The sequence below is a fragment of the Eurypyga helias genome, unplaced genomic scaffold (assembly GCF_000690775.1).
Source record: "Eurypyga helias isolate BGI_N326 unplaced genomic scaffold, ASM69077v1 scaffold13867, whole genome shotgun sequence".
Taxonomy (NCBI): Eukaryota; Metazoa; Chordata; class Aves; order Eurypygiformes; family Eurypygidae; genus Eurypyga; species Eurypyga helias.
This window is the reverse complement of record NW_010263749.1, coordinates 1-52989: the sequence shown is the minus strand read 5'-3', so window position 1 is coordinate 52989 and position 52989 is coordinate 1. Positions and strand designations below refer to the sequence as shown.

The following is a 52989-nucleotide window of genomic DNA, read 5'->3' as shown; positions in this document are numbered from 1 at the left end:
CTCCTAACACGGCCAGGGAGGGTTTCAGCCTGCGCTGGGGAGCGGGTGGCCGCCGTGGGGCAGAGCGGGGGGCTGTTTGCTCGAGGGACCTGCCCCGGCGCTCCATTCCACGCACCCAACTTCCCAAAGCCCCTCGTCAACGTGCCTTAATAACCCTCGTCCCGCAGCCCCGAGAAACGCCGGAGGAGAGCGGGAGGCTGCAGGTGGCAGCTTCATCCCCGCCCGTCATTTTGGGGAGGGATGTGGGACAGGACCACCACCTCCTTGTGGGCGCGCGGGGCTCGGCCGGGGGTAGAGAACCCGCTGCCGTCTGACGTTGCGCTGGGTTTTGGGGGGTTTTCTGGCGTTGTTTTATTTCTTTTTTTCCCCCCATGTGTTTGTGTCAGTGTATCGCCTGCATGCGATGTGCGCCCGCGCGCGCCTCCGCTTTCTCCGCCTCAGCGTTTCAGGCGATGACATGAAGAAAGAAAGGTTAAGTGGGAAAGTCACCATGATCCGACGTGTGAGGCGGGATGTAAATTACGAGCTGTGAAGGCTTGCAGTTCATTTGCGTTGTTGGTGTGGCTTGTTTGTACAAAGCTGTTACCATAACCGGGGGCTTGGCGGTTCATACCCATGTTGTGTTTTCAGTCAAATCCATTGACTTCTGCAGAATTGCTCCGTCTTCTAAATTGCTGCAGTGGATGAGGGATTAGTCTGGAACAGGCAGTAGCGAAATGCACAAAGGCAATCATCAGTTACCAAACCTGACCTCAAAACAAAGCTCTTTACCAATTTACATCCTCAGCCCCAAAATTACAGCTGCTCCACTTGATCCTTAACTCTCTCATCGCCCCTAAAAACCATCTGTGTGGTGTATAGACATGATGTCTGAAATGCAGTGTTGGGGCCAGCTGTAATTGCCCTGATATATTAGATGTAAACACAAGCTTTACGAAAAAGTGAAACCATATGTATCGGCTAATGTGCGTCCAGTCTGTGATCCTGCACAAATAGAGTCGAGTCCAGAGCTCTGTCCTCAGCTCACCCTGTTGATCCACTTTTCCCTTACCCTGTACGACACAGGCCTGTTCCCGGAGTTACCAGACAGGTTTAGTGGAGGACAAGAAAGCAGCCTAGGAGCATTTCTGTGCATTGTGCAAGAATTATGTACATTTTCAGTCTTTTACAAATGTTGTTTATTGACTCAGTGATAACGTTTTGCTCTCCTAGGTCCTTTTCCCTTTCCAGATTGTTAGCCCAGCACTTACTAATCTTTTATCGCGCTGCTGCAGAGCAGATGTACGGTGCTTTTCAGTGAGTAGCGAGGTCTGTAGTTTCAACTGGCTTTGCCTCTAAAAAAGACAGCACTGCCTTTCCCTTGTACCCCTGTCGTGGAGTGGGTTACCCCACTGGGAAATGGATTTGGGTGACTGGCAAAAAAACGATGGTCTTAGGTGTGACTCAGTGCCTGGATCCAAATCATCGCATAGCTGCTCAGAGGTTTACCTGGGAATCTTTGGGTTTAGAAGGGCATCTAGCTGGTATTTTGACCAAACTACATGGAAATAAGTGCAGAGGTCTGGGTGTCTAAGTCCTGAAAATGCTGGCTGATGCTGGGCGCCATGGTCATTTGTCCTTCTTGATCCTTTGGCTCAGTGGAGCAGCTGCTCTGGAGCTGTACCATTTTGTGCCTCGCTTTCTTAAGTGGTAGTGTGGCTGGAATGCCGTGGACACACCACATGTGTTCTGGGAGCCAGACCTTGTCTCTGCTGCTGCTGACAACTCTCCTGGATAGCCCCTTCTCGTTTTCACTTGAAGGGCTTTCTCTCTGTGCCTTTTCCACCAAAATGTGTCTGACTGCTGTCGCAAGTTAACTGTGAGGTCTTTTTCCCAGGATGGGGGAATCTTGGTTGACCTGGTGGGGATGGAGAAGTTGAGGTAGAGTTTGGACAGCTCTGTGAAATTGCTAATGTTCTTCACAAGCTGAAGGACACCTACAGTTTATGGGCTCCCTATAACACCCTTTGGTCTGTAGGGTGCAACAGTGCTCTTAGTAGTACTATTTGGGTTTTTCAAAATCCTCCATCTGCAAAAGGTAGTGGACTCCTGTCTGTCTCTGCCTCAAGCTTGGAGGGTTATTCCTGTCCTGCTGCCTGCTACAAAAGTCTTGTTCTCTCAACCCCAGTTCCATCGCTTCATGTTTTCTGTGACTGCCATCCCACAGAAAAATAATCCCTTTTAGTGAAATCTAAGACTCTCCAACTAATTACCCGTTGGCCCAAATGAGGGCCTAAGGAGAATGGCGATGCTGACTCCTGAAGTATGTGGATTTACTTACTTTGGGTTACATAAAAAGGAAATAGAAATTTTCTCTGTGCCTTTGACAGATATTAAAATACAGCCTGTTGTATTTCACAAATCTAACTTGCTGTCTCCTTCTCTCAGTAACCGTAATTAACAGACCAGAAAATGGAAGAATGTAGAAATACCCTTTCCCAGTGGCCACAGGCATTAGTCCGCTCCAGAATTTAATGAAGTCAAGTTTATGAGAATTAAATAACTGATTTTTTTTTTTCTTTTTTAGCTCTGTTGGTAAGCTTAAACATTGTGTCAGAGTGGTAGGTAATAAATTAGAGGTATAAAGATTACCTCTTGGAAATGGAGTGGGTGGAAAACGGATTTGAACTCTTCCTTCTCAAGACAGCGTCTGAACCACCTGGCTTGAGGATCTGTCCCGCTCTGGTTGCAAAGGTTCATCTGTATCGCAGCAGTAATGTGGGAGAGGGATGGTAACCCACCACGGCTGATGATCAGGGTGCTCTCTCCTGGCTGGTGCGAGCTGGGGTTCAAATCCTCTTTCACACCAAGTGTGCTAGCAGGTCTGTGACGAGGGGATAGAAGCATGACCATAAAAATATGAGTGTAACCGACTCCTTGTATTGTGGACTCCTGAGAACTGAACAGTTTAACAAATGGCATCACAAAACATTGTGGTGTTTCCAGACCATGTTACCATCCTTGTCGTGTTCCTGTTGAGGGAACATGACAGTTTTCAGTCACCTTGATGATGTGTCCTGTTTTCATCAGCTCTTGTTGACGTGTTGGCTTTGATGTGTCCAGGAATTTCATGCTCTGCGTAGAGGGCACGTGGGTGTACGCACGTAATACCACTTGAGTTTGTAGTAGTCACCATGGAAATTGGTCACTAATCTTTGCTTTTTTTTTTTTTTTAAATCCAATGTTTCTGTGGTTTCTTTTAAGAATAAATTCCAGAAATACTGTGGGTGGGGATATGAACTACTTGCAAAACAAAACTTTGTGGCAGCTCCAGTTCGCATTGTGTGGCACCTGGAGAGCATGTTGATGCGGTGTGGAACTTTCATGTGACGTGTGTCTCTGCTCTGGAAAGTGGCTTTGTAGGAATCTGAGTTTGAGGTCCTGTGTTTGTGTCTGTGTATAGTTGTAAACATATTTTGGGGAGCCTGTGGGGTTCAGCTCCTCCCTGTACTTTTTGAGAGTTCACTGCAACCTGTAATAAAGGTTCTTGAGGTTAAACCTGACACGTACCGCCTGTCTCTTCTGAAGTAGGGTGTCATCAGCTGGTGTTGCAGTGCTGTTGCTCTTTGGCTGTGCAGGGCGTATGCTCTTCATGGAGCTCATGGCACTGCCCTTTACCTTCACCTGACCAGAGTGTGTCCATCACATCACCAAAATATACAGCATGTTCTTTATTCCGTTGCATGGGAAGAAACGGCTTTGAGTACCAGAGCCAGCAGCCTTGGGGGACCCTGGTGTAGGGACTGGATTGCAGGCTGAAGGAACGGTGCCGGTGGAGGGGATTCAGCTGGTAGCCCTATGCTGCCCACCCTGGCTGTGGGTAACACAGCACATGGGGATTTTGTAACAACCTGTTTGCAGGCTGAATCTGACAGCAGCATGACACAGGCCTTTGCTTTGGGAGATGCACTGGATATAGACTTATAGAATGGTTTGGGTTGGAAGGGACCTTAAAGACCATCCAGTTCCAACCCCCCTGCCATGGGCAGGGAGACCTTCCACTAGACCAGGTTGCTCAAAGCCTCATCCAGCCTGACCTCGAACCCTTCCAGGGGTGGGGCATCCACAGCTTCTCTGGGCAACCTGTGCCAGTGCCTCACCACCCTCTCTGGGAAGAGTTTCTTCCTTACATCCAATCTAAACCTCCCCACTTTCAATTTAAACCCGTTACCCCTTGTCCTGTCACTCCCTGGCCTTGTAAAAAGTCCCCCCCAGCTTCCTTGTAGCCCCCTTCAGGTACTGGAAGGCTGCAATAAGGTCTCCATGGAGCCTTCTCTTCTCCAGGCTGAACAAGCCCAACTCGCTCAGCCTGTCCCCATAGCAGAGGTGCTTCAGCCCTCTGAGCATCTCTGTGGCCTCCTCTGGACTTGCTCCAACTGGTCCATGTCCTTCTGATGTTCGGAAACCACAGAGCTGGACACAGAACTGCAGTGGGGTCTCATAAGAGATATTTAAATGCAGTAGATTTTTAGAACGTGGTGTTGCTTTGGTGAATTTTAATCATGGCCTTAGTTTTATGTGCAATTTTGGTCTTTGTTGTTTTGTGGCCGCTGGAGTTTTTGTTTTGTGACACATTTGGACCAGGTTGTAAGGATGGATGCAGCAGGGAGTCTTTTGGCTCCAAGGAAGGCCTAGGTTGCTCTGAAAGTAGAGAGATAAGCTCATCAGCACGAATGTAATGCCGGAGGGGTCAAAAAGCCCCTCCCTGCTGTTCAAGCTGGAGTTTGATCCCTGAGCTATTTCAGGGTAGTTCTCTGCTACCAGGCCATCCTTTAAGTCTCAGCAAAACAAGACGGCTATTGTTAGTGCCCTCAGATAACTCAAAATGATGGCGGCTGGGAGCTTGCTGGGTCTGTGGGAAACAGATTCTGCAGCCTTGAAGTAGTGATTTACACAGAACTTTGGTTGTCACATATTCCTTCTGCGGAGCCCTTTCCTGCATCATCCTCTGAGACCATGTTTATCTCGCTCCTGAGAGCAGGAGGATGGAGGGAGAGAGCAGGAGGCCAGGGAGCAGATCAGTGACTGAATGGAGGTCACGGTAAGCGAGGTAGATCATGGCTGTGGGGAGCCCAGAGAGCTGAACTGATGTAAATAAAGATGATTTCAGCTTGTGGGGTTTCAGTCACTTGCATGTCCTTTATCCACTAGGTATTTAAAGGCCTGCAAAGTCTTTATAATGTCTTGAAAATTTCATGAAAATCCTTTTTTGTTTTTGTACCTACTGAGTTCAAAGGCAGGAACTACCTTTTAAGAAAAAAGAAAATATTTGTTTTCCTGGCTGACGAAGTAGAGAACTAAATGGACGTAGATAATTTTCTGAAGAATGGATAGTTATTTATTCATTTCTTCATCATTCATTATTTTGCATAATGTCAGATTTTTCTTCAGTGTGTCCTCTAGATTTAGCTGAGTGGCATTTAACAGCGTAGGTTGCTGGCATGCTTGGAACGACTGAAATATTGGACAGGATATGATGACGTTTGCACACTTGGAGGAGAGGGGGAAAAAAAAAAAGCACTTTGGTTTGGATCATTTCTGTTCTGAAGTACCTACTCAAGTTGCCTTGTAGCTAATGTGTCCAGAAAATACCTTGTGCTAATCTAAGCAGGTAGGCCTGGCCTATCCCTAAGCTGGGAATTGCATAGGGAAGAAGCAGTTTCTTTCGCTTTCTAAGATCTCTGTTCAGTTTAATTTATTTTGCAGGGCAGGTGGGGAATGGCTTTTCTCCCAAAGACACTGTAACATTCGAGTGTGCAAACCTTGTGTCTCTTGGACAGACAGACCTTTAGTCTGAAACAGAATTAAAAATTCTTCTGTCCCATGGGCACACGTGTTCCAGGATGTAGGTGTAACCTTCTGCTTTGATCTCCAATCTTCTTCTAACAGGATTTTCTTTTTGGGAACCAGTCACAGTTGTGATCCCAGAGGACTCTGCCAGGAAGACATGCATCATTAGCGTGTTTGGTAATCTTTAGGTTGAACTAAAAATCATGGACCCTTTCAGAAAGCCTGAGTAGCTGGAAGGAGCGTTGTTTTGCAAGACACTGGCTTCAGCAGTGAAACTGCATGAAGATATATTCCTTTTGCTGTCCTATCTCTGACTGCTTGTTTCCTCTCTTGCATAACTCTTCTTTACCCTCATCAGGGCTTAGTCTTACGGGTGATTTACACAAATTTAAAGTACTACTTAGGATCACAGACTGGTTTGGGTTGGAAGGGACCTTAAAGACCATCCAGTTCCAACCCCCCTGCCATGGGCAGGGACACCTTCCACTAGACCAGGTTGCTCAAAGCCTCATCCAGCCTGGCTTTGAACACTTCCAGGGAGGGAGCATCCACAGCTTCTCTGGGCAACCTGTGCCAGTGCCTCACCACCCTCTCCAGGAAGGATTTTTACTTCTAGTGAAAGTGTTGGTCCTATTCTTGTGCATGTTCTGGTGTGATTGTGGGCGAGAGATGTTGATCAGGGAGCCCACGCATCTGGCAGCAGATTATTACTCATTTTCATAGGGTTATTTTTCAGTTGGATCTGATCCCTGGGCTGTCCCATGACTGCTGCGGTCAGTGCTAGGGCTACCCAGTCAGGACTGTCCTTAAGAACAGTGCAAGCTTTGATCCAAGTTTCCTGGGACTGCAAAACTTCTGATGTGCTGGGGTGTACTCACAGACACACACACAGGTGGGTGTTTCTACCTTGGTCCACTTCTGTCATCTTGCTCACTGCGTGCTTCCATGGATGGACATGTCTGGGAGCTGGGAGATTGGCTTTACATTTACAAGAATGAGCGGGGAGGAGTTATGGGGGCTCGCAAGGAAGCAAAAACTAAAACCACTTTGCTGCTGAAGTTGATAGCTCAAGCTCTAATCCTGAGATAAATGTTAGTACTTTGGGGCTTGCGGTTTACACTCTGCTGCTTGGATGGTCTGATCTCAGAGAACACTGTGTGCCGTTAACTAATGTTTCCAATAGCCTAAATGCATTGTCCCTTTTCTGGTCATGGGCAGCTCACACCATTGCTCCAGTTACACAACCGCATCTGGTGCCTCTGCTTGGACTTGGAAGAGAACTTGACAGGGAGCTGAATGTGACAACAGGCTTTAGGGTTAAGCACTGGGTCATTACCCTTTTTGTGCCCCGATTCCCTTGGGGTGGGATCCGGGACTGCGGTGGGCTCCCTCTGGGAGTGTTAGGAGAGGATCCAAGGTTTTGATGAGAGTGCTGCAAGGAGTCAGCTCTGCTCTCAATAGCTGGCTGCAGCGCAGGAGGAAGCACTGAAGGTTGCGGATCTTGGGGATGACTGGAAGGTCAGGACTAAGGAGATATTTCTTCGGGAAGAGTTTATGCAGGTGGGATTTCTCATGCCAGGCTCACAGCTGAGCGGAGGGACAGGCAATGCTGGAGGGGAGATGAGAGTCTGTAATGCTAAGCAGACTATCAGCAAGCTTTTTCGTTGTTGTTAGAAACACAGACATTTTGCTTAGGGCTTCCCCAGAACATGAAAGGGATCCAGTCTTGAAGATCCTAGACATGAAAATATTCCAAGGAGGAACATAAGAGTGGCCTAAGGATAAAAACAGAGCTCCTTTGTTTGCAGGATGAGATGTGAAAGAGGCAAAATGGGAGGGAACAGTGCAGACGGGCTCCTGTTAACAACCATCCACCGTGCTGTGGGACGTGAGAGGGACTGTATCACTGGGAAGGTTGTGCTGGGGAGCTCCTGCTCACGCCCCTGTTCTGTAACACCTGATTGGTGGTGTTATCTCTGTATTGCTCCTCCAGGAATGGAGGGAGAAGTTACCATGTGGGAATGGGCAAGTGCTGCGCACAGAATCTCGTGGCATTTCTCCAACATATTATGGAAGAAGTAGGGAAGCTCGTGTGCTCTGGGGCTGCTGCTGCTATGTTCTGCTGTCATATTTCTGTTGTAAGCAAAGATTAAGGCCCCTTCCGGCCCTGCTGCTAAATTGTCTAATCTGACCTCCTGCCCAAAACCGGGTCAGATCTATCTAAACTTTCCCAGCAGATGTTTGTCCAACGCAGTTGTTAAAAACCTCCAGTGATGGACTTTCCCCATCCTCCCTGGGTGATCTTTTAAAGTCCTTCATTGTTCTTGCCATTACCAAGATTTCCCTAGTTTCTGTCTTCCATTTCTTGTGCTGCAGTTGAAAATTGCTGACCTCTTGCCCTTTTGTTACTGTACAGAGCAAGCTGTTCAGTCCTCTCTTTGCTACAGACTTTGGGAATGTTTGGGCCATGTCCTTCCTGAGCTGCAAGGCCCAAAACTTGACTGTAGCGCTACATCTGGTACGTACCTGCACTCGGCTGACAGACACACTTTTATGGCTCTTGTATGTAGGCTTTGGGGTATGATGGATGCATTATTTTTCTTTCTGGCAGCAGTACAGATAAAGTGTTTTGTCCTGGAAGGTTTCATTACGGCTTTATGTCTCTCTACCCGCTATAAAAACAGGGCACATGCTCTTCTACCTCAAGTGCCATCTTTACCACAGGAATGTACTCTTGATCTTCACCAACTGTTCCAGATTAGTGCCTCTCCGTTGTAAGGTGAAGTTCCTTGACGGCTGCTCTCACCAAGGCTTCCCCATCTTAAGGTTGGTTACAACATGGACAATGGTACTTTCCTGATCTGACCTCGCTACTGTATTTCACGAGTGATCTTCTATTCTCCCTGGCCACAGCAGTTATTCTTTGTTCATCTGACTTTGTACGTACTATCCCTTTGTTTCTGTGAAGGATACGGTTATTTGTGCATCTCTAAAGATGGTAAAATGTGGCTGTGAAGATTATTCTGAGAGGAGAGGTAGCACACAAACATGAAACATGACAGAAAATGCGGCAGATGAGCACTAGAAATGTCACTGAGTTAAACTGAGTACCATGCCAGCCAGCATTAAAAGAACAATTAGCTTTTGGCTTGAAGTTGCCTGTTGTTTGATGGGTATAATTTTAGGAGAATTATTCCAAATGGCTGTCGTGTGACAGAGATGAGTACCCAAGGGCTGTTTGTCTGTGTGGGTGAATTTAGGTTGTGCTGCTTCCAGGTGGGCAGTTGCCCACATCACACAAAACACTTGTACATCACAGTTGTATTTTATCAGGTTTTGGGGGGCTTGTTTTACAGGATACTCAGGGGAAGTTGGCAGTTGCATTTGATCTGTATCTAAATACTTTGAGTGCTTCACTTTCTTTTTGGGGGAAAAAAACAACTCCCAAAGCAAAATAACTTTTCTGTGTATATTGTTGCAGGCATTTTCTCTAGATCTATTAACACCTTTTATGCCTTTCAGTGGGAAAAAGTAGGCAGTATGTTTGAAAGGTATGTCTGCATACAGGGAGCCTTTGTCCTCAGACAACTGCAGAAGTTAACACCAAAATGAAGGCTGGTCTGGACAGGTCTGAAACGCCTCTTGATGTCGACTCGTGTTTATTGCGGTGGGAAGAGCAGGTAGGCAGGAGCAATCTTGATTTTGTTTGTTTGAACTATCGGTACGTCTTCTTTGAATTCCTCAGTTTTCTTGCAGAGCCTTTTTATGTATGATAACTTGTATAACACGAGTCTCCAGTTTCTCCTGTTCTGTTTCAAATGGCAGTGAATGCTCTAGTGTTTCTCCTTTACTCTTTTTCTCACTTAATTACAGATACAGGATCTTTAGTCATGTGGAAGGTATTTTATTGACAGCTTTTGAGTCTGAAGTACTTGTTATCGCTGAGCAGGTGGAGTGCTCTAGGCTACTGGGCAAAATCCCTTGTTCAGTGTTTCTTCATAACGATTTCTTAGAACTGAAGAGCTATTTAGGTTACATAGGACATCGAGCTCTCTCATCTCACGTCCTGCTCCAAGCAGGGCCGGTGTCAAAGGTAGGTTTCTGTTAACTTTTCTGATCAAGTTTCAGGCCTTTTCCAATCAAGCGTGGCAGGTTGATCCCATGCTTCGTGCTCTCATGGTGAGGAATGTTTTCCTCTTGTCTGATCAGAATTTCCCTTGCCTCAAGTCACATCTATTGTTTCTTGTCCTTTTGTTCCCACTCATCGAGAAGAGTCTATCTTCTCTCTAACCCCCCAGTTAAGTAGTTGAAGATAGAGATTAGACCCCCCCCCATTAACTGCCATTTCTTCTCCAGGTTAAACAAACCCCGTTTCCTCATTCTCTTCTCTTACATCATGTATTCCAGTGACCACACCACCTTAGTGGTGCTCCACTGAACTCTGTCAAGTTTGTCTATAACTTTTCTGGAAAGTCCAGCTAAATTAGTGCCCAGACACAGCTTCCTTGGTGCCAAGAGGAGAAGAGGAGCCATTTCCCTGAGCTCTTGGTTATTGTCCTTCCCAATACAACTCAGTATGTGGCTGGTTTTTGCCACTGCAGGGGCACACGGCTCATTCACCTCATTGCCCATCAGAACCCCCAGGTGCTTTTCTGAAGAGCTTTTCCTTAGCCAGTCAGTCCCCAGTTTGTGCTGACAATGGGTGTTTTTTGTCTCAAGTGCAGGACTCTTATTTGTATTTCTCAACTTCAGGAGTCTTCCTTCAGCCCATTCTTCCAGCCTGCTGGGCAGTCCTGCCCTCCAGTGTATCCGCTTCACGCCAGCATGGTGTTGGAGCTGAGGGAGCTCTCCATCTCATCATCCAGGGCATTAATTAAGACGTTGAACATTGTCAGCATCAGTGCTGGCAGTTTGTTGAGGAGGAGCGTCATTCATACAGGGCTGCTGGTTAAGACTTCAGTCTGTTGACTGCTACCCTTTAAACTCAACGATGCAACCAAATTTTAACCACCTTGTATTCCACGCATCCAATCCTTATCTCCCCATGTGTGGCATCAGGTTAAGTGTCTGTAGGATGGTCACTCTCTTCAAGGTCTGCAAATGAGAGAGTTGTTTCAAACAGTGAAAAAGTTGTCTTCAGACTGACTTATGTGGGGCTTTTCTATGGGGGAAGTGTGCTGGAAGAAGAGGGGTGTGCAGTAAAGAGACATGGGAATCTAAAAAGTAGTTCCTGGTCTCTTTTTCTGTGTTGATAAACCCATGGACTTTTTTTCTTTCCATCCACACTGATGGAAACTGAGATTAAAGCCAGAGTGTTAAACCTGGAAGAGCTAAATTCTGTATTTTTCCTGTTGGATGGAGGAAGAAGGAGGCTTCCTGCAGGCTGTGGCCTTCCTGGGCTGTTCTGTTCTTAGGAACATGTCTGGCTTAGATGGATCCAGCTTAATCTTGTACCTGGTGTTTTTTAATTTTGTTCTCCACAAGGTAGTCTCCAGTCTGCTTTTACAAAAAGTGTTACTAGCTGCACAGCAGTGAGCAGCTGAGGGCAGAACTTTGCAAGGTGCAGCAAAGTGCTTTCCATGGATCATCGCTGCAGGCTGAGGTTTGCATTTATGCAGCTGTGGGACACTGTTGAACCTCACAATTTTACCATGACCCTCTAAAATGCCAGAGCCTTTCCCAGAATCTTGCAGAAGTTGCTTCCCATTTTTGCATTTGTACCTGTGACTTCTCTTTCTTAAGTGTTTCCTCTTGTTGGTGTTGGACCAGTGTGTCAGGATCATTTGGAAATCTAAACCTGTACGCCACAGTGCTTGCAAATCCTGCCAGCTGAATCATCTCTTGGGTTCATGGCCATACATTCCAGTCTATCATCCAAACTGGTAATGAAAATATTGCACAGCTCTTATGCCTGGCTGGACCCGCTTGCCAGTGCCCTGCCGATTAGATAACAACTTCTTGATAATTATGCTCTGAGAACTGTGTTGTCAAGCAGGCATTTGGTGGTGATTGCATCTCGTTCCTGTTTTCTTAGCTGGATTTTAGGGGAATGTCATATGGAACAGTGTCAGAGCTAATAAGGATATTCAGAAATGCAATCTTTATCACTTCTGCACAGGCATACTTTTTTTTTTTTCCCCCTGCTGACGCATAGATCCCCTATTGTTCCATAGATTTTTGAAGCTAGAAGCAACCTTAAAGGTGATGACATTTGCCCCTGTCCACACTCCAAATTTAAATGTGCAAGCCACACCAGATTTATCAAGACTCTTGTAACGGGACATTTGCCATATGACAGGTCCAGGAGATCAAGAGGAAGCAAATGTGATGTGTTTATGAGTCCTAAACAAAATTAAACAATTACCTGAATCCAGCCTTCAGAGCAGCCTTTGAACGAATCCCAACCCTTTTTCTGCAAGGGCTGGAAAAATAAAGAACGTGTCTAATCTGTACCAGATACCAGCCAACAGTTATCTGTGCCTACGTGCTGTTACTCAGATCTCGTTAGCTCTCTAATTGGATAATCGGCAGTACACTTCACAACTACATAAGTATATTAAGCTTAATCTGCTTTAGAGGAGGGAGGGGGAGATGTGCTTGGTGACAAAAGGACACGAGAAGCTGCACTGTGGAGCAGGGGTATAAGTATGGTCCTGTGTTACCACCCACCACTTCACTTCCCGGAGCTTTCTGTGGCAGAAGCTCTCTAGGTCTGTAGCATTTACGTTAATGTATCAGTCGCAGAGCAGGGAGTTGCAACATTGTCAGGCTTTGCCCACTTCAGCTGGACAATTTCACTTTTAAAAGCACAGGTCTTCTAGTGGTTAAATAACCTTTCAGAGGTGTCTTTTGCAAGATAACTTAATCCTGGTTTTAAATCCAACATAACAGTAAGAGGCATCCTGTGCATGTGTGGGACACCTGATTTTGCAGCAGGTTCCTGGTCCTAAAGCTTGTAATACATTGAAGAAGATGTAGTGGACAGAATCAGAAGGCTTGCATAGGGACTGGCGTGACCAGTTCTATGCCTAGAAGAGAGAAGCCATTTGATTATGGAAATACTCTTCCCTTTTCTTTTTTCCTTGAGAAGATGCAGTTACAGCATTTAACCATTTGAAGGGTTTTGGAGTGGACTGACTCTTTTCAAAGGCCAAAGACACTTGTAGAAGACGTGTGTTTATATTTTCTCCACAGCTAGCTTATTTATTGAAAGACTTGGATATGAGCACATTTCACAAGTTGTCACCACCTATGATGGTCTCAGGAGAACGCATCTGCAAGGGATGTTTCTGGGTACAAAAGATGCATCTGCCAAGGGGATCTTTAGCTCAAGGTGATTGTGTGAAACATGTCTTGTCCAAATGTTTTGTGGATTCCCTTGGGATCGATGGAGGGCTTTGACATGAAGTTCAAGTTGAGCTAAACTTTTGGCCCTATATTTTGTGTGAAGTGCCTAGGTCTTTCCATTTATAGCCTGCTTACCTCATCTAAAAAGTATCTTCAACTTGTCATGCTCCCCAGCACTGTCTGTAGTAGGCAGAAACAACATTAGTAGACCTTTTAATCTTTAAGTGTCTTAAGCAAATGTAAACTCCATTAAGTATGTTTATCACCGAGCAGTTAGTTTACCAGAAATGCAAAGTACCTTGCGGTTCATTTATCGGGGAAGTCTGGAGGATTCTCTGATGCTTTCTGTCTTGACATCTGTGTTTTTGTGGCCAGCAAGGGTTAAGAGTTAGGCACTTACGCATGTGAGGGAACTATTCCATTGTAAAGCAGGGGGTGAATTAAAAGCATGCTGACTTTCCTGTGGAAAATCTTATTAAATAACAAAACCCCTAAATCACTTTTACTTTGGATGAAGGGTAACTGTTTTGGTCCATTTCAGTGTAGACAAACTCCCAAACCACTGGATTGTTTTGGATGCCCTAGAGAATCGCTGTTGAATGCAGAAGAGTTTTTATAGTTATCCACACCTGATTTAGTGCCTGAACTAAAAGCATGGTCAGCAGGGAAAACTGCTTTTTTTCCAAAGGGGAAAAAAAAAATCACATCTCATTATCTAAATTACTGGCTCTGAAGAGAGTCTGTGCCCTTGTTTTCACAACGTAGGAAGCCTGCCCTCCTAGCTGAGGCACTGACGGTAGGTAGCTACAGGTAACTGTCCTTCTCTTGCTGCGTGCCTGGTTCAGATTTCAATTTGAGGCATCCAGAAGAAAAGAATGAGAGTGAGCTGCTACAGATGGTCTCACCGAAGTGTTAAATGAGGTGAAGGTTGCGTGCTTTCTGTACAATATACACTTACAACACCTTTATCTCCCATCCCAGTCTGCTGTGTATTGAAGTAAACTCCCATACTCAATCTGTCATCAACTTTGAGTTGGGCTAGACATCGACCTGCACTTATTAAAGGGTGGAGAATGCTCTGTCATATGTAGTTGATAAGGGAATTCAGAAATAAGAGTGGATATTAAATTGTCAGTGGCCTTTTTTTCCCTTTAGCTTGAAAAAAAAATGGCATAGGTTGTTTTCCTCCTCCTGCATGGGCAGTATCTCGACATGCCTGGCACTTGCAAGATTGTTTTTCATGGCCAAGATAACCATTATGGTGGTCCTGTCTGGCTGCTGCCTGCTGCAGATACCCACACCCAGTAACTTGGAAACTGGAAGCAGGAAGCACCTGCTTGGTTGGTCATTCATCTCCTTTACGAAATGTTTTAAACCCCACACCAGACGTGCAATGCAGTACGTTTCCAAGAAGGCAAGGTGAGATTTGTGATGCTTCTTAGCTCTTGAGGAGGATTCATGTTGTGCTTGTGGATGAGCTGTCCTTGTGGAGGGATCCACAGCGCTCACAGAGTGAGTGTGTCACTCCAGGTCTTCATTAGGGTCTTTAAGCACTATTCTAGGTTTCCTGAGGCTCAGTCATATACCATCTTCTGTCTGGAGTCAAGGCCTTGACCGTGACAGGCAGCCCTTTGGAAAGCTGTGCAAAGATCCTCGTGTCTCTCGAAAACAGTGGCCTGTGTTTCAGAAAAGGACATTGTGAGCGAGGAGAACAAGTTTCAGCTCACATGTCCCCCAGCTAGTACTGTTCTTTCGATAGGAAGAGTTGTTGGAGAATGTTAATTGAGTCCCTTTTTAAATGAAGGAGGCTTTGCTTCCTTCCCAAGTTTTCAAAACAAATTTTCCAAATACAGAGCCTATGTTTCATTCAAGTGTAAATCCTTTCTCTTTAACCTGGAAGTTATCCCAGAAAAAAGCCTATCCATTCACTGCAGGACAGACCCTTGCGGTTGCGGTGGAAAAAAAGAAGTGGATCAAATTGTCCAAACAGGAAGGGAATCAAGAAAAGACTTTGCTCAGTGAGCAGAGCTCTCATTTGAGTTTAAATGGTTGTCCTACAAGCTCCACTTTATCTCTCTGTTGCTTTGTGAGCATCTCTCAATAACTGCAGCGTCTTCTAAATTTAGAAATGACAATTTTTTCTTGCCGACGTGCCAGCCTATCTGTAGGGCTGTATGGATTCAGCTTGCTGCTGTGGGATGGACGCAGTGATTTGAATCTGACTGGCTTGATATCTCTTCTGACTTCCGCCCAGCTCAGTCCTGGTGGGTATCTAATGCTTTACACTGGTCCCTTTTCATTTGAGGGCATTTATCAACACTCCTTTTCGGTTCATCTAGGTGCTACTGCTCTTTTACATACGGTGAAGCTGAAGTATTGAAAAGAGAAAGAGTGACATGCTGAATAAAATTAGTTCCCATCTAAACACATTGAGATTGTGCTATATTTTTAGCAACTTATGGATAGGATTGTCATTCTTTTACCCCCCAGTCACATGGGAAGGCCATGGAAGAACAGAGAAATCACAGAGTGCCCCAGTTCCTGGTTTCTGCTGTTTACCACATGACAAGTCTTCCTGCTCCATGAAAAATCTCTTAGATCTACAATCTTTTTTTTCTTGTTTTTCCTCAGTCTGTGCTATTTAAATTTTCTCTTTCTGAGCAATGTTTTATCTTTTTGCTGTGAAGCTTTTTAAGGCACAGTTTCCTGAAGAGGAGCAATACAGGGGAAACTTCCCTTTGTTTCAGTAAAATGTCTTAATTGTCACAAAGAAGAAATGTCTTTGAGTTCAGGTGTGTTAGGTGGAATCAAAGGCACTTTGCAGAAGTGATAATCCATCGTTTTTGTGCATCCCACGGCACTCCAGGCTGCAGCTGCTTGCAGGGCACTTAGTAACCTCAAAGCTCAATATGTTGACTGGAGGAGATTTTCTGTTGAAATCTCCGGACAAAATTTAATCCTGGGGCTTTGTTTGAAGTTTGCCACAAAATGGAAACAGCCAAAGGTGTCACTGTTGGGTTTTCATCTCTTTCCGCTCCCACCCTTCTTTTCCTTGTCTTCCATGAGCTGCTCGGTTTTGGTGTGCCTGGCACTCAGGAGGAAAATCACTCCACAGGGTGAATTGCTTCTGTGACTTTACATCAGGGATACGTTCCAGTATAAGATGGTTTTTGTAGTGGTCACCGATATCCTCTGGATGTCTCCAGATGGCCTGAATGCAGAAGGAGGTTTGTGCTTTTGTACTGAAATGTTTCTTGTTGTCGCATGAGAAACCCTACGCCTCAAGCACTATGGGGAAAATACCTATCTTCTTCAAGGGAAGCTTCTGGTGGGTAAAAATCTCAGAAAGCCAGTCTGCCAGCCATGGCCCAGGCTTCATGGAGATCTAAAAACCTGAATTCCCCTGCCGTGGGCTCTCATTTGATATGGGAGCATGTTTGTGCAGACAGCAGGTTGGAGAAAGCTGTGTGTATCGCAGCGTGCTAAAGCCAGCCCGGAATCTGTGTCTGCTGTCTTAAAGCTGGAGCATGGTGTTCCCATTTAATGTTCCAGCAAAGCACGAGCCCAGGAGAAGTCCCTTCGATACAGCTCCACCTGGAGAGATATATTCTTCCTGGAGTCACGTCTAGTCTGTTCCAGGCTGAAGTCAATCCAGTAACTGTGGGAGTAAATCTGTGCACTGTTCAGCTTTTCTAATTTTAGTTCTCATCCCCTAGTGTTGCATTTAATGATTTTCCCTGTGGCTTGAATGGTAAAGATGTGGTAACTGCTTGGGGATGGCTTCAAATCAAAGACTGAGTGTGGGTGTTGCTTTCAAATAGAGAAGAAATGATGCTATTTAGAGAGTTGTGCTGCTATTTCAGGGCAGTTTGTTAGGTCTGGGTTCTGAGAAGTGGTGAGAAAAAATAATTGCTTTTGGACTAGTGTGTCTCATATGGTGTGTCCTGAAATGATCCTCATGTACACATCGAGTTGGAACAGTACTGAGCCTCTCTGCGTGCAGATTCATTCCCTGTCTCACCCTCCTATTACACAGGGTGGGAGGAGAAGAAAAGATTCCTGTTGAAACTTTGCTCCAGAGCTTGCTGCAATGAATTTAAAACCCCAAACCACAGAGAATTCCCAAATGTGAGATGGACACCAGTGTTTATTTGACTGAGACCCCATTGTGTTCTGAGTTGTGCAAACACGGGCAGGTTTCCTATTTAATTAAGGCTGGTTTTATCAGTTACATTTCCCACACAATTGGAGAGAGAAGGAGGGTAGTGAAGATAAGATCGCACGGTTATGCGGATGGGATGCAGTACAGGTCTTTTTGGCAGTCGGAATACAAGTTCTGCAGGAACCTTGTTTGCAGTATTGTTCTGATCCATTATGCCAGTGTTTTTAGTTTATAACGTCTTTCTTTTTGTAGTTTACTGTCTGTGTCTCCTTCCTTTTACAGTCCTGAAACACCAAGCTTTGCTTTCACGAGAAGCTTAGCGGTGGCAGATACCTCCCAATACTGAATGTATTTGAGGAGCTGGAAATAAGGGGAAGATTCCCACTGTGGGGTCAACCAGGGCTTGGCAAGCTTGTAGAGACACAGTAAAAGGCAGGTCAGTTTGGGTCTGGTTGTTGCTTCTCCTGTTTAGCTCAATAATTCTGTTCCTGAGCTATTAACTTTCTGTCTTGTCTAGGGCTGACACAGCCAAACTGCATCTTGCTGTGCTGGTGTAGGTTCTGGCCAGCTGACAAGAGTTGATAGGTCCCTGATGGTCTATAGGATGTGGAAACCAAAGGCATTTGAATTTTTGGCTAGATTGTAATTTCTATCACCTTGGTTAAGGAAGGACTATCCCATTCACTGCAGCAGGTTGAATACCACTCTGGTGTCCCTACTCTCTCCACCTTCTTCTGATGCAGCAGAAGTGTTCTGGCAGTATAAGCTGTCCCCAGTGATGGAGTTGTTAGGTGATGGAGATGCTGAGGGATGCCTTCTAGGGAGGTGAGCCCTTGTCCCTATCTCTGCAACCTTCCAAAATAAAGGGGATGCTGATGCACCAGCTACAGCCTATACTTGTTCTGTCTTTGGGGCACTTACAAGGCAGAGGATTCACTGGATTTGCTCCTCTGTTGTGCAAGAAACATGCCGATGCTGTGCTTTATGTCGCTGCTGTGAAACTCCTTTTAACTGTCCTGTGTAACGCTGTAGCCTCTGGCACATGAACCACATTGTTGCAGGGTCCTGAGCTTATGAGCTGCGTGGGCAGAAGCCCCGTAGCCCAGACCGCATGGCACAGGGACGTCATTGTTTCAGCTGCAGACGAGCTGACCAGCTTTGTGTGACCAGAAAAGCTGCAATAAAAAGGGGAAGGAAGAGACTTATGCCTCCAGGACTGTCCCAAAAGCTCAGCCTGTCTGACTGTAGCCAACCCATCTTACCGTCATGGCGTGCCCTTGCTGCGTGTTCCTGAAAAGCCTCTGACTTCATTCTCATCCTATTTCTCTGGGAATCACTTGGGGATGAGCACTTCCATGGAAGCTTCTGATGGTGGAGGAAATAATCTAATCCTTAATTTTATCCCCATATTGTAAATCAAGGTGCCGATTGGCTGGCCAAGGTGTATTCCAGTAGGCTGCCAGAGGGGCCTTTGAAAAGTAGTTTGAGCTAGCCTGCACCCTTCCCAGCATCTCGGACCCGGCCAAGCCTGCTGTATTCTGACTGCCCTTCAGCTAGAGGAACACACTTGAGAATCAGCCACAGGCCAGCCAGTTATTTTGATTTATTTTCTTTTCCCTCAGATGAGAAGGGTTTGAAAAACACATAATGGTGCATTTTATCAGTGAGTCTTAAATGGCGTGATTCATCCCCTGTGTTCTTGGCATGACGTTCTTTGGTTTATTTTTTTGGAGATCCTTGCAGTTCTGTTAGTGCCAAGCGCTGTATGGAAGTGCCTTGTGGCAGAGAACCTGCTCTGCCCATATGTTAGCTTTAAGAAAACCCAACTCATAATAGGAAGTCTTTATACTGCATGCCAAGATGCTTGGGGCTTGTTAAATATATTCTACTTGTCAACAACTACCCGATTTAAAAAGTAGCCTTGGTGTGAATCAGCTTTGAACAAGTTCATTTGACTCGAGGGATATTTGCAAGCATTAAAACAAGTTGGATCACAGTGGTAAAAATGTGCAGTGGTTTCCTCATCAAAAGCACCATCCAGTGACCCTTTTTTTTTGTTTCGTTTTGTTTTGATCTCCTCTGAACATTCAAAAACTGCAGAGTTTTTTTGGTTTGTTGCGGAGAGGCGAGTGTGTGATGGGTATGGGAGCTGGTGGCTTGGTGCAATACTTCCCAGCCCTCCTTGTTTTGAAGACTGAATTATCACAGACGCTGTTCTGTCCACATTTCCCACTCAGTGAGCTGCTGGTCTGAGATTCGGACATGGGCTAGTTGTGTCTTTTCTTGCAATGCAGCTTTGGATAAGCTGCTCAGAAAATCAGGTGACGAAGAAGGTACCCAGTGCCTCAAAGCTAGCAGGAGATCTTACCGTGGGGCCTTTTGCACTGCCTTTGCTGATTGAGACATAATTATGTCAGATTTGGTGGTTTATTCTCTCAGTCTCCCCTGCATTTTTCCCGGGGATGGTGTTGTGGGAAGAGGCAAAGGGGACAGCTGTCTTGGATCATACTTACAAAAGATATTGTTTCTCAGAACACTTTGTTGTTGTGGTGGTTGAACTTACACATTTCTGCTTCCTTTTCTAGGCCAGCAGTGTAGGACCAGAGAGTGGGGCTGTTGCTGGAGCCTGGAGCCTGCTTTGGGCTGCTTCTCATTCATAACTACCAGAGGTGTTTTACAGAGGCGGCTCCTTGGAAGACACGGGTAGCTGAAAAGGCTTGCCCGAGGTCCCACAGGTCATCAGTGGTCACACTAGGAGTGCGAGTCCATTGTTTTGTTGTGTCTACCCAGGTTGGGAAGAGGGAACAGTTTAATATGGTCCCATCTCTGTCTCTCCTGACCTGTGGGGAGGTGATGTTTCTGGAAGTGAGGGAGGGGGAAATGAAGATAAGGCTGGCAGTGTTTTGTTACAAGAATAAGGGGTAGGCAACCCAGCTAAGGTCATCCCCTCATGCTGGAGAAGACCTGAGTTTGGGCAGGCGAAGGTTAACGCTGTGATTTCCTGCTCTCTTTTGGGATGCCTCGAGAGGAGGAAGAGTACAGAGTCAGCCTGAAGAAGGTCTCTGCTGCCTTCAGAGAACTGATGCCAAAGACGTCTGGGGCACGAGGCTGCAGGTTTTGCGTGTGGGTGAAACGGGAAGCATTTTGTTCATGCTGCTGTCTAAGAGTACACGTGGTGTGTTATTAATGTGTTTCCTTCCTCGATGGCTGATCCAGCTCTGCATTCCCTGTGCATCAGTCAGTCGAGGGGGTGGGTTAGTAATTTGTAAATGGGGCTTGTAGATGCTAACGTAAGATCAGCGCTAGTGAGCTGCAGCCTTTTCGGTGCCTCAAGCCACATTTGATGGCTTGGACTTTTACATGGGAAAATTTTAGTGGATGGTAGCATTTTTCCTCAGTTCCAACTTACTTTTCTCTCACAGACACCCCTATAAATTCCAGCAGCTCTCCGGAAATTGGACTATTTTTTTTCCACTTCTGCCTCCAGAAACATAAGGCAGGGCATGGGTTGCTCATCTGCGGCAGGAACCTTGTTCTTGTGAAAAGTTGTCTGGCTTCCTTGAACCCCCATGGTGAGAAGGATAAGCACGGTCACATCTCCATCACCAGGGCTGGTGTGCAAAGGTGAGGCACAACGGATAAATGGGTTGTACTGATGGTGTGGGATGTAGTAGAGAGGGTGCTGTGGAGTTGTTGGAGATGCTCCACTCGGAACCTGCTTGGGTCCAGGGGAGAATTTCTCACTTGGGTTCACACATCCCCATGCAGCATCTGCAAGGCTCCTAGCTGTGTTCAGTCATGATGAAGTGATGAGGAGCATGGGGCTGAAGTTGCATTGATGGGAAAAGCAGGATCTGTCCTGCTTGTTTGAAGCACTGAGAAATGCTGCGTTCAAGGAGACTGTGCTGGTGCTGGTCCTGCTTGGAGCATGAGGTTGGAGTAGAGCCTTTCAGGCGCTGCTTTTGACCAACACTTGCAGTTTCTGTAAGCTGTCAGAACAGGTCTCCTCTGCCAAGACCTGCTGCCTGCCCGTGCCTGGTAGCTGCCTGCAGAAGAGGGCAGAGGACTGGTCTGGGGCTGACTGACTCTTTCCAGCTGCCCATATCCAGCCAGCAAACCTGTTCAGTCTAAAATACCAAATTGGATATAGCTTGAGCATGAGGATGACGCTGAAACGCCACTCTCCAGGTGGTTTTCCAGTGTGTGCAGGCGGAAAAAGAGCTAACCTTGATCTCACTGGCGCATATGTGGTTGGTAACGCAGATTTATGAGCTTGGGAAGGGCCCTGGTATGTACGTCGATGGCTGCGGACCATTATCCTGCTCCTGCAGCTCTCCAGGTAGCTGAGTAAACGAGGTGTGTCTGCTTCTGATGCAATAAACCTCCCGTTGCGTTGCAGACGCAACCTTGCCGGGTCGGTGTTTGCACAACTACTGTACAAAGGCAGTTTATAACAGCAGGCTTGTTCCACTCACGTATCTGACTGACGTGGAGCACTTAAGTTCAATTAATAATGCTCCTGCCTTCTGCTGAAAGGGTGTCCGTACTTAACCCGTGCTGGTATAAATGGTGATACTGAAAAGGGTTGTGAGTGAGTATGGCATGCAACCTGCTGGATTAGAAAGGAGAGGAGTATGTGGATGAAGGACAAAAAGAGACCTGTCTTCCAGTTTGACATGTTTACAGCCTGGAGAGCTTGGAAAGAGCATCTTGAAGTAACAGGCAATATGGATTATTGTGCTTGCTTCTGAGAAGGCTGATGAAAGGGGAAAAGAGAGAGAAGTTACAAAATGCTTGTTTGTTGTGCCAGGAGCTGCAGAGAACCACAGCTAACAGCGATGAGAGACACTGGTGACAGGCAGTGCTGGGGCCAGCGCATAAATCTCCTTCCACTTCATTTTTGTATCTACTCAGAGATATGATCTGCTCTATCCTGACCTGTGCTCAGAGGGCAGCCTGAGTCTGAAGCCTGGAAAGGTGTCAAAGGAGATGAAATTGCTCCAACTAGAATAATCCTTCCAAGCGCTTCTCCCTCAGCTTACAAAACAAGGGGCATTAGAGATGATAATTGAAAATTTTGTTATTGCAGTCACTTAGATAAAAGTTACTCATTACAGCCAGGCACTTGCTCAGTACAAGTAGTACTCAACTGCATAATGAGTTAATGGCCTGAATGCTGGAGTGTCTTTACATCTGCTAAATAAATTGCCTTTCTGTCTCCGCTGTGGAGCTTTTGCATATGGGCTCTGCTAATAGTGCTTTCACCTTCTGTATGAAGTAATAGAGACTATTGCATCTATTGAAAAAAGGCTTTTGAAACTCCGTATCAAAAAGTTTGCTGGGTTTTTTATTTTACTGTTTTCTGAGGGCCAAGAGATGCCCTGCACTGGGTCGTCTGTGCAAATTTCCATTCCTTAGGCATCTAAGCCTAAGGAAACTACCTGCGTATACACTCCATCGTGGCAACACTGTGCTGATAATGCACAGGCTCGCAGACATACAGTTCTGCATCATGGTTTATTCCTGAGATGCAAAGGCCAGAAAGTTTCGTCTCACAAATCTGCCCTGGCCATCTCCGTTGAATAGGCAGGAGCATTCCCAGCACCACAACCCTGTCTTCTGGTGGGACTGGAGTGTAAATGCCTATGAGACATTGGATCCGGATTTAAAGACTTCAAGAAATAGCCTCTCTGTCTTTAATGAAAAGTATTTCAACAGCTGATTAGTGTCACTGCTAAAAATAGACATTTCTGTTCTGAATTTTTCTAGCTTCTGCTCTTTCTTGGTTGCTCAATCTTGCTTTGTCTCTGCTTAGATTGAATTAATCCTTTGGTGTCAAGCACTCTCTGTTTGTAAACACTTTCAGACTGTGATGACAAACCTGCATTATAAACACATGCGTATGTGGTGCCCCTTCGTGTGTTGATAGTATCTTAAATAGTTGCACTCAAAATAATAATTAAATAGTAGTGTGTTTATTTCTTGTGCTTCCATTTAGTCTTTCAACTGAAGTCTTGTTTTTTATCTGAGTTCCTTTCAGACACACAGAGTATTGTTGTTTAAGTTTCTGATTAAGGATGATGCTTAATTCCTATCAATTAAAAACCTGGAGGGAATAAAGGGATTTGAGTAAATTTTGGCTGGTTTATGCAGGAGCTGTTTAGTCTGTGTGGTCAGCAGGGAATTGCGTCGATGATGCATTTCTCACCCTCCAGACTGGCTGTTACACTTCTTCAAAAGATGACTCTCACTTCAGCACTCTACAGAAGGACTAAAAAATTCAGGCCAGTGGTGCAGTTAGGAAAGAAACCTGGGTCCTTGCGCAGGAGTCTTAGAGTAATAGCCACCAGCTGCCTCTTCTGGAGGTGCAGTTCCTCTCAACCTCATTTTAGTGTCAAAAGCTATTTCTAGATCAGTAAATATGTCATGGTAATACGCTGTGGTATGTTGAGTGGACAGGTCGGTGCTGAGGTCCCATGTCTGTGTTTGTCCCTGGAGGCTTCGGGTTGGACTTGCTGTGCTCTGGTCCGTAATGAATCCCACTTAGTGGCTGGGGTGAGTTTTGTTTCTCTTGGAGTGCATCTTTTAGTTTAGGCTCCTCTGTAGCAAGTGGAGCCAGTTGGCTGTTTCAGTACTGCTGCACATCATGAATGCCAGCATGGGACGTGGAGCTGTTGAGGTCACTCCAGAGCAAACTCCCAGTCCTAGCTAAACTGCTCATGGAAGAGGACTCAGAAAGGTTAGATGCTTTAAACTGGTCTGTAAGCTTCCTTTCAGCTTGCCCATCCTAAAATTGATATGCCAAAGATCAGCAGGATGCATTACCCTCCTCTCCATCACCTGAAAGGTTGCAGACAGAGAATGCAAGTTGGATACTCAAATGATGAACTGGTGTGAGATGAAACCCCACTGGGATGACCATGACTGTAGTCTGTTGGGAGCTCCCAGATGTGGTTCATGGGTATAAGACAACCTGCTGTGTGATAGGAAGTCTGAAGGGAGATGAAGTTTGATTTTTTTTTTTTTTTTTTTTTAAGCCTACCAATCCTGGTGGAAAAAAAACCCCAAAACCAACCAATCACCAGACAAGCCTACAAGCACACAAGCCTTGTCTTCAGTATGTTGCCTTGCCTAAGTCTTTGTGTCATAACAGCTAGGACAGTAGTACCACAGGAGTGTTTGGGTGAGCTAAGAATAGCAGATTTCCTTGAGAAATGTTTTTGTTTATTTTGGTTTTGTATTTTAAATTGTTGGAGCCTTGGTGACCTTTTTCTTAAAGGTCCTAAAAGAATAGCCTGATCAGAGAGTATTGTTGTAATCAGGGTAGTTGTGAACTGCCTTAATTCTCTGGCTTCTTCCTTGTGACCTGCAAGGTTTTACTGCCAAAATTAAAAAAAAACCAAACTCAAAAACATGAAGTAGACATAGCTCTGAATATTATTGCTATTACTGCTGGATTAAAGGTAGAGAAGGCTAGCGTGATGTTTGCGTTCATGCTATTTCTAGGTTGTCATTGTCGGTGGAGCCATTATAACTTAAATAAGTAGAAGGCTTTAACTGTGTTAAAGGGACTACACCTTTATTAAAAGGATGAAACACAAGAACCTATTCAAAATAATTTCTAAGTTGCTGCTAGGATAGCTCTGGTGTGAAGTCCTGCCGAAAGCTAACAAGGCTTCTCTGTGCAGATGAAAAGAGTCATTTCCCTGGAGCAGTCAGTGGGCTGGGCACATAACTGAGATCTGCAGAGATGTAGGGATGGGGAGCTCATAGGATTGAAGGGTACAAACGCCGGGAATGGAAACCCATGATTCTGGGTGGGTAGAATCATGCCCATCTTAGAAAACACATTTTTGCACATTTTGTCTCCTGGGAAACAGCAGTTGTGCTCAGGACTTTTTTTTTTTTTTTGAGAGGTTGTTTTTAGGAACTTTTTTTTAAAAGTATTTTTTGAATGGAGGACAGTAGTGAGACGGGATAAATGAAAGGTAGTGGCACCTAGGATGGCAAGGACAGAATGGCAATAGAGATGGAGAAAAGGGAGCAGGTCTGGAAGAAGTGATTAAAGTATCATGAGTGAGACACCTAGATGCGCAAGCAGTAAGAGGATATTTTTAAGACAGAAGGAAGATGTGTATTTGGATATTTTTTTAATTGTGAATAACCAGTGCCTGTTAGCTGTCTCATAGGAAAGCTGTAAGCAAGACAGAGCAAGGGGAATTTTACTTATAGTGAAGCTATGATTTAGTACTACCCTTGCTCTTAGATGGGCACAAAATAAAATTACAGCCTTGGAGAGATTCACAGTACAACAGCTAGCACACTTCTTATCCTGTGATTTAAAAAAAAAAAAAAAGAAAAAAAAAGAAAAAAAGAACCCTTTTTGGCAACCAAGAAAAAGTAAAAAGCCAAACTATCTCTGTGTCAGAGACCTGGTAATATTCACTGGCTCAAACCGTGGCTGGTGGCTTGGCAAGTACTGAAGGTTGAGCATTGCACATAATAGACTGTGTTTTATGTGCTTGTCTTACTTATGAGCCTAACAGAGTGTATAATTAATACTGAAATAAAGTGTAGTGGGGATTCATATATTTATATTGTCTGTTCATTTCACAATGGAGCGTGCATCCTGATTGGAAAGCCCAAGCTCTTGCTAAGTTTTAATTGCCTTCCCCTGCTGATCCTACGGTAAAGGTAGTTGGCTAATTAAGGGTGGTTTCTAAATCAGGATTCTGTACACACAAAATACCCTATTATTTTCTCATCTGTCTAGACAGGTCACCTAATCCAGTATTAAAATGCTGAAACAGGAGGGGAAGCCGTTTTCCTGAAGCTTTCATGTGAAGAATTAAACGAGTTTGCAGTAGCTGGGATTAGGAAAGCTGTACTTAAAGAACTGAGCTAAACGGTCTCAATTTCTGTAGGATGTGGATGGCAGAAAAGATGTTTCTCTACTGTGGCAATTAAAATGCATGCATCAAAGTGTTATCTGGACACTGGCTGAGAAGTGGAGAGTGTTGTAGAATGTCTATGGGTTGTAATAAATCCTGAAGGCATTTCTACTAAGTTATTTCAGCTCTGGGTTTATAATAGCTCACAAATGAGGAAGGACTAGCCAAATTAAGATTTATTTCTTCCTGAAGAATAGGTGACTAGGATCATACATGAAGGTCCTTAACACTGAGGAGAACGTGAACAGGGAATGACTATTCAGTGTTTCTTACAACATATTTTTGGGGGATGTCCTCAATTTTCATTGGGTAGAGGTTTTGAAACCACCAAAAGGAGATTAATATTTCTGTAAGGTTAATAGACTCTGGATCTCCTCACCACAAAACTGTTGTGAAGGCCAGAAGCATAGAGGGATTCAAAATGGAGTTGGCAAATGCAAGTGGGAGAAGTCCCTGGGGTTCTCCTCAGAGGTCTGGACATTAGCTCTACCATACAATGTCCTTATTGGACTTACTGCTGGGAGCTGGTACTGCCAGGAGAGGGTTGTTCCTCTGTATACCCCCCAGACTCTTCAACGTGACTTGCTGTGGCAGTTCTTATGTGGCCTTTAATAACTGTGCTGCTTTGCCCTTCATATCCCAGTGGTGGAATTCCCTGGAGCTCTGAATACGGAGATCTCCGTTGTCAGAGCCCATCTTAAAGATCATAAAAGAACCCAAGGAAAGATCACTTCTTATCTTGTTAGATTAAAAGTCAATAAATTGACGTCCTTGGGAGGACTGGTGATGGACAGGGCCCAAGAAATGTAGTGGCTTCATTCAATCTCAAGAGTATATGGTGGAAAAGACATTCTTTCATAGGAAAGCTGCTTCCCATTGTCCTGCACTGGTAGATAAAGTGCTGCTTCCTTTTGTTGGTTGGGTTAACTAGGATGTTGTCCCTCATCTGTTTGTGTGAGTCTGTTGAGGAGGGGTCCTGCCTTTCATGTCAGCCTCTAACTGGTGGGGATTTAACCTACACATCAAGGACCACTTCCTGACTAACTCCTGAGGGATGGCCCCCATACCTGGAGTGTCGTGTCCTGTTTATCTTAACCCATTCTGAAAATCCACTGTCTGAGTGAATTGTGATTAAAAAAAAAGAATAAAACACTCCTGTCCCAGATGAACAAAGTCCACTGGAGGAATGAATCAGCACCAAAGCCAAGTAGAGACAAGTCTCAAGGTGCCTGCAACTGGAAACTTGAGCCATCTTACCAGCTGCTGTAGGGAACAACCTTTGCATCCTCCACTCCCCACACCTTTACAGTTTCTTGTGAATCCAGCTTGTTCAGAAGGAAGTCCAGTGCCTGGTTTTGTTTCTAGCATGGCTGTGGCCAGAGCTGGCTCAGTGTGACCTGTTCCATTGTTCAGTGGCAGTTGGAACAAGCTGTTCAGGCAGAGCAGGCAGAAGCAGAGTTTGTTACAGGTACTGTGCTCATCTCTCTTCCAGGTGAGCCCAGACAGGGCGGATTGAGCTGTTCCAGTTGAAACTAAACATTTTCAAAAGGATTGTTAAGAGCTCCAATAGAACCAGTCTACTTTTTATACTACTGCTTAAATCGCTAGTGCCTGCAGTCTGGTGTCACCTCTGTTACAGACAGCAGGAGATACTTGTTCATCCTAAGATCCTGGAGAAAAAGAGACTCTCCAATTGCTCTCTACAACCACCTCCCTGCAACCCCCTTTCAGGTAGGGATTGGTGTCTTCTCTCAAGTGACAAGTGCCAGGGGAGGTTTATCAGGAAAAATATCTTCGTGGAAAGGATTGTCAAGCATTGGAAGGGGCTGCCCAGGGAGGTGGTGGAGTCACCATCCCCAGAGGGATTTAAGAGACATGTGGGTGGGGTGCTCAGGGATGTTGTGCAGTGGTGGGCTTGGCAGTGCTGGGTTAACAGTTGGACTCGATGATCTTAAAGGTCTTTTCCAACCCAAATGGTTCTGTGATTTTATGAAACCACTATTGCTTTGTACCTTACTACTGCACATTATTGTATATTGCAATAGTCCAGTAGTGTCTTAAGCACAAAGGTTTGACTGTTCTGGTGATGCAAGAGAGAAACAGGAGTCTCTGGCACTGGCCAAGTGTTGGGCGAACTGGGGGAGAACTCAGAAGGTGTATACAGAAGCTTGACAGCAGGTAGAGGCAGCATGCTGACTCCTTGGATTTCTCCACATTCAATAAGTGGTGGGTAGGAAGGACGGGAAGGCTAGGAATTATGTGTGTGAGCTTTATCCAAGTCATTGGGCACCAGCTGATTCAAGGGCCAGTGAATCCTGGGCTGTATATATATCCTTTTCAAGTCAGAACTGCTGTCTTCTTGGGTCTGGTGGAGTTTGGGTCTCCGTACCCTGTTCCTTCATGCTTTTGAGGACAGGTGTGAACCTACCCGGAACCAGGTAACTAGACATTAACATTGGTGTAATTAGACATCTTACACTGGTGATCCCTGATAAGGTTTAACGTTAACCGTGGACTCAAGCTGTGTACTAAAATAAGGTGATAGGACCTGAGAAATAAGGGTATACACCCTTAAAAAGATGGCTTCTAGGAGTTTGCACCGAAAAATAGGATATTGCTTGGAGGAGCATTTGGATGCATGGGTCAGTGGAGGTAGAATTGGACTAGTCCGGACTGGTAGGGGTTGGAACCTCACAGGCTGAGGCTGATCCTGATGTGGCAGGACAGTGTTGGCTCCAGGGGCTGCATCATGTGGCTGGGCAGTTTTGAACTGGCTCTTGTTGGCTTTCATCAGTTGAAACGTTTTTCCGCCTGTGCCGTTTCTGTAATGATTGGTTTGATATCTGATCTCCATGCTTTAAGCTAAATCCTCTTTACCTACTCCCATAGTTATAGGATCTAAAGCTTAGGTTTTGTGGTTGCCACCGAGGCAAAGTGAAGCTTCATTGCTGTGTTGTGGAGCTTGTCAGCACCGGGCATGTGGTTTTCTTTTTCTTTTTCTTTGGTTTTTTGAAGTCTTTACCACAAAATTGCCACTTCTGGAAGTTATATAAAGAGATGGGAGTTTGAAAATCCTTTGACTTTTCCGGAAATAGTCTACATGGTACAAGAGGGTGGAGATTTCTGGAGTTGCCAGTATTGGTGCTCCAGGCCAAAAAATCGTTGCATCCCTATTTGACCTCAGTTATCCTTCCTATGCATCCCCTTTTGAAGGCTGGGTCTAGTTCACAAGTTTTCTTTGTTTTCTGCTGGACTTTCTTTTTAGACTTCCTTAGGGTTTTTAACTGCAGAGGATAAGTTTGAGCTGAGTTCCCTGAACACGCTTGTTTGCTTTTTCCATAGGTTCCTTAGAAAGAGAGCTTGGACGGCATGCAAAGTTGTGAAATATCTGCAGACAGCACGGATGATCCTCTTAGTAGTGGCCTACGGAGAAAACGACAGCCTCGAATAGTAGTTATCGGTGCTGGGCTTGCAGGCCTGTCAGCAGCGAAAGCGCTCTTGGAAAGCGGTTTCACGGATGTAACTATCCTTGAGGCGACTGACCGAATCGGAGGCCGCGTGCAAAGTGTGAAACTTGGTAAGAGCAGCATTTTGTGAGTAATGCGTTGGGCTTGCTTTTTTTCTACTGGCAAGGCTTTGTGTTGTCATTAGATTAATTTGACCTTGGGAATGTGCTTTTTAGTCAATGTGCACATGCAAAAGATTATTTGAGGTGTGATGTTGTCAGGAGTATAAATCCTTGGGCTCCTTTCAGGGTGGGTGGGTGAATCTGAGCTATCTTGTGCATCTGTTCTGAGGGAGGGCTGCTGCAAAATCATGTTTCTAATAAAATAAGGATATTGGTGATTGTTCTTACTCATATGGGAACAGCTCTGTGTAACAGGTCTGTGAGAAATATTCCATGATTAAATAACCATATTGAGACAGTTTCCATTGATGTCCTCAAGCTTGACTCTTGAGTAGGAGCAGTCAGTAAATCTCCTGGCTAGTGAACGGCCGTTTCTCAGTGACTTACATCACTTGTAAAGGGGCAAGCTCCAAGCTATTCTGTTTCACAAACAGCCCCGTTCACTTCCCTAGAACTAATTTACTGTGTAGGGCACTACCCACTGTGAATCAGGCTGCTGGAAAAACCTTTTCAATGTATCCTTTCATCCTGATTTGCAGCTTTCCTACCCCTGTAGCTTCCTTTCCGAGTGTGTAATAAAGGTGCAGACACTAGATGTTTTAATCCGGTGTCAATTGGAAGGGCTTGTAGTGTCTGTAAATGCAAAACTACTGGAACAAATGTTACCCTTTGCAGCACTGGAGTCAATGAAACGTTCCCTGGTATCTAGAAGGGCATTGCCTGTCTCTTCTCTGCAGGAGGCAAAAAGCTCTTTGCTTTTACTGAATTGCCTTCCTGATTCCAACTGACTAGTTTCAGATCCCACTCTGTGTTTATTAACTTTGGCCTCTTGCTGCCCTCCATCCTTTTTATTTGTCAGGTGCTTGTATCCCTTACTATATTTTACTCTATAAACTCGCAACAGTAAACAGAGAGTCCTATGAAATTTCAGAAGGGAAATGAATGGAAAGGCAGTTGGACAAATCTAATCTCCGGGGTTTGAATAAGGCACTTTACGTCTGTGGAGACTTGCCACAGAGGTTAGGGTGGGAAGTGTGTCCTTTAGCCACACTACGCTGTATTTAAAATATCCTGAATCATAGAATGGTTTAGCTTGGAAAGGACTTTAAGACCATCTTGTTCCAACTGTGAGAGGAGGGGAGTACTACAGACCTGAAATCTTCAGGGTGCAATGTATCATTTTGCCAGTGGACCTAGTTTTGTTGTACTAGTGTTGAGACCAATTCTCTCACTTTTGGAAACCTTCAGCAGTTACTCCTCTCTTTGCCTTTGCTGGGAATGCACCTCCTGTTTGTTAACACTTCTTAACTTACGTGAGACAAGGCAGGCTTTTCAGTCTGGTGGAGATCTTGCAGCTTGTAGATGTAACTGTTACTTGCAGAGCAGGGGACTGGAATCCAAAGTGTTGATCTTTCAATACCTTTCTTAAACCTACAAGCTCTCCGTCTTCTCTAAAACGATCAAAGTTACACTCTGTGGGTATGGACTGCAGTGCTCTCCCATGTTCTGGCCTCTTCTGCGCTTTGCAGGTTGCCCTTTAGCCAAACAGTTTTTGAGCTCTGGGTGGTGAAGTCTCCAGATGTGGCACATACTCAGAACCTCCTTATTCCCTGTCATGAGAGCAAAAAGGCAGCATGATTCTGGGCTGTTTTCTCCTTCTGTGCTGCCTGAAGCAGCAAGATTGCACCTGGGGCATGCAAGACATGCTCATTTCTCAGAACTGGCTGAAGGTTACAAAAAACTTGTTACAGAAGTGGTTATTTGGGATCTTCAACATGAGACCACTTTGATCTGCTTGTCTAAATGGCATTTAAAAGTTAACACTTCTCTGGCTGCTCCCCTGTATGCACACATGATTAAAGTTCCTGTGTAAATCTTCAACAGAGCTACCGTGGCACCTTCTCAGGATTATATCCTAATACTTCCACTCTCACCGAGCCACACTGTGTCTCGCAGGGGGACAGTATTTTCCCTCTGCTGAGTAAAGCATGTTGCTACACAGCACATGGGGAATAATTTGGATTTTCAGAGGTTTGGCTCATCATTTCTAGCACAGGTGAGGCAGAGGGTTTGCATGTTCGTGGTTGTATGAGTGTTTCTTGTACATGATCTGTAACATCTGTATCCACTGCAGATATTTCACGCCAGGATGCCCAAGAAATAGTCAGGGCTGCAAAGGGAAATGTGAAAAGTTCCCGTGCGTATTCAGAAGGATTGATATGCAATCTGTGCGTTCCTTTGGAAAATTGCTGGTATGGTATGTTGTTGTGTATAGTCCTGCTTTCTTTCCTGCTTGTGTCTCAGTAATTGCATTCACAGAGTAGGAAGAAGATTTTTTTTTTTTTTCCCCCTAGTTTTTGTTGTGTTGGATGATTCATTCAAGGTAGATTAATATGGAAAATAAAATCTTTTAAGGCCCTGGAATTAAATTAGCTACCTCTATTTAAAAACATGTTATTTAATTTTACGCTTTTAAATAATTCATCATGTAACTTACACGAGGTAACAACCGGCTTATCTGCTTGGTAGTGATGATAGTGAGTGAGTTTGTAAGTCTTACAGGCAAGAGTGACTATTTTTAGTTTGTTGGTATTTGATTATATTCCACACAGCTACTGTAAATGGAATTTGAAACACATCGTAATTGTTGCTGAGCACCAATACAGTGGGAGCCTGCTGGCTTATTTTTTTCTTCCAAAGATGAGGTGCCCTATAAATAAGGGCTATATACAGGAGGATTGTTAGTGCAGCAGAGAGCAAGCTCCTGACATAAGTTTTTTTGATCTGGCATGTGATGACTCGCAGGAGGATTGCATTAACAAGGTGACTGTCACATGCAGTATTTATGAGCTTTGTACCTTCGGCTGCCAACGTACCGCAGTCATTTCCGCTGGGCTGAGTGCTCTGTGAGTGTATTGTGGCGCCTTAAATATTCACACGTTTGTGACTTGATGCCGCACGCTCTGAAGCGCATGCTTTGTTTTAGGTACACGTAGAAACCCTGTGCTCTCAAGTCCTGTAATGCGTATGTTGAAGGGCAATCATCATGCCTCCTTAGTGACGTAGTTGCCTACTTGGAAAACAAGATGTGTGGAGCTTTCCTTGGAGGTAGTGTCTCAGCTGGAGAGCAGCGTTTCTTGGAGCTTCCACCCGTTAAACTTGGCTGCGTTGTAGCACAGTGCTGCAGTGTCTTTCTGTCTGAGCATATATTTACATGTTAAACAGTATCCGATGACTGGTAATGGCACGATCCTTTCTTCATCAGGCAGGATCCTATTAACTCTCCCACTTAATCAGGCAGTCGCACACCTCTGCAAAGCGAGCTGCACGGTAAGACGTCGGCTGGGAGAGCACAGCTTTGGCAGACTTCAAAACACTCAGCTTTGGACTTGGGACAGTCTCTAAAAATGTGGGTGGAGGATGTGACCCAAGCTTATATTTAGCCCCTCATTTCAGTTGCTCAACATCTCCCTATGCTATCAGCCCCATCGTGGCAGCGCTGGCTTAGGGGCAGTTCGAGTCCTGGTGCAATCCCTGTTAGTTATAAGGAAGGGAGAGAGTGATGCTGATCAAACCCTATGTTTTGCAGGCGAAGAGTAGAGGTGATGAAGACTAAATGCGTTTGGTGTTTAACCTGACAGTGCAACTTTTTAAAGAACCTGATTTACATTTTCAAAGGCTTAAATAATAAAACATAACCTATTTACTCATTTGGGGAATGGAAATGCATTTTTGTATTGCAGTTAATCTGAGATCTAGTTGTAAAGAACATGCATTTTTAATCATAGGGCAAGGTTCAGTATGCAGGCCGATGTTGCTATTCCAGGGCAATCCGGATTTTCCTACATCTTGCTGTTGTAGATGCTCTTCTTACTGTGTATGGGTATCTATTCCCTCCTCTTGAATACAGTGGGTATTTGAAATCTTTAAGTACTCTAATCTTTCCCTGCAGTGGTAATATTTTTGTAAGTACCCTTAGCTGTCCTTTATGCAATAGTGCAGCGTGGCTTCTTACAGATCTTTTCCTTCCCACACCCCCATCACTTGTATGTGGCTTGTGCAGCAACAAGTGCGCTACGTTCTCTGCTGTCACGTTCTTAAGCGCAGGTTTAGAGGTGCTGATTTAGAGAGGCCCAGTAACACAGATAGAGCAGCGAGCAGCAACCGTGGTAAGAACTGGGAACCTAGAAGACTGTGAATTCTGCCTTAAGGTGTGTCACTGATGTATCTTTATTGGAAACATCCCATCCTCCCAGCACTATCTAACTTGTACCCCAAAGGACTGCTTTGAAGAACACTGATGTTACCCTTGTCTAATGGAGAAAGCTCACTTAAGTGATGTTCCGACGTCTTGTCCTTGGGCAATTGTTCTGCTTTTGCACATGTATATTTTATTTAGGGTTGAGCGTGACGACCTTTCAGGAAAATGGGCTTCAATAACTAGTTTGCTTGGTCTACTGTCCCACAGGGCACGCCACTTTTGAACTGGGAGCTACGTGGATTCATGGTTCACATGGAAACCCAGTCTATCATCTAGCAGAAGACAATGGTTTACTTGAGGAGACTACTGATGATGAGAGAAGTGTTGGACGGATCAGTCTTTACTCCAAGAATGGGGTGGCTTATCATCTTACCAACAATGGGCAAAGGATCCCGAAAGATGTGGTTGAAGAATTCAGTGATTTATACAACGAGGTTGGTATTTAGCTGCTTTGTCAGGTTGTAGATTTGACTGGAACACTGGGACCCCTTGACAGTTAGAATGTTCCAGGTACTGGACAAAGGTAGAAAATCTTTAATGTCTTTTACTTCTTTACAAAAAATCAACACTTAGCTTGCTCACATTTGCTTAACTATACCCCATTTGTCCCTGATGTGGGATTAACTCACTGTTGTTAGGAAAAGTAATCTCTCCACATTTGTCATCAATTTAATCACTTCCAGCAACTATTGCTGAGGGGATCCAGTCATTTGCTCTAGAAAGTTACTACTTAATTAAAAGAGTAAAGGAGGGATTGCATTGCTAAACAAGGTAGAATGCAAAACCTTAGCAACAACCAGATAAATATTGTAGCTCTGTGACATTTTATTGATGTTATAAATACATTAGTGTGCTGTATAGTATGCCAAAATCTGTGCAGTATCATAGGAATTGCAAGTTTTCTTGTATCAGAAGAAAAGGAACAACTTTTCTGGTAGATCCAGACCAGCACAGACTTCGGTTTAAGTTTATTTTAACTCCTTTTGCTCAATGTTCAGTGATGTCCTCTTCAGTTGTGAAGAAGCCTTTTCATACGAAGGCCTCAGTATGTGACAGAAGAGGCAAACCAACAAAACCCCAAACAGCTACAGATGCAGAACCTAAAAATACGAAATAGAGGCCTGAAAGATGGAAACGAAGATGTGTTTAGTGGAAAGAATAACCTCTGCAAAAGAAGCAATAAGCCGGTGTTACACTCATAGACAAAAAGGGCCAAATTTACTTTCGTGTAACTTGGTACTGATGCTGTCATCCTAGTGTTTCTTCCAGAGGGAAAACAGGGTTTCTTACTGATTTGTGTGTTAAACACACGTGAATGATTGGTAGTAGCTCTAAGCTGCTTTCAGCAGGGCATTTGGCCTTAGCTAGTGAGGTGAAAGAAGGAGGCTTGCCAAAATTAATTGTAATTATTCCCCATGTTTTTTTGTATTGTCACTCATGAAGTACATTTAGTGGGGTCAATGCAGAATGACTTGGCCTCCAGGTGATGTGACCTCTCAGTGGGTTATATGAAATAGAGTAACACATTATTTTTGTTGGGCTTTAGCCACGCCTAAAACCTTCACGTTTTCATTTGACAGTGAACTTTGCCAGTGTTTGACGCTTGGCTAAGCACACACCAGATTCAGGTTACTCTTGCATACTTTATGTTTAAAATTATGCCCATGAGCCTTTAGAAAGCCACCAGGAGGAAAGTCACTGCAGTCTGTAAAGAATTATCAGGAATTGAATGTGGAGTGGAGTTTTTTTTTGTTTTGGTGGTTGTTTTTTTTGGTTTTTTTTTTTTTTTTTTTTGCTTGGAAGGAGTTTTAACACTGTCCTGGGGCTTTGAACTGGAATCTGCAATGAGATGGCACCAAATTTGAAAGGGGTAGCAGGAATTTCAAATAAACTTCATTGTGGAAGGAATTTAGCAACCCCTGGCAGGGAGGGAGTTCCTGGACAAAGGCAAGTGGAGATAATTCATCTGGACAACTTGTTCTGTTGAAACAATGTTCTGTTGAAAACAGAACCGGAGCCAACCAGGAAAAAGACAGGTGAGATGTGTGTGGAGCAGGATTAACAGCAGCAAAGATTAGAAAAGAGAGGGAGAGTATGTGAAAATGCTGCAGTGAGCAGCATTATTTCTGTAAATGGAACGGTGCCAAACTGCATGCAGTGCTCGGTGATCGCTCCGTCTCAGCGACGACAGGAAAATCTCCAAAGGGAGAGTGTCAGAGGAAAACAGACTCTGAAATGAGAGAGAATACAAAGATGAGAGCTACTTAGCTTTGCGATACAGCTGATAAGATAAAGGCTGTAACAAGGTGCCAGTGTTTTAGAAATGATTAATTTGGTGAATCTACCCTTCCTTTTAAAGTAAGAAAAAGGGGGCAGCCAGTGACATGAGAGAACAACACATTAAAAGTTAATCTTCTTTACGCAACATGTAATTAGCTTATCGTTGCCACAGGGTATCTTTATTGCTAGGAGACAGAGAAGACTTTCACATTTATGGAGGGTAAAAATGTCTACAGCTACTCTCTGCGATAAAAAATATGTAAGGGACAGCTTAAGCCAAGAGGAGGACATCAGCCAACCTCTAATTGCTGTTGCCGGGGACGTGCTTTCTCTGTTTCCCTTCAAAGTGTGCTGAAATTCCTTGCAGAGGCAGCTCACGGTTTTGTTGAGCTGCTTGTCCCAGCCTCTTTGGGGTGTCAGGTTGACACTTGAATGATTTTTAAGACAGCTGACTGTGGGTTCTTCCCTGCACTGCTTAGGAAAAGTGGGAATTAAGGTGAGCTATGTGATCTCCTGAAAATCTCCAGTTAAAACAGACTGTGTGAAATACAAGTGCCCTGGTGGGTGGACTGTCGGGAGTATGTGCAGCTGGTGTGTGGATTTGGGCACCTTCTCCTCTGGCATAATGTGCAGAGAATGTTTCTGTTTACAGGTGCTGAGTCAGCCTGGTGCATTTCTGGTTTGCCATTCTTCATTCTTCTTCTTTTTTTTTTTTTTCTTTTTTACTAGAGGCCCTTCCTTTTTTTTTTTTTTTTTTTTTTTTTTTTTCCCATGCTGGCTGGCCAATACTCTCTTGCTTTAACTGGTGATGAAATGGGTGCTGGGAGGAACAGTAGGAATTTGGAATTCAGTTCGGAATCTCAGTTTTTTTGAGGAGGCAGGTTTTTTGAGAGGTTATGTTTATAATGTCTTGAAGTTGTCCAGGATAAAAAAAAACATCCTACAGATCACCAAATCCTGAAGTCAGGCTCCTCCTCTGCCTCATAGGAGATGCCAGACCCTTCTCAGAGCCTCGGGGCAGCCTGCTGTTAGCAGTCCTACCATCATGTCACCTATCAGTCTGCATTGCCTCCTGTAGAAGAAGCTGAGATAGCAAAGGCCGTGGCACACACTGTGCTGACTGGAAAAAAAAAAACCAAACCCAACAACCCAAAACAACCAGCAACCGCAGGGAAGGAGCACTGGCATTAACAGTGGAAAATGTAGTCCTGAATGAACAGGGCTAAATCTGTTACGGTTTCAAACGCCTGACCTCCCCTGCACAGCCGGCTTGCTTCCCAGGCACTCACACGCTGCCCTTCTTTCCCTGCAGCAGCTGCCATGTGCTTGGGCTCGAGCGTATGCCTTCAGCTCTGCCTCTCCATCTGTATCTCTCTAGCCCCAGTCAGCCTGTCGTCTGGACACCAAACTGTAGTGAATGCAAAGTGCAGAGGGTCTCCCTCGAGTGTTTCACGTGATATGTGGAGCCACTGAAGCTGGAGCCCAGCAAGGCGAAGTCTCTCCTCGGCATGCTGTGTTCTCCTGGTGCGAAAGGCCAAGGCACCCCAGTACCTCCTTTGCCTCGCTAGTTCATTTGGAAAGTCCTTACGCTTTTTCCAGGCACTTATCCAATCTTTTTTGGCTGGCTTCTTCTACTTCAATACAAGTTTTGCTTCTTTTTGTTTGCAGTAGCCTGAATTCTTAATAGCTGTAAGGATGCCTCACAGAAGCCTTTATTTGGTTACAAGAAAGCCAGCAGTAAGTCTGCTCAGCTCTTCATTTCTGTAGCAGAAAGGTCCCTCTGGGAGGCTGTCTTCACTGAGAGGCTGTTGCACTGCATTGAAGTCTGTCAGGATGTATCACAAGCTTGTGACCAAGGTGACCCGAATCCTCCCCCGTGAGAGCGCTAGAAAACTGGGCGGTGCCTCCAAGGAAGGTCTCCAGCCCTGCAAAGCAGCTACCTGGATTTCCAGCCACACGTTGCCTAGCAATACACCATGAGGAAGAGCACCCTGCTGTGGGCAGGACAGCTCTCCAGCCACTGTTGTTTTAAGACTATCCTTTGACCATGTAGTGTGAGGGGCTGGCACTGCTCAGGGTCATCATCAGTCCATTTGGTCAGCCTCTCAAAGGAAGGGGGCACCAGCGTTGGAACATTCCCTGGGGTCTGATGTTCATGGCACGTATTCATGATCTTCCCACCTTTCTCTCCACTCCTGCTAGGATAACTGGGGGAATCCTGAGGCTGGATTTTGGCTTTTGCCTGCTTGTATCACATCTGCATGACCCTCAAAGACGTGACAGGAGCGTTACCTTTAAGGGTAACGTCCGCAGCTTCAGCTGTGTGTGCGTATAACTGCTGGGAAAATGTGAACAGGGACACCCCATCTCAGAGTTGCTCTTCTGTCCCTGCCAAGTCCTCATTTCCCTCTCCAGAGAGGTATTTAAGGACAACTCCCAGGTGTTAGTGAAGGGGAGGTGGTGAGCTTGACAAGTTAATGCAGATGAAAAATCACACTGCTTTACCTGCCCAAGAATTTCAGTCTTTCAGGGAGCCTGATTTAGAAAAGGTGCCTATTTTTACTTGGGCTTTTCAGTAAGTATGTAGTCCCTAAAGACCTGCTTCACAGGAACCCTCCCTTGAACAATCAGCTAATTAATGGCCTTGTTATCTGTCAGCTTTCTCCTGTGTGCTGCACAGCTTCTGGGGGAGGGATGCAGCCAAAGAATGACAAAGTTTTCCACCCTTCTCACCCCCACCCTGTGTTGGGCTCGGTGCCATCCCCAATTAAGCTCCAGTGCCTTGTCTTGCGTTATCTTAGAAAGCAGGACCAAAGGGCCACCGAGAGTCACCATTCCCTCCCTGACCCTCTATTGCACTGACAGATGTCTGACCTGGTAACAGCACGGGCCTATCTCTGTCGTCGTTTTTTTTACTGACCGGGGATTAAATCACTGCAGTTTTTAAGCCAAGTAAGGAAAAGACAATGCTACGGATTGTCACCGGTGCTGACAGGAAGGACCGTGGATTGGGATGTGCTTTCCTGACCTCCTTCAGTGCTGAGAAACTTCTTTATTTAGATTTGTTCTTCCTAAGAGACTGCCTCTTCCTGTGGTGGAGGAGCACGTATGTAGTAAACATGCGTAGGTGGAAGCCTGTAGGTAAGTGAGAGGACATCCATGGGTGGCACCCACCTTCTCTGCAGAGACCCCGGTGGTGGGATGCCCCAAAACTGGTCGGAAAGAAGACAGAAGATGTAAGCTGAAGTAAAGCCATTGTAAGGTTATGGCCATTCAATTAACTCCTTTTAATTTCTGACCTTTAGACCCATTTCCTTGCAGGATCGTATGTAAACCCTCGGAACTCAGGAATTAGAATGGATAGTTGCTTGAGATATTCTGCGTCTTTTGCTTCTGCAGGTGCAGACAGGCTTTTGGGGCCAGTTGCTCTGCCCAAACCCAGGGGAGTGAGAAGCGATTAGGTCATTGTGCTGGGATGTGAGTTTGCCAGGGGTAGGAGCTGGGAGCTGGTGCTGTCTGTCTTGTACTCTTTCTTCCTTCCTGCTCATTTCAGGTCTGCGGTAACAGAAAAGGAAGATCAGTCTGGGCTGTACCTGGTGTACTGTCCTTGCTGATGGGCACGGTGATCTCAGTTTGGATACATGGGTATTCTGTAGGGTTAACTAGAAAAGCAGCAGAATCTTTCAGGGGGTTCTTGATGCTACCTTCCACCAGGCTCTTTGAAATAAAGCCCACTTGAACCCTCTCAGGAACCCTCCTGTCATCACATCATGATGAAATGATTGAAGGAGCATGTGTTTTTAAATCTCACAAATGCCTATTCCCAGTGACTTCAGAGGTGGTTCCATAGGCATGATGGTGCTTGCCCTTAATATGAGCAGTTTCTCACCTGAGGAAGCAAAGACAAAGTAACTCCAACTCCTGACAGTACAATTCTGCTCCTACTTAATTAGAAATATACCTTAAATGGGACTTCTAGTGAACCTTTTCCATAGTTTTTTACACAGAATTTTTTCCCTGTGTGTGTACATTAAATACGTTTTGAGTGACTTTTTGATTCTTTTATTATGACAAAGTATGTCTTAATGTAAGGCTTGCCATTGTTTCTGTTCTTGCTTCTTGCCTACAACAGCCTTGTCTTCTGTTCTTCAAATGGTTCAGCACCCCCAAGAACAGAAAAGCAAGGAAATAACAGGGATTCTGAGAAAAGATAACGAATCCTGATGGTGATCATACTTATCTGCTGTCTGATTGATGGTCTGACATACACAGAAAGACTTTTCTTGATGTTTACAGCACAGGGCACTGTGTGTTTCTGCTCTTTTCTCTGTTGGGCAATGAAGAATACAATGGTTAATAAAAACATACCCATGGCTCACTTATCCTTTTGGCCAAATGGTAGCTGGGTTTTAGCACAGCTTTGCTTGTCTTGTGAATGTGTTATCTGCTTATAGTGTGCAATCAGCTTATGAAAGCTGAGCTGCATTGCGCTGACGCAAGGTCTATGCAGCTTGTACTTGCTGGAAGTGGTTTGGGCATCAGAAATCAATGGACCTGAGAACCGTGGGATGTTGAAACTGCCAAAGAGCTTTTGGAACTGGGGGACAGAGACGGCACGATTTCCTTTCCTTTGCTGGAAGCCTTTGTTTCACACAGGGTATTGGTCTTCACCTTTCTTGTCTGCAAATCTCCTTGGAAAGGCTGTGTCCCAATCACTGTCTACAGTTCTCTTCTGTATTCAGCAGTTCCTGTGATTACTTTTCTGTTTTTGTGGTTTATTTCCCCCCTTTTCTTTCGCTTATTTTTCAATTAGTTCCTTCCCCATCCCTTACTTGTCCTTATCTACTCTCCTTCCTCCATTTACTCACAGACCTGCTCTCTCTTTCTCCTACCACTGCCATGCATTTCTCATCACTACCTCCCCTTCCACATCATCCCTCTATTTTTGCCTCCATAAATTCACCGTACTCCTAAAACCCAAGAGAAATTTAAGCTTCTGGGCAGCATCAGGATGGGAAGAAACTAAAACATGGTGAACTAGCCATATCGGCAGAGAATGAGAAGCTGTAGGAGCCTTGGAAGGAGAGGCTGCCAGAGTTCTGCCAGCTTCCTACCAACCATGTACTTTTGAGCTGAACTCCTCAGCATGTCCAAATAATCATTCTCCAAAGAAGGATCATAAGTTGCAATCAAACCATCTTTGACAGGAAAAACTCACCAAGCAGGGATCTACTTGTGAGAGTACTGTGCACCCCTGTGGCATCATATAAACGAGCAGGTGACTCACGGGGGGCAAACAAGTAATTAATGGGATGAGCTGCACTTCTAGGAGGCATGTTTAAAAAGCTTTCCTCTGTTAAAAGATTCGTTGGAGTTTTTTTCCATTACACTGCTCTGTAGAGGTGCTCTGCAGTCTGCACTTGCCTGGTTGAACCACAGGTTTTAGCTACTGAAAATGGCAGGACTGCCTTGCCTGGTCTTCTGCACGGCATAGAACAGACATGCTGAATAGTAAGTTAATAGTCACTTACTGACTTTGCCTGGAGGGAAGTGTTGCTTTCTGTCTTCTAACCAGCGTGGCGCTGGGTGCAGGTTGACATGGCATTGGAGCAGAGTGCATGAGAAACTGCCAAAGCTGATCTCTAAAGCTGGCAAGAGAAGGTGATCCGAATCTCCTGCCTTTGGATGGAGGAAAAAGCATCCTGCTTGGGGCTTGGATTCTGCTGTGAATCACGTTGTCCATCTTTCTGTCCTGTCTCTGGCAGGTCTATAACCTGACTCAGGAGTTCTTCCAACGAGGTAAACCAGTCAATGCTGAGAGCCAGAACAGTGTGGGCGTCTTTACACGGGACGTAGTGCGCAAACGTGTCAAGGCTGATCCGGATGACACGGAGGCTGTCAAGAGGCTGAAACTAGCCATGATCCAGCAGTACCTTAAGGTATGTGTGCACTTCGTTGTTTTTCTGTTTTAACCAAGAGCCAGCAAACCTTGAACCTTAGACACCTGGCTAAGCCTTGCCCAGGGCTGGGGAATTGCTTTCTGTGGGCTCTTGCAGCTGGCGCCGTTGTGTTTATGTTGTCAGCTTTTCCTCATGAGGCATATCCAAAGACAGTGGCTGCAAGAAATGCCTTTACAATTTTTTAAAAAATATTCTTACCTTAAACTTCTAGGTTTCTAGAAGGGGCTTTCATAGGCCCTGTTAAATTTTCTGGTGTGATTTAATGTTTTCTTACCACCTGAAGCTGCCCTATTGTCAGATTCTTTCAGTAATGTCTTGTCTCATGCCTTACACCTGGGATGCCATGATCCTGCCCGAGTGTCTTTTACCCTCTTCTGCCTTTGTCCATATCTCAGAGACCAGGAAAAGTATAACTTTGATACTAGTAACTTGCTGAAGAAAACCCTAGAAAGCATGTTGAAGGTAAAGCAATAAAATCAAAGGTAGATTATATAAACCCATGTCCTAATCATCTTTCCTCACAGCTTCCCTAGTTCTTTTTATCTCCTTGATGTCTTGGCCTAAATATCTCTGTGGGATGAGGAATGCTGCATCAAGCACTCCACTAAGGTGTAGCAGTCATTCCTCTTTCAGTTATAATGACTTAAAGGCTTATGACATGAGGCACAGGAGGCAAGCAGCACTCTGTGATATGGGTAGGTGTATGGTATTCGCTATGTAGAGGTGGGGAGCTGAAACAAAGAGAATAAAGACCTAAAGAGTCTCACAGGAGATCTGTGGTAAGCTGAGATTTGAACCCAGGCATCCTGAGCGCTGTTCTGATATCTCAGTGCCCTAACCCAAGGGCTTGTATCACAGGGCATCTCCACAGTTGTTACTAGTCAAGACTAGTAATTTATTGTGTTATCCGTGTAACATCACCTGTGTTAGTCACTTGATACAGCCCTGGTTTCCCTGCTGGTTACTTTTGTGGTAGCTACAAGTTGCCACAGGCAGAGCGTTTTCTGCAAGTCTTGCAAATCCCTTCTCATGTGTAAATACCTGAGAACAAGAAAGCCTCTGATACTTAAGACTATCAGATCAGAGTGGTTGCTGACAGAGTGAGGATTAACTGATGTCTCAGGCAAAGCGTAGTCTTGGTAGTTGCCTGTTTTTCTCCCTGGCATTTTTTTTCCTTCATGGTCAAAAGAATCAAGTAGCCATCATTATGTGTTATCTTCTAAATGTGGAGTCTGCTGCTGGAGCATCCAGGCAGGATGAGTGGCCTGTTGTGTGACCCAGGCTGTAGGGTTTGTGTTGTAGGCCAGCAGAACTGACCCTGGGTGAGTGTTGGAGTGCTGCCTCTGCCATCAGATGGGGTGGAACTGCAGAGATGCAGAGGACCTGTCTCCAAGACCTAGCTGCCGACAACCTGGCCCAGCAGTTGTGCCTGCTTTCTTCACTGGAGTCACTGGGCAATGGCCAGGAGGGGCTGTTTGTGAATACAGGAGCAGCCTGTGTACTACTTGGTACAACTTTGACTTGCTTTGCATTTTAGCCCAGCACAGAGATTGCTGCCCTGCACCAGAATGTTCCAGAGGCAGAGGGTCTGGTCTTGCCAGGCTTCCAGACATGGTCATTAAAGGGTGGAAAAGCCTGAAAAATTGGCCAAAGGCTGAAGCAAGGAATTCTCATGTTCCCTTTGCCTAAAATCCTTAAAGAATTACAGTATATGAATCATAGTGGCTCCAGTGATTTGGAGATTTTAAGATCACTGTGTCCCATGCATCAGTATTATCAGTAGAAACTTTTCACAAGACAGGCCAAACATCCTGCCTTTGTTCCAGGGGTTATGGGAAGCTATGGCTATGCCTATTAGTTGGGTAAATATTAACCAATGGTCCCGAATCTAAAGCTTTGATAATCCCATCAAGTGAACCAAACACAAGTGTCTCACGTCTTGGCATTTCCCTTCTCTGTCTCCTTCAGTTCCTTCTGTGTCGGGTCCTCACACCTCCTGCAGATTATTAGCATGCTGATGGCTGACTGTTTGACAGCATGTTGAAAGCTGCAGACAGCAGAAACAGCTGCCAAAAGTTTTTCATGGCTCCTCATGGGAACATTTATTAACATTGGAAAGAGCATGTGATTAACACAGCACCAGCTTCTGTTGTAGGAGCACCAAGCAGCCAGTCCCTGGCCAGTGAAGTGGGTTTTAAATGACAGAAGACAGTCAGAACTGTAAGCCAGAATCATGCAGAAGCAAAAATATCATATCTGTACTCTGGATGATGCGACCGTGGCTGATGCAACCAAAGCTGATGCAGCTTGTTACCATGACAAAATGGTTTCTCTGGTTGGAAGGAAGGCTAAAGATTGATTTTTGTCAGATGCTGTGGCCAAAGGCTTCTTTACTAGCAAAAATTATGTGGTTTAAAAATGATATTCAGGAATCCCCACTCGTGCAGCTCCTCTGTGCCCTTGGAATGTTGGGCTGTGACCAAATGAGTTGCTCTGTGGCAATGTTGCTTTTGTGTTGCTTTTCCTTAGGTAGAGAGTTGTGAGAGCAGCTCCCACAGCATGGATGAAGTCTCGCTCAGTGAATTTGGGGAATGGACCGAGATCCCTGGGGCTCATCACATCATTCCTTGTGGTTTCATTAAAATCGTGGAGATCTTGGCCCGCTCCATTCCCGAATCTGTCATTCAGCTCCGCAAGCCTGTCAAGTGCATCCACTGGAACCAGTCAGTCAGCAAGGAGATTGAGAGGGTGGCTGACCACAACAGTGACCTCCCTGAGGAGGACAAGGGCTCCAATGTCTTCGTAGAGTGCGAGGACTGTGAGTTCATCCCAGCTGACCATGTCATTGTGACTGTATCCCTGGGAGTCTTGAAGAAACGCCACGAGAGCCTGTTTCATCCCCGCTTGCCCGAGGAGAAGGTGATGGCCATTGAGAAACTGGGAATCAATACAACTGACAAGATTTTCCTGGAGTTCGAAGAGCCGTTCTGGAGCTCTGAATGCAACAGCATCCAGTTTGTCTGGGAAGATGAGGCAGAGAGTGAGAGCTTGACTTACCCTGAGGAGCTGTGGTACAAGAAGATCTGCAGCTTTGATGTACTCTACCCACCAGAGAGGTACGGCCATGTCCTGAGCGGCTGGATCTGTGGAGAAGAGGCTTTGATTATGGAGAAGTGCGATGATGAAACTGTGGCAGAAACCTGCACCGAAATGCTACGTAAATTTACAGGTCAGACATACTCTGGTTCATTTGGGGTCTAGAGAAGAGAGGGGGAGTGGGGCTGGGATGTTGAATAAACACTAGGAAGGAAATGCACTGAAGTAATTTTTAGTTTTTTGCTATTATATGACCCTTTGAATGGGGGGTGTGTGTGCTTCCAGCATGCCTCCTGCTTGGGTGTGCCTGCAAGCTATTTATACAGAGGAGCTGATAACCAGCTCAGGAAGTGGTGGGCAGAAGTGCTTGAGGATTCCACATCCTCTGCTTTATTTAATCACAGATAACTCTTCAGGAGCTGGAGCTGCTGGACTCAGTACTATGGAGGACTACTCTCTGCTGTGGAAAGCAGCACAGCTCTTTTAGAGCCAGTGGAATTGGACCTGTTTAGATCAGCTGAGGTGTAGTGGTTGAATCACATCCCTGACTTCCATTCAACATGAGTCTATGTGGAAATCTCGTTGGCCTAAATCTCCATAGATTTTGAGAATTTTTATTTCTGGGTGGTTCACCTAAACCTTCCTGAACCTCACAGGTTTTACATGTACTGAGTACACATCACACTAAAGGCAGCATTTGGAGCAAGACAGATCTTAAGTGTATTATGCCGATAAAATCCGAGATTAAATCACTAAAACCAGTAGTTACTTGAACAAGATGGGCCTTAGTTTGTCTGAAGTCACTTCTCTAGAGCTTCCACGTCATCCCAAGGAAGAGGCTTTTTGTCTCTATGGAGTTATTTGGGATCCTCTGATGGTAAACACTGTATAAGTTCAAATGTAAGCTAGTAATGCTGAAAGAAATAGTGACTGACCTATTTGCAGTCTTGAAACAACGATTTTGATTTATACATAATTATAAGCAATTGTAAGAATAAGATTAGGTGTATTTTATAGAATCGCAGAATCATCTGGGTTGGAAGGGACCTTAAAGACCATTCAGTTCCAACCCCCCTGCCATGGGCAGGGACACCTTCCACTAGACCAGGTTGCTCAAAGCCTCATCCAGCCTGGCCTTGAACACTTCCAGGGATGGGGCATCCTCAGCTTCTCGGGGCAACCTGTGCCAGTGCTTCACCACCCTCTCCGGGAAGAATTTCTTCCTGATATCCAATCTAAACCGCCCCACTTTCAATTTAAAGCTGTTACCCCTTGTCCTATCACTACAGGCCCACTACAGTATTTTATGCTGTTCTAGAGATGGGTCCCATGATTAAGCTATTTATACCTGCCAGCTACCTCATGCTAGCCAAGTCTCAACACCCGGTGGGTTTCCAGCTACCAGCAACACGGAGATGCAGAGAAAGGGGCCTGGCAGCTGAGGGCTGCCTGCATAGCTGGCTGCGGCCAGAAGAGGTTTTATGTTTTACTACTCTCCAGAAATCATAGGTTAGACTTTGGATTCAGAGACCAAAACTGAACCCTTGTTTCAGCTTGTTCCATGTTGCATTTATGTGGGATGATGAACCTGTGGCTCCCTGGCAGCCTGCAGAGAAGTGGGACGAATCAGTGAACGCTGGACTCTGGGCAGCTTCTGCCGCCTGAGCGGTTTGCGTTCAGTGGTGTTGGGTATCCCCATGTTATTACACACACCTTTTTTCCTCCTGACCTTGGCAGCCAACTGCTGCCCTACGCAGGCATACCAGGAGGCCAGTCTCCTCTTCAAGGCCAAGTTGTTCCAGTGCTGACCTCTCCCAGAGTGTATAAACAACCTTGTCTGCTGCGGCTCTTCTTGCTTAAGACCTCTTCGTTGTGTAATTTTTTTTAAACACCTCAATTCATCAGCGGGAATTTGTCTCTTAGGGTCTTCCTTAGTTTTGCAAATGGGAGTGTACTCTCCCTCTTCCTTCTTGGGCTCCTTCACTGTCACTATTGTTTGCATGTGTTGGATGTTCCTCTGTTCCTCCCAGGATGGAAATACGTTGGCACTGGGTCATCAGTATGTGCTGCAGTTGCTCTTCCAGCTGATACTGCACCTGGTCGCTGCCCATCAGACTCTTTGGCAGTGTGAGCTCTCTCTCAGCCTTCTAATCCTGGGTTATCTAACCCTGGGGAATTTCACACTGAGGTGGCCTCTCAGCTGCTCAAAAAGGGGAGAAGAAAACCTGTTTGTGGAGCACCTATTACACAATGTGACCCATTCCACTTTCTGCCCCAAAAACTTGTTAGTTTATAGAAAACCTTTTCCCAGATCTTTCAGGATGGCCTTGCTAAGAGAGCTGGGTTTGTCCTGTTACCCTTGCTCCCGTTTTCCCTGGCAGGTTCACAGAAGAAGCAGTACCTCAAGGCTAATCTGGACCAGGTGCCAGGCAGGCCGAAATAGCAGTAGCGTGCTCAGCTCTCTGTGCACCTACCGTCTTCTCCATGTGCTTCATCAGGGGTGTGACAGTGGTTAGACCAGCCAGGGGGTGGGGGGACAAAGCAGCCTTCTGCCTGAGGTCTAATTGCAGTCATTTCTGAAAATTGGACTCGTCTGGTCCAATTAGCACCACCAAACCCAGCTTTTAAAGCGTTTCCCACCACACAACTTCATGTAAGTCATAGAATCACAGAGTTGTTTGGGTTGGAAGGGACCTTAAAGATCATCTAGTTCCAACACCCCTGCCATGGGCAGGGACATGTTCTACAAGACCGGGTTGCTCAAAGCCTCGTGAGCCTTTGAGCCTCATGCTCAGTCAGCTAACTGAGTTGGGAAACTAGTCTTCTAGGGTAACTGCCACTTCGATAAGGCACCTCACTTGGTGCTCTGTGCCATCTTCTGAAGAAGCTTTTCTCTACTGAGTATGGAGAGAGCCTGATACTCAGTAATGACAGGAGGTAGCATGAGCCTTTTAGTGCTCACTTTGCCTTTTGTAGCTTTCATGTTCTGGGTTTTAAATCCCCTACGTTCTTATTTCTTATTCTTCGATTAAAGAATTAATGTGTTACCAGGTGAGTTCTCATCTTCAGCTGTGTTTTCCCAGCCCGTTGCTCACGGAGGCCTTTGCTCTGGCTTCAGAGGGAGTTACACCAGTCCTGTGTTGAATCCATTCTTTTTGACTCGTGCTGAGAATTTCTCTCCGAGAGGTGACTTTAAATTTCACACGCAGGTTAGTGTTGAGGATTATCTGGCTTTGCTGTGAAAAGCTCTGGGGATTGTTCTAACCTAAGAACCACTGACAATTACTGGGTTTTTTCACTGGATGGCTGAAAAGCAGTGTCCTCCTAAATCTGATTAAATGGGATGCCTTTGAACAATTGGAAGTCTTGCTCTGCTTTCTTTGTCGGCTAAGCTCCGAGTGCTAGAAGCCAGAAGGTGGTAGTTGCACACCTGCTCCCTTCTGAAGGACTCGCTGAGTTGTCAGGCTGTGGCTGGAGATACCCTGAGTTGTTTCCCCCGTCCTCCAGCTCTTTCTCTACAGGGGAACAGGTCTCTTTTAGGATCTGTGTCACATCTTCCAGACCCATGCGGATGCCTGGGATACCCTAATGTCTCTCCAGTGGCTGCAGACACTAATGTGTGGGTAGTATCACAGGTCTTTGTTGGCCTTGATGGGATCTTAGATACCCCGCTCTTTGGTAGGCTACTAAATTTGGGTGTCTTGATTTAGATCTGTGAGTTGACGTAATGATAATCCTGTGTCTCGTAATCAGCCCCATAACCAATAAAGCTATGTAGCCACAGCTCCCAGTAGCTGAATAAAGACAGGATTGCTTGAGGCACATGGAGTTATCTTCCATAGCTTCACAAGTGGAAATCTGTGGCATAAAGATATGTGTCCTCCTATTTTAGTGAAGGCTAGGATCTTTTTTTTAGCCATTTTATCTCACTTTGGACAGTGGAAACTTAGAATTTTCCACATCTGTATGAATTGTTACTTTTATCTGTAGGCAAAGGCACGTGTTTACCCATCTATTTAAGAACAGATTGAGGAAGTCCAATTTAATACGTTCCTTGAGTGAGTGTGGCCCTCTCCATCTTTGTAGTCTCTGTTTTGCAAACAACAGTTCAGGATCAGAGCTTGTGTTACGTGTTCCCATCTGTCCTTCAACCAAACTCTTTATCTCTGTGTGCAGCAGAAATGAAGGCCTGATTTTTCTCTTAGAAACAGCTCCTCACCTTAAAAGAATCAGAAGTGCAGGGTCACAGTAGCTGCACAATGGAAACTTGGATCATGCTCACACGGTCTGAGGTGCTGGAGAACCTTAAAGGATCTCCTGAGAGCTGGTACGTCTGCACCACACAGCATAGTGCTGGGGAAGGGGGCTGGCTTCGGTTCTGGGAGCTGTGCAGCTGCGTTTTAGTGTACACAGGCTCCTCAGCCCTGCTCCAGCCTGGCAGCTGGCTCAGGCGTCTCTGCATGAAGCTCTGCCATCTGCCCACGGCCACATGCTTCACGTTGCTGTGCTGCCGTTTCCCTTGGGATGAAGTTGCTATGTGAAAAGTAATTCCCCAGTGGGAAGACTGCTGTTTACCTGCTTGTAGAGCCAGTCCAAGGTCATCCGTGGGAAACGCTGGAGAGGGACAAAGCTGTTGCTTTCACCAGTCTGAGCGATTGCTCTATTAAGTATTGCCGATTTATACAATTGTTAATTGGATTTGTTAACCCTTTTGTTAACAAATTGCAGTCTTTTAGCAGATCCATGGCGTTATCTGCAGGCTGACAAGCCCTCATCTCTTTGCTTGTAATAATGCTGTGTGTTCCTAACATTAATCATCTTTTTATCAGCATCTTGTTGACTTCCTTATTGAAAATCTCCTGGGTACCTTGACAGTGGAACATGAGAACACGCCCCAGGTACAGAAGAGGCACCACCAGCCCAGCGCAGAGACTCCTTTTGTTTGACAGTGCATTGTGTGGTTTGTGTAGTGCAATGTGATGGATGACTGCTTTGCCCCTGTTTGGTGGCGTGTTGTCTAACAGCTGTCACGGTGTGTTCTCCTGGGCTTTCCCACAGCCCTTAAAAATAAAACGTGATAACTTATTTCCTTGACGCATCTGAGCGCTCCCTGTTCTCAGACTCCCTTGTTCCTGCTTTGAAGATTCTTGGAGAAGTGTATTTGAGAGGCTTTGTTATGCTGAGTTGTTACTCCTGAAACAACATTCAGTTGTAGGATGTATTTTGTTTGTAGGGTATATTTATTTGCTAGTCTGTGACATATTTTGATGTAGGGGTTAGTGGTTAGAAAGTGTTCACAGTGTGCTCTGGCAAGCCATCCAGCTGCCTTTGCTCTGTTTCAGCGCTGTATTTCATGGTTCTGGTTGACACATGATACTCCTAAAAGCGGTGGCTGAACCAGGCAAGTAACCTGCTCCTGATTTTAAGGAGTTGAGGGCATGACTAAATAATTGTTTGGTAGAACTAAATAATGTCATGCCTAACTAGTTTTTACAGTTGGATGTCTCTAAGCCAGGATGAAGAAAGCGGAGGAATTTGGATCGTATTCAAAGCAGCCTAAGCATGCTGAGGTGTTGTGGAGTCAGAGTCTGAAGCAGACACAGGAACTGTGCGAGATGCAAACATGTCTCAGTGCTCTTCCTTCTTGTGCTGATGGTTTCTCAGGATGATAGAATCTCCTAGGTTGGAAAAGGCCTTTAAGACCATCAAGTCCAACCATTAACCCAGCACTGCCAAGCCCACCACTACACCATGTCCCTGAGCACCACATCCACAAGTCTGTAAATCCCTCCAGCGATGGAGACTCCACCACCTCCCTGGGCAGCCTGTTCCAACGCCTGACAGCCCTTTCTGGGAAGAAGGCTCAGACTCAACCTAAGTAGCTGGACCTTGCCTGGATATGTGAGGCTGCCTCAAGGGTGGGTGTTGTGGTTTAACCTCGGCTGGCAATAACCTACCATGCAGCTGCTCACTCACCTCCCCCTGCCTCCTCTAGGAGGAGAATCAGAGGAAAGAGACAAGGAAGCTTGTAAAATTGAGATAAGAACTATACAATAATTGAATATAAATTCATTATAGTGATACTAATAGCATTAACACTACTACTAATAAGTAATTAAAATAATAGAAAATAAAACATATTATACAATTGCTCACCACCTGCCGACTGATACCCAGCCAGGTCCTGAGCAGTGACAGTCATAACTAGAGAGCGTGAGAGCTGGAGCCCAAGAGCCACTGCAGCAAGCCCCTCACCTCTAGGTCCTACATCCTCTTAGTAGTGGAAATCCTACAGCAATCTAGAAGTCCCATTTCCAACATCAAAAGCCTTCTTTCCATGCCATATGCAGCACACAAAATGAATCTGCTGCATTTCAGGTTCATTTGGGGAGCAACTAGGTAGCAGTTGGAGTAGTAATACAGGTTTTGAGATCTTTCAGACAGGTTTTCCTGTATTTTCCTCAGTAACAGAAAATAGGTTTGCTTTAGGGCCTCTTCCCTACAGCCTGCAGGGATTTATTTTCAATAAATCATACTGGATACACGCCACCCCACATCTTGCACAGACATTGCCATGTTTTCTGTCGGACACGATCTTACTCTTTGTCTTCTGCTTTCCACCTAGGGAATCCAAACATTCCGAAACCTTGCCGGATCCTGCGGTCCTCCTGGGGCAGCAATCCCAACTTCCGTGGATCCTACTCTTACACCCAAGTTGGGTCTAGTGGAGCTGACGTAGAGAAACTCGCTAAACCACTGCCTTATGCTGAGAGCTCCAAAACTACTGTAAGTATGTCCCGAATCAGCTCTGCAGCAAAGACTGACGTGATGCTGGGTAGTGGGTCTGCGGAGAGGGAGGCTGGAAGAGGCAATCTCTCATTCGGCCTCTGGTAGCGTTTCTTAGCGGTTTTTTTTATACATACCCCTCTGGACAAATGATGTGTCTGTAGGATTTTACCTCTGGAACATGTGGAATGCCAACGTCTCAGGGATTTCCACATCCCTCTCTGAAATTATCAGGAGCTGCTCAGCTGTGTGGCTTTTGGAACTGTGATACCTGCTTTTAATGACTATTAGCCTTATGGGGCAGTTCATAATTCCTCAGGAAAGCATCTGTTACTCTGTTTTAAAGCACAGTCTGAATATGTAGCGTTAAATACATGACCTTGCTAATGTCTGGGTCTGAATGTGTCAGAGGTGTGTATGAGGAAATCTTGCTGTTGGCAGCAGAGGGTGAGGGAGGCCCAGTCCTTGGCTGAGGACTCGTGCATTGGCAGAGGACAAGGAATTTGCTCCTCAGACACTGCCTTTGCTTTCTGGATATAGCAAGTAGAGCAAGAGCACACATGGAGATAGTCAGAGCAGCCCAGCTGATGAGCAGTAACACACTAAGCCAAACTCACCCCATCACTCAGGGTTATGTCTCCAAATCCAAAGACAATGATGGCTGATGAGTATGTGTCGTGGTTTAACTC

General features: G+C 45.3%; 1 protein-coding gene across 1 annotated transcript; it reads left to right on the top strand.

The window, feature by feature from the left end:
- Window positions 1-29631: 29631 nt before the first annotated feature.
- Window positions 29632-52300, top strand: SMOX (spermine oxidase; the record flags this gene model as incomplete). Its single annotated transcript, XM_010156175.1, has 5 exons — window positions 29632-29866; window positions 34386-34612; window positions 42224-42397; window positions 44948-45647; window positions 52140-52300. Coding segments are annotated over exons 1-5 (1470 nt in total), but the record flags the coding sequence as incomplete, so codon positions are not given.
- Between the last annotated feature and the right edge of the window lie 689 nt (window positions 52301-52989).